The sequence below is a fragment of the Phalangium opilio genome, unplaced genomic scaffold, assembly GCF_054372755.1.
Source record: "Phalangium opilio isolate 3A_F unplaced genomic scaffold, DU_Popi_V2 ptg000052l_1, whole genome shotgun sequence".
NCBI lineage: Eukaryota > Metazoa > Arthropoda > Arachnida > Opiliones > Phalangiidae > Phalangium > Phalangium opilio.
Genome location: NW_028324171.1, coordinates 224,711 through 296,532, shown reverse-complemented (window position 1 = coordinate 296,532; position 71,822 = coordinate 224,711). Strand labels below are relative to the sequence as shown.

Sequence of the window (71,822 nt, the reverse complement as noted above, 5' to 3'; positions counted from 1 at the left end):
TCGAGTGATCCAAAACTCCTCTCGCAATTGTACCAACGCGCTTTCCAGACCACAATGCTTTACTTTTTGATGGGCATCCAAAGCGATAATCTCAGACAGCCATTGTTCAGCGGGTAACAGATAGGGGTGTTTTGATCCGTAGCTGATGTTCGCAAATTGAAGACATCCTCCTACGCGTATGACGTTATTTTCGAAGAATGGTTGGAACTGGAGTATCTTTGATGTCTTTTCTAATGGTTGACTCTCCTGAAGACGCTCAAAATCCTCAGGATATGCTTGACGTTGAGTTTCTCGAATCCAATAGAGCTTTGATCCTTGAAGTTCTTCCGCGGTGAGTGATCCTTTGCGGCGATCATTGACTGTAGCTCTCGTATTGTAGACGAAGCGCATAACCCATGCGGTGACCCGTTAAAGACGGCTGACTCGGCTATATTTCTTTACGTCAATCAAAGGTTCTGAAGCCGTAGTACAAAGGAGGGTGACAAGACTTCTTTTCTCCTTGAGGATTGATTCTTCTTCTAACTTGAAAGCAGGATTTTCTTTGCCGGCAACGTGACACCAGGAATGAGGGTCTGTCAGTGCCTGAATGTCTCGGACCCTATTAGCGACGAAGGGTTTCCACTCCCTTGATACTCCTTGAATCCAATGCAGTGCTATCTGCGAGTCAGTCCAGCATGTATATTTCGTCACCATCCCCTCAAAAACTTCCATAGTGCTTTTCAGCAGCCTCGCTCCGATGAAGGCGGCCATCAGCTCCAGTCTAGGGATGGTAAGAGTTTTAATTGGTGCGACTCTGGTTTTAGATGAGATCAAGGAGACTCCTATTTCCCCGTCGTTTGTCTCGTAACGAAGGTAAATCATAGCACCATAGGCCACCTCGCTAGCATCAGAGAAAAGGTGGATCTCTCTTTCTGTGACTCGTCCTTGTACAGCTGAATAGTACCATCTTGGAATTCGGACTCTCTCGAATAGCTTTAGCTCCATCACCCAGGCGTCCCACATGACTTGTTCATCTAACGGTAATTTCTCGTCCCAGGCAATGCCTTTGATCCATAACTTTTGAAAGAGACACTTTACTCTTATAAGGTAAGGAGAGAGTAGGCCGATCGGATCAAAGATTCTCGCTGCCGCTTTAAGGACTCCCCTCTTTGTGTCTTGTTTGTCTCTCAGAAATTCAAGCAGAGCGGAAACGTCGAAAGTCAGGACATATTCCTTTGGATTCCAGGATATACCCAGGACCTTTAGCAGACTGGAATCAGATTCTTGATTTAGCAAGGTGACGGTAGCTTGATCCTCAGACCACAGACTCGCGAGTTCATAGCAATTGGTAACCCATTTTCGCAGGTTCATTCCGGCATGGGCGAATATCTCTCGTGATACCCTGTAGATCTCCTTAGCTTCTTCAACGGTTTCTGTTCCTGTGACCAAGTCATCGACGTAAAGGTGCGTGGCCAACATTTCGCTTATGTCCGGATACTGCTTCAGAAATTTTTTCAAATGGTGCTGAAGAGTGGCTGCTAGCAGAAAAGGGCTTGAACCGACCCCGAAGAGAACTCTCGTCATTCGTAGATGTATTAGTTCCAGGGGCTCGTCTTGATTCGGAAGCTTCTTAATCCATAGGAAACGTACGTAGTTTCGCTCTTCGGTATTTAGGCATATTTGTAGAAATGCCTTCTCAACGTCGCTCATCAAGGCAATTCGGTGTCGTCTGAATCGTAAGAGTATTGTCAATAGGTCTGGAACAAGACTAGGTCCATTGTGCAGACAGGAATTCAAGGCAGGAAACCCTTTCTCATGTGAAGAAGCATCATGGACTATCCGCAGCTTTGTGGTGGACTTGTCTTCTCGAATGACTGGGAAATGTGGCAGGTAATGTATTCCCTTTCTCTTGTATAAATCTTCCTCGGGGACCAGTTCGGCAAAGCCTTGATTGAGCAACTCATCGACGGCTTCTTCGTATCTCATATAGAGGGCAGGGTCTTGCTTTAATTTCTTGACTAGATAGTTCAGTCTCTTGGTGGATAGCGTTAGATTGTCGCCGATTTCATCTTTATTTGTTTTCCAAGGGAGACTCGTTGTGTATCTTCCATCTTCGTACTGTAACGTGTTCTCATGATAGGCAAGTACTTGATCTTCGACTGCTGTTATTTGGGGTTTATCTCTGATACCCAACGACTCAATCTCCCAGAAGTCTTTCAGTATACCATTCAGTTCACATTCCTTGATCCCCACTGTCATAACTTGTATGGAATTGACCGCAAGTGACTGATTCTGGACTCCATGTACTGACCATCCAAAGATACTTCTCACTGCAACCAACGAATCATCCAGTCTCTTATTTTCTCTAGTGTTTAACGTCCAGAAATGGTCCACTCCAATCAGCACTGGAACCTCGTGCGGGACAGGTACTCCTTGTACTTCATCCATGTCGCCCAGCACTAATTTGCTATCCTCCATTCGACATCGAATGTGCTCTCCAGGAACGGTTATAATAGCTCCGCTAATTGTTGGGACTTCTAGCGCCTCGATGTGGACGACAACCGTGGGATCCGTGACGCTCCGCAGTGTCAATTTAACTGTTCGTCGTACTACTCGTTCTGCCTCCGTCTTCCCGAAGGGAAATACGTTGATGGTTTCTGTCTTAATGACTGGTAATTTTAAATGTCGAACCAAATCTTCTCGAACAAATGTCCCTTCACTGGCTCCGTCAAAAAGGCATCTGACGGGGGTTCTGATATCTTCCCCTTCGGCATATGTCACGATAGTTTGGAGAAGTAGTTTGCGTCGGATAGGCGTCTCTGGGGCTCGTGGAATAAAGGTTGTCATTGCAATAGTTATCTTCTCGGGTTGCTGGTCGCTTGGTTTTACGTTGTCTTCTCTAGATGGATCAATGACTTCGCCGAACTTCAGACGGCAGATTGATGAATGGTGTCTCCTTTGGCAATGGGTACATGTTATTCTCGATGTACAACGACGCGCTCGATGTCCTTCAGTTAGGCATACGAAACATCGGTTTTGGTCTTTGATGATTTCGGACTTCTGTTCTATGGAAATGGCTCGACATAGCTCGGTTAGATGTTCAGAATTGTTGCAATATATACATAGTTTGGATACTGCTGTCTTGAGGACTGCTGCCGTAGGAATCCGGTTCTATGGGTATTGCGACATCTTGAAATGACTGGGCTCGTTCTTTCCTCTCTGATTACTCCATCGTCCAATTTCTTGTCCTCGGGGTTCTTCATCGGCTCGTTGATTTGGTCTGCACAAAGCAAGCGTTTTCTCTCGGCTCTCGACTTCTTGCTTACAATGTCTGAGAAGGTTTCCCGCATCCTGTAACTCGTCCGGGTGTGTCTTGTTAAAGTCCAACAAGATCTCTTGAGGCAAAACTTGTGTGAGTATCGGGAACAAGAAAGAGCCGTAAGTTTCCATGCTTGTGCCCAAGGCCTCCAGGCTTTTTATTTGGATTTCACAGGTGTCATATAGCTGTCTCAGGGCTACCACATCTGTCGCTCTCTTCACTGGATGCAAGTGTAGAAGTTTCACCATGTGAGTATTAACGGCGGATGACTTCTTTCCAAACTGATCAATGAGTTTATCTACAGCAGCTTGGTAGTTTTCGGCGGACGACGTATATCCTCCAATGGCTTGTAACGTTGGACCCTCAAGGAATGATTTCAAATACCCAAACTTTTCTACGGCCGCTAGTGTTGAATTACAATGAATCGAAGCTTCGAACTGACTCCAGAAGCCTTGCCAACTTGATGGGTCTCCTCCGAACTTTTGAATGGTCAAGCGTGGTAGCTTGACTGTTGCTTAGCGTTCAAAGTCTCTCTCATGTCCCACTCGTCCCTGAGCCTCGGTGACAACTACGTCCTGTCTTCGGTCCGGTATTGATTTCACAGGTCTTCTCAGTTTCGTTCGCCACTTCACTATTTTCTCTTTGTAATCCTCTGAGGCTGCTACCTCCGCCTCTATCTCGTTCTCTTCCATGTTCTCTTGGATGGCTGTTTAGACTCGTGTTTTTACTCTCAAGTAGCTCCAAGAGCTCCTGTAGCTCGCTCGTCTCAAGATACTCTTCTCTCAAATATTGCTCGATTTGGTTCATTAGGATTGTTGTTGTCTGGCGAATGACTTTCCTCGCTTTCTTCGCCGCCTCCATATCTTTGGTGAATCAAGTTTACTGCACTCTCTTTCTCGATGTCTGACTGCCGCAAAATATCTCCCCAGTCTTTGTCTCCCGGGTTTCGGCACCAATATGTTGCGACTCGACAGTTGCAGTAGGAAATGACTCACGAACGATATGTTACTAAAAACTTTTATTGGTCATGTCCTAAACAGTTTAATTTCTTAACCGTGCGTTTATCATAAAATTAATTAGAAAGGTTGACAAAGCGAACTATGGATACTCGATTAAACATTTTACTCTAAGCTAAAACTCTATTTACAACTCAACTAAAAACCCTATGTTATCTCGTTTATATACAGTTTTATCCTTGATTATCTAGTTTTTTATAATTATTAGTTTTTTAATTGATAGTCTTCAGGTCTAGATTCCAGTTCGATTCGATTCAGTTCATTCTTTATACTTGGCGGTTGTTTTGAAGTTGCAACAAAGCCAGTGTTAAACAAAAACGCTTCTATGACCGGAACTATTCCGATGGGGAGCTACAAGTGGGGCAATTAGTGTGGAAAGCAGGACATAGCTTATCCAACGCTGCGGCTAAGTTCTCGGCTAAGTTAGCTCCAGCTTGTGAGGATCCCTATAGGGTATTCGAAAAGATATCACCAGTTTCCTATGTTATCATGGATTTGGAGTCAGGGGCTTCGGCCGGTACTTGGCATATTAATCAGTTGAAACTATTGCTGAACTCTGTGGTCCTTGAAACCCAGGAAACCACGGAACTTGAAATCCCGCCGGTAATACAGGAACTGGAGAACGATGCAGACCCAGGAGATGAGCCAGAGCATGAGCTGGTTGCTACACAGAACGAAAGATCGTTTATCGAGGCAGATTCCCGGGACGGTCAGGAGAATGTCTGGGATACGGTGCCCGTTCGAGTGTATGACTTCCGGCCTCGTCAAAACCAGGCAGAACGGGTTTTCGATAGGTCGTCATGTAACGTTCTTTCGTTACAATATATAAAAATAGTCGAGTATATAATTATTTTGAGAAAATATAAGAAATTCTTAGTTCCCATACGTTTATTTTAAACTCAGGCTTCAGCTGTCAAACATGATATATGGGTCGCCAAGTTTTCGGGTACTAGGATCCATGCTCGATAACTAAGCATTTACTTGTGTACTGAGAGGGGACGACCTGCTGGACAGGTAGTCGCCACTATACACATTTAGCGACCTTTATCTCTATTTGAAGCACCGCTTTCTTCTACATGGAGACGGCGGGCCTGGACCTTGTCTGGGTCTCCGATCTTGGGAACCCCTTTCAAATAGAATTTTACAAAACCAAACCTTCCCCATTTTTAGCATTTAATCCCTTTTGAGAAATGAGTTGCCAATTGTCGAACCAAACTTTAAGATTGTTAACTATGCTTTTACTGTATATATTTTGTATTTCTGTGTTTAGTGGCCACGAATGGTCATTTATTATATTTGACAAATAACCAGGTTGTTACTGTATATATTTTGTGTTACTGTATTTTGTGGTCGCGGGGTCGCGGATGTCATTAATAACTTTTGACAGTTTCTGTGTGCGGTGCCGAAGTGCGCGTCACTAACTTAAAAGGGGTGAATGGGTCAGCAGTGGTAAGGTCAGGTAACCAACCCATCCAATCATGGATAACGATCACCACGTGACCAGTTACGTTGGGTACCACGTTACCCTAGAAAATACGTCCCCCTTGAAGGCGATTGGTACTTGTACCTAGAGGTGGGTATACCTCTAAAATATTATTGGTACCACCTTTGGCCCATACAAGGATATGATAAAACCCCAGCACGCGTTAAAAAGAGAGACACTTGATACTTTTAAAATACTCTGATATATTCTCGATACGACGAGGCTCCTAAGATGCAAGACCGCGGATGTTTCTTTTAAAAACGCTTGAGAACTTAGAAAGAAATAACTATCTTAGTCGGTCGTAATAAGCGAAAAGAAGCTATGGCCCAATACAACAAAAGAGGCTAAGGCCCAAATTAATAAAAGAGGCTATAGGCCCATAACTAGACCACGCGCCGTTTAAAAACTCTTCATGAAGACTTCATGGACGCTGTGGAACTCTAATGCCACTACGACCTCGAACGCTCCCTAACCATTCAATAGAATGGACTTATCGAAGGAAACGTATCGTTGTAAATATTCATGTTTATTATTTTAAACTATTTACATTAACATTAACTCAAATGAGTTAATGAAGTAATTCCCTTTTGGGATAATTATTTGTTGAGTGCATGTCTTAATCCTTACTTGGGTTAAGTCTATAGTAACGATACTCTAAAGAATCAAACCCGTTTGTCCTTATTTGGACTCATTTATCTGTCCTTACTTGGACCCCGTAATAAATCCTTACTTGGATTATTTAAATACTTCTACTCTGAGGAGTTCTTACTATAGCACTCAACACTCTTGTTTACCATCCTTACTTGGAGGTAATTTAAAATCCTTATTTGGACTAATAATTAATTAACGTATTTTTAAAATTAAATCTTTTAAATCCTTATTGGGGTTAATCGGAATTATTATTTTAACGTAATATTTACAATCCTTATTTGGATTGAAGCGCATAACATTATTTCTCTAAATGGTTTCTTCCATGGAAGTTTTACGCGATTAATATTATTGGTGTGATTATTTGTTTTATGTTATTAAATATTATGGTTCATTGGCAACTCAATTCGGACCCTTTTACTAATTTAAGCCTACACACACAAAACCCCTAGACAACATTTTATAATATTTTTCTCGCTCAACCCAATAGTGAAATTGACGCGAGTTTCCGGGCATTTAACTTGTAGCTAGTAGTCTATTTAACTTAGTTTTAATTAGACTAAAGATTAAGCGCTACAGTCAATCTCGATGGATGTAGAACCGGATGTACCCGTTCCGAATCCTAACATTCCAGTAGATAACGACGCGGTTCCCACCCCGATACCACGGCGGAAATATAATCTCCGACGCCGGGGGCGTGTTGAGGAACAGGAAGAGCAAGGGGTAGACCTAGCGGTGGCAGGTCCTTCCGGGGAGGGAAGGCGGAATCGTGGTATTCAAAAGGACCCGGTGTTGGGAACAGTGGATCAGGATGATTTGTTAATGGCTCCTTTTCGATATGGGTGGAAAAGGGAAATAGTTTTGAGAAAGGATACCGGAGGTCGAATTGGGGATGTATATTATTACACACCAGAACCGATAAAAGAAAAATTGCGGTCGTACAAACAAATCGCGGCCTTTCTTGGTACCCATCGCGACCAAGCCCGCCTATTAGGCATGCGCAACTTCAGCATGAAGCCCCAACCGTTTGCGTATCCTCCTTTTGAGATTGTTCGCCATGCTCTATGGTGAAGTACGACCAGTCGGACTACGATTTGAGTTCCATTTGCATGGACCTGTCGATTAAAACATGATGAGACTAACTGTCTATAGTCCACCTTTTTACCTTTTTCAGGCCATGGCCAGTTCACGCCCAAAGACCTATTGGGCCCAACTTTTTGGCCTTAGGGAGGCGTCATCAAGCGACGAAGATGACATCCCGAGCTACACGCCAACTCGACCATTAGTAGCGGAAATTACCGGGGAGACTATACCACCAGAGGTAGTAGGGATTACCGGAGAGATTGAGAACGTGGACGCCGCCCAAGCGTCAGCTATGATATCAACATTGGTAGTTGAGACTACCGAGGAAACGGAGGATGTGGTAGGCGCTCAAGCTTTAGGTACTACATCAACCGAAATAACGGGTTTGACTGCCTCCCCTACCCCATCAGTGGAGGAGCAGGCCCTAGCCCTCCCGATTATAGACGATAGTTTGACGAACAATGAATATGAAGTGGTGCCACCTCCACGCTACGTGGACATCTTTTGTTCACTCCCATGTTACGCTTCCCGGACTGGAACAGAGCTGAAAAATTTTTTCCGGCACGTCCGCGCCCTCCCGGAACGCTTTCCGGAGGGGTTTAAAGGATGTATATCTCACTTCGGTGCCATTCCGGATGAACTCAATGTGGAGTTCATTCAATCCGTCTTAGCAAATTCCGGGGTTCTCGGTGCGGTGGGCATCCCGCCCCTGTACGCTAAGGCGTATTTACAAGACGAGCGCATCGAACAAGATTTAATCAATGCCCTGGCCTTTTCCAAGGTCCGCACGATCGGCGCCATTGGCTTGGATGCATTCCGGGTCATCGACCTTTGTCCCCCGGAAATTCAATGTCAGGCGTTTCGGCGCCAGCTGCGCCTCGCCGCAACTTATGACTACCCAGTCTTCGTACAATGCCGAGAAGGGCGACAGGACAAAGACGTCTTTAAAACATGCTACCGCATGCTAGGTGAGGAACTCCCTCTTGGACACGTCATCATATTATTGAATTTCTCCGGCGGTCGTGACGTGGCTGATAAATTCCTTGCCCGGTTCCCCCGTCTATATCTTGCGCTATCCCCGGCCATGGATCCACAGTTTATGAAGAGATTTCTACATGGTATTCCAGTAGAACGCCTGCTAGCGCAGTCAGGGGCGCCGATGTTATCCCTGACCCGAGCTTCCCCAGCTGTGCCGTCCCCTGGACTGGCATTGACCGTAATTAAACGGATTGTGCAGGCCAAGGCGTTACCGGTCGCGGAAGTGGCCGCTACCTTATGGTCCACTTCGCAAAAGTTATTCCGGTATTCGGATTAAGCGTTGTTTTCCCGGAATCTCCGATTAGTTATTGGGTCATATTGACCATATTTGTAACATTCCCCCTTTTTTTTATTGTTTGAGTGGAACCCAGTGTTGTTCCCTCTTTTCGTTTAGACAGTTAATTTTCCCGAAAACGTGGTTTCAGCCACCATCATTATTTTGGATTACTTAAGACCAACAAAAAAAAACATTAACACATAATATTCTTTGTTTGTTTTGATTATTTGTATGCCACTCTGGCTATTTATATGGTTTCCTTCCCCAAAGTGGGCATGTTCCCTTGTCCCCATCGGGACCTAATAAATATGTTTTCCCCTTGAATCCTTAGTTGTGGTCCATCCGAGTTTTTTGAATTTGGTTCCCTGGTTTTGGGTGGGGCTTCCCTCCCTAATATTTCTTTTCAGATACTCCCAGCGGCCTTACACTGCTGTTTCCCCTTTCACCCGGGGCCGCTGCTTCTTTTTTGCAGAGGGGGAGGATGTAACGGGGAGCCCGTTACCCGGGTTCACCACCAGATGGAGCAAGTTACACCGATACCAGAGTTCCCCGCTAGACGGCCCAGAAAGCTGAACCATGGACCTGTCGTCTGCTCGCCCTCGGATTGGCTGATCACCGGAGGCCCGAGGGGATATAATTCAAAGGTAGCCCGGGAGTCTTGGCGGTTGTAGCGGTACCGGCATCAAGATCAGTTAATACCTTTTGTTATATGAATTAACTTTATTTAATTGTTCAAATGTTATTTAACGGATTGTAATGTATATTAATTTTACTAACGGATTGTACATATAAATTAACCGGTTTTCTATATTAATAAATATATTGAATTAAGTGAAATTACGTAGTCGTGTGTTTTCGGGAATCAGCGATTACACGTTAAGAAGGAAATTCAAAAAGAGGAAAGACAAAAAGACGGTTAGAGGCTCACACAAGAGATATGCGTAGTTAACTGTAGTCTCGGCAGTAAACAAACTTCTCTGATATTTTGTGATATCAGTGATCCAATTTTTGCTGACTCAGCTTTTTAAGTTCATTTCTCCAGCCAATCAAAAATAAATTACAAAAAAAGCCTTTTTCGCGGGTTATTTCCTAAGTGCCAAGGTAGGTGGCGCTTAAAAAGTTCCATTTGGCGGTAAAAGTTTAGTCGTGTGAATAGGAAGGATTTTTTTCACTTTTCCCTTCAAAAGTTGGGCAAGTTGATACAGCTTTTTGACCCATCGAGCTAAGTCAAAAAGTTGGATCGTCCGAAAGAGCCTTTAAACTACATCCCTCTGGTATCTCTCTATACTCTATGGTAGCATACAGTTAGGGAAGAGGAAATTCCCCCTTCGTTACTAAAGAGGTTAGATGAAGCAATGAGCACTTATAAAAAGGAGAGTTTAAGAGGGAAGGTAATTAGAACGGCACAGCCTGATATCTCTCTCACGCGCACCTACCTCGGCGCATAGCCGAGGAGCCAGATGTAAATTGTTCCGTTAAGACGGAAATTCAAAAAGGGTACATACGAGAAGACGGTTAGAGGCTCACACAAGAGATAGGCGATTAGGCGTGGTAGTCTCGGCCGTAAACAAAGTTCTCTGATGGTTTTCCCTCTCTGTTGCGCCGATTGTGCATGTGTACCGGTTTAGAAAGGGTGGGCTGGTCTCTCCGATCCTCCTTCTCATACGTGCTCACTGTATAAAGGGACAGCAAAGAAGATATATAGTCGGGTGGGTAAAAAAGTATTTGAAATACGTCACAGGCGCCACGTGATTCCAAGATTAAAAGGCTTCTTTCGCGAGATTTCAGCTCTAGGTTTCGAAATAAAACGAACTAATAATTTCTTTGAACTCTAACTTAAAAAAAAATAATTATAATCTATTTAAAAATGAAATAAGAAAATGGATACAAAAAAATATTTAGCAAATTAAAAGAAAAAAATAAAATTAATTAACAAATACTAAAATCTCTTGTTTTCTATTAACTAAAAGCGGTAAAATAAATAAAAGATATATAATATGAACAGTCACCCACATACAAGACTTCTTGGGTGGGTGACTTAAATTTTCCCTTTTAACAACATTTAACTAAATTATATTATAAAAATAATTAAATTAAAATAAATAAATAAATAACAAACAACTTCTCGCCTCGGTCACGTGCCTCTGACGTATTTCATTTTTACTCACCCGCTGAATTCTTCGGAGTCCCTTTAAAAAAGGGTTAAGTCCAAATGCAACATATCCTACTATAGTGTAGAGTTGATGCTAATTTGTTAACAATAATTACACGTTGATTTTATACATGAATATATATATAGGGAAACAAAAGAAGCATTGCTGTACTCAATGCAGCTATTCTACGGATCACAAAGGACATTTAAAAGAACACATTATGACGCACACGGGTGAGAAACCGTTTCAATGTGCACAGTGTGACGCGGAAATGTACTATGATAAGGCATGAACGACTCCATACCGGCGTTAGATCGTATAAATGTGGCCAATTATTATTAAAACTATTAATTATTTCAGTTATTATTATTGTATCTATTTGTTATTTACGGAATTTTAATATTTTATCCTTAATAAATTCAATTTAAATAATTTTAATGTCTAATGAATTAATAACTTATGATTTTATTATTTAAAACTTCAATTATTTCAGTTCATATTATTTATTACTATTGAAGCTATTTGTTGTTTTATGAGATTTTAACCTTTATTAATTCAATTTAAATAATTTTAATGTTTAATTAGTAACTTTCAATTTTATTATTTAAAACTATTAATTATTTCGGTTCATATTATTTAGTATTATTGTAGCTATTTGTTGTTTATTTAATTTTAACCTTCATTAATTCAATTCAAATAATATTGATGTTTACTTAATATCTTTCGATTTTATTATCTAAAACTTTTAATTATTTCAGTTCATATTATTTATCACTATTGTAGTTGTATGCTGTATTATTTAATTTTAACCTTCATTAATTCAATTTAAGAGTTATTAATGTCTAAATAACAACTTTCGATTTCATTATTTAAAACTTTTAATTATTTCAGTTCATATTATTTATCACTATTGTAGCTATTTGTTATTTATTTAATTTTAACCTTCATTATTTCAATTTAAATAATATTAAACGCATTTAAAGTTCCCTTAGAAACTTTCCAACTTCAATTGGAACTAAATCGCTTTCAATAGAGACGGAGGTCAATTCTGATGGTTCATTTGGGTGATATTCAACCTTTGGAACACACACTGGCACACTCAATGACTTCGGATCAACAAACTTCCGTTTCATAGTTTCATTTTGTCTATTATCAGTTTTATTCGCTTCTGTCAAGCTGATTTTGAATTGGATATCAGCAAGATCGGTCTCTAGGGCTCCTGCTACTTAATCTATTTCGATATTTGCGCCTAGAGAAAGATGATCCAAATGTTTTTCGACTTTAACATTCAATTCCGGAACACGAGTTGTAATATCCTCCGTTGAGACACTTTGTGATCGAGTTGTAATATCCTCTGTTGAGACACTTTGCGACTTAAGAAAAGAATTGTTAATATTGTTCCCAAGAGGTTCTCGTGGCGAATCGCTTTCCGTTATTGTGTCAGGACTCAGGAGACATTTCGACTTGGTTTTTGACCTCGAGGTTAGGCGGACTGTCACTGCATTTCAGACTAGTGACACTTACATTTTTAAATCGCGTTATAAGCCCCATTTTTCAGCCTTTTCCAAGGTAATTGTAGTTTCAGTGTTTGTATTGCCAATCTCCGCAACATTTTGAGGCTCAGAAACAGCTGGACGTGATTCTTGAATAATATCTTCTTTACCCAGAATGCCTTGTACATTGACAGCTTCGACATTTTGCAATGAGTCTAATTAAGGAAAAATATTAAAATTAATAAGTGTCTTATTAAATGAGAACTACATATCAGCGGAGCCTCCGAGATATCTAGGCCCGTGCGTGTCGATTTTTATGTGGGGAAATATCCAGTTTCATTGAGGAAATATTTTCACCCTATGTGTACTAGATGGCACTTTTATTACAGTTGCGAAGGGGGTCTTCCATAAATTGCCGTTGCTATTTTAGGGGCCAATTATAAAGATTTAATGAAAGAGAAAAGTTTCACCCTTAAATTAACGTAATTGTTTCAGGGGCTATTTATTTTTATTGAATCTTTTGGTTAGATTAGACTTCTTTGGCATGCTTTTTTAATAAAGGTCTTAAAACATTTTTCTACTATCCGAAACCTCGGCTTCACCGTTCAACGTCTATGCCTTGCCCTAATATTGCAGCAGTCGACGGGGTCACGAGGCTAAACTTATTTTTATTTTACGATACTAAAAGCGCCCCCAAGCGAGAAAACACGACGAACTGAATTAGTTAAAGGAATTTTCTCGCTTCGCGATAGGCACGGGCCTAGATCATCTCGGAGGCTCCGGTTGAAAAAGGTTGGGTGTGACGTCATAGGCGCGATTAGTAAGCCTGTCAAACAATATAGATTTCATACTACTTTACACTGACCATATCCCTGACCAACCAGCAATGGCTAACTTTAGGCGGCGTACATTAGAAAGATAATTAACATCCGCAGGGTTCATACAAAATTTTTGGAACGAAATTCCCCGACTTTTCCAGGTTTTCCCTGACAAAATTCCACAAATTTCCTTGACCATTTTCAATAATGTACATGGCGAACATACATGAAAACCATTTCGCTCGCTCCGCGAATTTGGCGCTCTGGTAAAATCTCAGATAACAAATTTTCTGGTCACCCTACTGTTATCAAAAACGGATTTACGTAAGAAGAACGTTGAACGTAGCAAATTCCCTACCCATCCTCGACTACTTTGTATCTTTTGATGGGAGTGGCTTTATAATTTCAAAACTCGCGCTCGCCATCTATCGGCCTTATTCTCTTATATTTTGGGCTCTAAATATAGATACCGCATAAGGCAAGTAAATAATAATAATAACTTATATTGTACTACAATAATAATTTTAGTAAAAAGAAAGAAAAACCAGATACTTAAAGAAAATATTTAAAGAAACATCAATTATATATATTCTTAATTTTAAAACTTAATTCCACTAAATCGGGAGTTATATCGCATTGTTGTCCACTTTGCTTTTTTACCATTGGCGCAATTTCGGAAAAAATATTTAACCATGAAAATAGAAGTAAGAATGAATTTTTCGACCACTAGAAGTCGCTATGGAAAAATTTGTGGGGGGAGTCAAAATATAAGCAGACGAAGTTTCTCAATAAAGTATGCGGGAGGATGGTACCAGAGGCCAAAGCTATGATCCGACGTTCGTAGTACATAAATCCGTTTTTGCTTTTATCCAGACTTAAAATTTCCCTGCAATATATTTTTCCCTGAGATTTCCCTGACTTTTTAGGTCCATTTTCAATTTCACTGACTTTTTCCTGACCCTTTAGGCCCATATTCAACTTCCCTGACGTTTCCAGGATTTCCAGGTCTTGTATGACCCTGATCCGTGAAGTGATCAAAATTAACATACCATTACCAGATTTCTTGAGTTTATTGGCTTCCGTGTCAAGTAGACTTTGGGAAATGTCGTTGAAGTTAGTTCATCTTTTGTTTCTCACTGGACCAGGCACGGGTCAGTATTCGGGTTAAAGTATTTTCGAGAACTAAACAATTTGTACTCCGCGAATTACTGCGATTTCCAACTTTGGATCGGATTATTTTGAAGTTTAAAAAGAAGTCGAATTAATAAAATTTATTCAAAGAGCAACACAAGGTATGTTTATTTTCTTTGGATAAGATTCCCTAACGGGACGATAGTGACGGTTTGAAGTCAAGCATACAAAACTCCCCGCGCTATTGAACCTAAGGGACTTGTAACGCGAACCCTCCACAACGACCGGCCAGACAGTATTTTTCCAAGGGGGATCCGTTACAAGCTCTTGCCCAAAACCACGTAGACGACCATGATGGTGTTCCATGTATAACGGTTTATCTTGATGGTGGTTGGTGCAAAAGAAGTTACGGTCATAACTACAACGCCGCGTCTGGCGTGGTAATAATTAAAATACTACAATTAAGAGTAATGCTTAGTAACTTAATCATTTATAAATTTGAAAGGCTTGTATTATTCGAGAGCGACGAAAAAGCTTCTGTTTCTAAGCGTACGTAATAAATATTGCTATGCCTGCGCGTTATCTGCCAACAGAAATGAGACGCCTTAAGAACAACTATGCTATCGCGATTTGCGTCGTCTGCATGTATTAATTTTGCCTTTAGGCTGTCTAGGGCGGGAAGCGGCGAGGTTTGACGTTTTGTCCTTGATTCAGGTAAATGAAACAACTTAGTTTAATATTACAATAATATTACTTAGCTAATTTAAACTTTAGCAGTCATTTTAAAATACAGTATGCCGGGTAAAGCTCGTTTTAACCACGATTGGTTAGTTTATGATCATTGGACTTGGTTAAGAGCAATAAACGAAGATGTGCATTCAGCATTTTGTAATATTTGTAACAAAAAAAAAATTCGGTAAGTAACATGGTAATCCAAGCTGTTAAAAGTCTTGCTTCTAGTATGAATCACAAGAAAATATTTGAAGATGTTATTGGCCCAAACCAGATGAAAATTGACTCTTTAATACACCTCACGGAAGACGTTTCTGTTCGAAACATAGTTCATTCAAGCTCAATTCGTGGCATAGCTGTCAATTTACCAGGAGGGCTTAATACAAAACCGGAAAATAACAAGAATGACGGGACTTCAGAAACTTTACAAACATCAGCACTTTCCTCATTTGTGACCAAGGAAAATGTACTAAAACCTGAAGCGTACTGGGCGATGAGACGAGTTATGACGCAATCATCATACAATTCTTCCAAAAATGATGGTGAAATCTTTAAAAAATGTTTCCTGATAGTGACATTGCCAATAAATTTTCCATGGCTCGAACAAAGAACAGCTATTTAGTTTCATTTGGATTAGCACCGTATTTTGACGATATTTTGCTTAAAAATTTGGCCTTTTCTGAACAATTATGTAACATGGCTGCCAGATTCCTTGGAGTTTCTACTCCTTGGATCTGGCAGGGTATATATGCCTCCATGTTACATGCTCCTCCTCCCTTCCCACACTTCTGTGATTTTTTAAACTTATATATTCATTCCGTAGTCGCCTCGCGGAGCGAGCGCTTTGTTTTGTTTAACTCTACTAAGAACTGTAAAGACAAGTTCAGGTTTATCCCTTTTGAATAAAGTTCTAGAAGATTCTTCTTCTAATTTTGAAATCAAAACTGTAAGTTGTCTTTAATTCATTTTTATGGCCCTCGGGAGAATCTCTCTTTATTTTAGTTAATTGCTATCGAGGGTTACATAAATGGCGCCCGAACAGGGACCCGAATTGACTAGGCCTTAAGCCTTGGTTAGTCCCGTAGAAAAAATTGTTTATCATCGTTGGTATATCCGCCCCCACGTGACGGTAAGCCTTGGCTTCCACGTTGGTAAATACTTAAGATAATTAAAATAATTCTAATTTAATCATGACTAATTTAAATAATAAATGAAAAATAAAATTATCTTTGTAACTAATGTATTGAATTAAGTTAGCTTACTTGTTTATTTTGTATACACTTAACTTGTTTTTTTGATTATTGTAAAACTTAACTTAATAAACTAATGGATTACTCGGACAATAAACAACAATGGAGATCACCTCGAACATCTGAGGATGAGGAGGATGAATCGAAATTACATAATGAGGAAGACCAGTCAAGGGAAGATCTGTTTGCCTCTGCGGGGGATGACGGCGATACGCTAGCACCGCCTGAGATTGAAGATCCCTTGGAGGATTTTAATCGGATTCTTCGCTTTGAGGAAGAGAAGGATGAATAAGATGCTGATACGAGAAAGAGGACGGCCGCCTCTTCAGTTTCGGGATTTTCTCCCTATCAACTATTCCCTCATAAGAGCATTCCCGCTCCTCAGTCAAGTTCAACTCCCTCAAATTTCCCTCCTCGAACTGGGATTGATACCCTTGTTCCTCCCAAATCAGCGTCTAAAAACGTTAGGCCTAAAGTTAGTTTTGCTAACACTTTACCAACTTTCAGAGTTAGAACTATCGGAACACAAATGTCTCCGTCTCGTTCCTCTAGAGATACTGGTTCCAACCGACAAACCCCTCAATTTGGACCAGACACTACTGACGAGGAATTAAGATACTTTATGCTACCTTTACTCCAAACTTTGGCAGATAATTCTACCACACAGGCTAATGCAGTGGTCCAAAATGTAGCAATAAATAGAGCTATAGCTACTAGTTTGGATAAATTAGTTAGGGATCTACCCACATTAATAAATAGAAGCACAATTCCTCAGACGGGAAAAGTCCCTATTGAACCGCCAGAAGGGTTAGCATTTATGGGATCTTCTAGCGATAATGCCACAGAGTTTTTAGCTGCTTTTGAGGAATATGCTAAATTTCACAAGCTATCGAATGAAGATAAGTTAGCGGCATTGCCTCTCCTTTCACGAGGGCATGCTTTGTACTGGTACAGAGGTTTAATCCGTCAGTATGACGATATTTGTAGCTCAAACCCTGTCCATCCTCATTTAGCTTGGAAGACATTTAAAAGACACTTTAAGGCTCAATTTAGAGACTCTGAAGCTGACTTTAAACTTAAAATAGAGATTTCCCAAAGGAGTCAGAAAGATAAGGAATCTGTAGAGGATTTCTTCGGGGATGTTACGAAGTTAAATTTAGGGATGACCCATCCTCTTTCCGAAAAGGAGTTAGTTCCTATAATTAAAAGTAATTTAAAGGATGAACTAAGAACTCCTTTCCTTCTTTGCAATTCACTACAATGGAACAATTAAGTAATTCCTGTAAGTCCATTGAAAAAGATATCGAAGTGAGGAAAAGGAATGCAGAGAAAAGGGAAAAGAGCAAATCTACCCCTAAACCTAAGACTATAACAAAGGCTGAGTCCCCTTGCCCAGCAAACTGGGGCTCCGCCCATAGTCATTGTTCCCCTGGGCAGTGTCAAAGCTCTTCTAATCCTCCTACTTCTCCTTCACATCCTAAATGGGAATATCCCTTACAACCTTTAGACTCTAGAGCCAAAGCTAAGGCTTACAACTCCTATAGAGGTGAAAGATCCTATACAAGATATAATAATCAGAGATCAAAATCTCCTGGTCGTCAATTGGCCTTGTCCAACCCATCTACACGTACTATCACGTGTTTCAATTGTCAGAAACCAGGTCATCTTGCACCCGACTGTCCAGACAAAAAGATTAGCAAGTTGGGGGAAGCCCAGACGGGAGAGGTCCCTCGAGCTCCCTCTCCCGGTGCCCAATAATAATAGCTTTAACTACGCGTGCGCTTCAGGTAATTTGTGACTTTAGCATCTTAGGGTTTAGAGCCGGTTCTAGGACCGATAGTGCATCATTTTGTGCGAGTCGAGTACCTATCTCGCGGCTTAGCCCATTACCATTGCTTGTTGTGGGGTGAGGAAGCTCCCGTGATTGGTTTCTCTTCGGCAATAGCTATTTTGGAGAACGTGCAAAAGTATTTCACGTGTTCAAGCTGCTAAAAGTCCAGAACTTTACCGGCTAGTAAAAAAATTTGATACACATAAATGTTGCAACAGTTGCGATCAAAAGGTTAAGGTAGGAAATAAGGAGCTGAAAGTGTGTCGCTACGGTTTTCCTCAAAACTTAACAAATGTTGCTGCTTTGAACTCGGTTTAATCAGTTATGCGCCATCGTAAAATGAAACGAGGCCAAAAACGTATGTACGATTTGCCCAGAGATGAAAACGAAGTTTTTATCAATGACTACAATCCGGCATTACTTTTGGCCTTCAAAGCCAATATGGATTTGCAGTTTGTGGCCGATTCCTCGGAACAAGTGGCGATATACGTCACGACCTACGTGACAAAGGGAAATCGGGCTGAAATGGATCAATGTTTCGCAGAGTTGGCACACGAAAGCTTGTCTAAAAAACTGGCTCGCTTATGGACTGAAATCTTTCACAAATAAGTCGGTCGGAATTTACGAAGCTTTGGACATGATGTTGGGTCAGAAAATGTTTCAAAAGTCTCACAGCACCAGGTTTATTAAAACTAACGTGAAAGAAAACCGATCCAAAGTTCTGAAATGCTACAAGGATCCTGCACGCTTGAGGGAAAATTGATCCTGAAAGCGAAGACAATTGCCAAAAAGGGTTTGTGGACGACAAGTATCCCAAATTCCCAACAAAGCCGATAGCTTGGAAGATTTAAGCTTGCTTGAGTTCGGGCGGTTTTACGATTACGTCAAGTACTCGGAGGGAGCGACAAAATCTGAAAATATACTAGAGTTGAAAAATAACCTAGGTTTTATGAGAAAGAGGATTAAGCCATACATAAGAACATTACGTTCATGACCCAATAGAGGAACCAGAAAAGTACTGATTTATTGGACGAGTTTGCAACCTTCGCTGAAGCTTTTCAAAGCTCATTAACAACGCTAAAACCCATGAGAGAATACATGAGAAATTCTCAGTATCCAAAGAAGATCAAACGAAGCGCAAAGCCTCCGAAAAAGCTAAAGAGATTTCCGCAATTTCGGATGCAGAAAGCTAGAACGATGAAAATGCTCTTCAAGGGAAAGAAATCGTCCTGGAAACAGAAAATGCGATGCACGATCTCGAAGTCGCTAAGGAAATTGATTTCGAGGGCATGGCACTAGACCAAATTGCGTTACTCAAACACTGATCAAAGTCATGGATCACTTCACCCAAGAGGGAGGGCAAAGTAAAAATTTCTGCCACTTTGTATCTGGTGGCACTGGAAAGTCCTTTTTTATTGCTACTATTGCCAACGCCGTTAGATGCCACTTTAAAAATGCCGGTAGCGTCGCATCGCCGCACCCACCGGCTTGGCAGCCCTAAATGTCAACGGCGTAATGTTGCATAGATTACTTATGTTGCCAGTAGATCATGGGCGTACAACGGAATACCATTCCCTCAATTTCGAAAATATTTCCATTATGAAACAAACTCTGGGAAATTTGAAACTCTTCATTGTCGATGAGAATTCTATGGTGTCTTCGGTATTACTAACTTACGTTCATTTGAGGTTAAAAGAATTTAGGGAAATGAACAACCCTTTCGGTGGTGTGGTTTTTTATAATTAGATGAGACCAGGATGATTTAAACAAACAGTTTTATTCAAAATATTTTTTAACTTCAAAATTTTTATATTTTATAACTTTGTCTTTCCAATATATTTAATCGCTTCTACACGACTATTTTCGATATTCTTAATACACCAGCGATATAGCTTATACACTATATTGTTCCGGTATTCAAAATTTCTTCATTTCTTAATTGTTCGTTTATTGGATCTCGCTTATACACGGCAATTAGATCCCGGGTTTCGGCACCATTTTATAATTAGATGAGACCAGGAAGATTTAAACAAACAGTTTTATTCAAAATATTTTTACCTTCAAATTTTTATAAACTCTTTTCTTATTATTAACTCCTTATACAGAGCTTCGCGTGAACGTCCTTTCCGATACAAGTCTTTTCACGTTCTTCCTATTTTGGAGAGTTTGGTCCTCTCCCTCTTATTGTAGTGCTAGATGCTAATCTCTCCTTGTGGCGCCATAGTGCCCCGTTTTCCTGTCCCCTATGAACTTAGGAAGGGGTTTTAACAATTTTCTTTCTATAGAGATTTTTCTTGGTAAAAGTTTAGTGCATTATAAGTCAAGATTGACACTTTTACTTTCTAAGGTACAATTTTAAAAGGGCTGTTAAAGTACTAGTTTTAAAGGTGTTATGAAAGTAAGCAAAATTTATTACAAAATAAAATAAACATTTAACGAAAATATAAAGATAATGAAATTTTCTTTATTGGAACTTTATGAGTTCCAACATCCTCCCCCGCCAAAGAGCTAGCGTTGCTTGCTCATGGTATTAAACTTATAAAACTTATATTTCAAGTGGACAAAGTAAATTAATAGCTCTACGTATGGTAGAACCGTGTGGTAATTTTACTACACATGATCTCATTTTTCCATCGCGTCCGCGAAACGTTTCTTTTACACGCGCGATTCGCCATAGTTGTCTTGGTTGATTTTCGTCCTTAACTAAAACTACATCGCCTTCTTTTAATTCGTTGTCAACTTGGCTGCCTTTTACTTTATGCGCGGATGATAAATGCAACAAATATTCTTTCTTCCACTTGTTCCAAAATTTGTCAATTAAACATTCTCTATATTTGTATCTTCTTCTCAAGTCTTCTCCTTTCGTAGTTTTATTCTGATTTGATTTAAATTGTCGAGACGGTAGGGTTGTTAGTCGATTTCCTACTAAAAAGTGCGCGGGTGTAAGGGGGTAGGGTTCCCCTACATCATCATTGACGTAAGTTAACGGCCGCGAATTTAAGACCGCTTCCACTTCGGTAATAACTGTTAAAAGTTCTTCAAAGATCAAGAATGAATTTCCCAATATTTTTCTAAGAATGACTTTGACTAAGCCCACTAAGCGCTCCCACCACCCTCCGTACCAAAGGGCTTTCTCCACAATATATATCCACTTGATTCTCCTATCTCCCAAGTAATCTTTTACTTTCCCTTTATCTAAATTTTTCCAAAGAGAATTCAATTCTTTTTCCACTTTTTTAAATGTTAGTGCATTGACAGTATAAATAATTGACGGAATGCCTCTTCTCGAAATAAATCTCCTCAGAGAAAGCAAAAAAACACTCGGTGGGCAAATTCGATACTATTTCCAGGTGGATTGCTCGGGTAGTAGCGCATGCATAGAGTGCAATATAAGATTTAACTTTTTCTTGTTTTTCTTTCACGAATATTGGGCCTGCAAAGTCTATGCCAGTTATTTCAAAGACTTGAGACGTGAAAACTCGATCTCTTGGTAGAGGCGCTGTTTCTTCTGTTTTTGGTTTAATTTTCCATTTCTTACAAATTAAACAAAGCTTGATGATTTTCTTAGTTAGTTGACGACCTTTGTTAATCCAAAATTGTTCTCTCACTTGAGTAAGTGTATCTGATACTCCAGAGTGTAAGGTTAATAAATGCGCTCTTCTTATTTGTAAGTTCGTATAATAATTTGGGTTAGGGAGTATAATCGGATGTTTCTCTTCATAAGTAAATTCCGTGTTGTGTAATCTCCCTCCTACTCTTAATATTTCTTGATCATCTAGAAATGGGTTCAGATCTGCTATCTTTGACTCTCTAGGCAGTTTTTCTTTTCTTCGTAATGTTTCTATATCTTCTTTGAATTCTTGTTCTTGTATTACTCTTGTCCAATAATTTTCACTTTCAATTAGTTCTTTGGTCGATAACGATCCTGTCAATTTATTTTTATTTTTGCAATTGAAAGCAAATCTCTTAATCCATCCAGTTACTCGAATCAGTCGATTAATATTTTCGAAATTTTCAATTTTAAGTACCGGTTGTAAAATTAATTTTGTCGCACTTAAATTCTGTATAGTTTTTCTAAATTGTGATCTGAGTGAATCGTCTAAAATCTTTTCTGTATTTTCATCATTCGTTAAGAGGTTGTTGGATGGCCATTGTTCTTTGGGTGTCTTAAGCCAGTAGGGACCTTTCCACCAAGTTTCTTTTTGTTTAAGTTTTTCTAAAGTTTCCCCTCGCGTTAAACAGTCTGCAGGATTTTCGAAACCCTTACAATATTTCCAGTTTTCTGGTTCTGTTGATGCTTGAATTTCTTTTACTCTATTGGCTACAAAGGGAACCCACCTATGTGAGTCTCCTTTTATCCAATTCAAGGTGGCTGTGTTATCACACCAAAAGTTTAACGTTGCTTCAGGGAAGAATTTTTTGACTCTTAACGCTAATCTTGTTCCTATCAATGCTCCTAGGAGTTCCAGTTTGGGTAATTTTACCTCTTTTATTGGCGCAACTTTCGTTTTTGAACATAAAAGGGATATGGAAACGTTGCCTTCTTCTGTCAAGTGTCTGGCATAAACAACCGCTCCAAAGGCCTTCTTGCTGGCGTCTGTAAAGCAGTGCAACTGAGTTTCTATAATATTTTCTTCTCTGTTTTCTTCATTGATATAACGAGGAATCGTAATTTCTTGAATGTACGGTAAATCCATGCAGATAGATTTAAATCTAGTCGCTAGTTGTTTCGTCAAGGGTTCATCCCATTCTAAGCCTAAAATCCAAAGTTCTTGAAATAACAATTTCAATTTGATCGTAAACGGACTTATAAATCCTAACGGATCATAAATTCTGGCTGACAGTTTAAGAATTCCTCTTTTCGTAAGATTCGTCGATTCAAGATTAACTAATACTTTTTCCGTTTGAAACGAAAGAAAGTCTAACTCAGTATTCCATACTAATCCTAGCACCGTAGTATTAGGGTTTTCATTTTCTGATAAATTTTCAATCCAACCCAATTTGATCCATTCATTCTTTAAGATTTGCGAATTAGAGTGCCATTTTCTTAAATTCATTCCAGCTGTTGACAGTATTTCTTTTGCTTCTAAACATAATTGTAACGCCTTTTGTTCATTCTCTGCGCCTGATTCAAGATCATCTACGTACATTTCATCATAGATCATTTGACACGCTTCTGTATAAGTTTCTTGATACTTTTTGATGTGCGTTCGTATTGTCGCTGCTAATATGTGTGGACTTGAATTGAGTCCGAAGGCTAAACGTGCAAATCTCAATTTTATTATTTTCAAAGGTTCTTTAAAGCTTTTCGGTTCTTCAAACCAAAGAAACCGTAAGGCATTTCTGTCGTCAGGATGAATATTTATTTGTAAAAACGCTTTTTCTACGTCTGCAGTGAATGCTATTTTATTTGCCCGAAATTTTATTAAAATGTCCAGTAGATCTGGGTTCAAATTCGATCCAGTATTAAGGCATTCGTTCAATGATAATTTTCCTTTTTCTTTTGATGATCCATCTACTACGACGCGTAGCTTTGTCGTTACTCTTTCGTTTTTCTCGACCCCCGAATGGGGCAGGTAAAATACCTGTTCTTTTCTATTCAACTCTTCAGCTGGAACTTTCTCTATAATTCCTTCCTCAAGGTATCCTTTTATAACTTTGCTATATTCTTGATAAAATGCTTCATTGTCTTCAAATTTGTGGGCTAGATATATTAATCTTCTTAAAGCCGTATGGTAATTATTGGACAATTCTTCTTTGTTCCTTTTCCATGGAAGCTTCACGGTGTATCTTTCCTTGTCGTAACTAATGTGTTCTTCAAATTCTTTTAAAGATAATTTCCTTAATTCAGATTTTTCGATGATATCTTTATCCGAAATACCAAGTGATTCTAATTCCCAAAATTCTTTTAATTGGTTTGTTAATTGTCCATCATTACTGACATTTTCTTCGTAATTCATGGTTATAGGAGAACTCCCAATTAAGGAAACGCATGTGCCAAGGCTTGATACTTCTACACGTCCTTGAATTATCCAACCGAATATACTTTCAAGTGCTACTAATTTGGAATTTAATCTCTGGATTTTTCCAGTAATGACTTGCCAATATAAATCTGATCCAATCAGTACTTGAATTTCTTCGTTATAATTTTCTTCTTCTAACCCTCTATCTGCTAATACTAATCCCAATTCATTCAACTCTTTGCGGCAATTTTCTCCTGGAGATTCAAATTTTGCGGTATTGATGTTTGGGGTTTTTATAACTTCCATTTCCAATTCTCGATCATCAATTAAACTTTTCAAAGTGATTTTTACTTTTCTTCTAGTGAAAATCGTCGGTTCTTTTGCCCCAAAAACGTGCAATTTCAATGTAACTTCTTCTATTAAATGTAATTCTAATTTTCTCGAAATATCCTCTCTGATGAATGACGTTTGACTACCGCTATCAATCAAAACTCTAACTTCTTCTGCCCTGTCTCTGTACCCTTTAAGCTGAGCGCGAGCTGTTTGAAGTAAAACAGCAGTTTCTTTCTTATCTGTAGGAACTACGGAGTTACTACTTATTTCCTTTGGAGACGTTTCTTCTACCTTATTCTCTTCAACTCCCCTTTTGCTTTCTCGTTTTTTCCCTTGTGCACACACAGCTGCGTGGTGTCTTCCATTACATTGTTTACATTTGATCTGAGATTCGCAATTTTTCGCTAAATGACCCGCTACAATACAAATGTAACATCTTCCTAATTTCTTTAAAATGTTTTTTCTTTCTTCGACTTTCGTTATGCTTTTGCATGCTTCCGACTTATGATTATATCGCTGACAAAATAAGCAAAATCCGCTATTTTGAGTGGTCATTCCCGTTATCAAAGCTGCTGATGAAGTGTACGAGGGTTTATTATCCTTTTGGTAGGATTTACTAGCGCTGTAATTCGTTCTACTATTTGTGTTTGTTCAACTGAAGTTTTGAACTTGTGACGAATGGAGCGTGTCTCCCGAGCTTTTCATTTTATAAAAATGGGCTCTTTCCCTACTTTGTAAATCTTTTCTTATAAACTCTAATAACTCTTCCGCGTCTAATTCTTGCTGTACATTTCTTATTCTATTAAATTCGACGTTTATGTCGTCTGGGAGCTTCCCTAACAGTATGGGACAAAGAATAGTTCCATATTTTTCCGATGCTCTTACTCCAAGAGCCTGGAGACCTCTTACTTCCATTTCACATACGTCAAAAAAGTGTCTATAAGCTTTCAGATCGCTTGACTTTGCAATAGGTTGTAAGTGCGTACGTTTCTTGATATGCGCTGTGACAAGGTCAGTCTTATTACCGAATCTCTCGTGTAATCTACCTATAGCAGTATCATAATTCGCGTCTGAAAATGACATTCCGGTAACCGCGGATGCAGCTTCGCCTTGTAAATAGGATTTTAAATAATTGAATTTTACACTCTTAGGTATCGAATTATTATTATGAATCGCGTTTTCAAATTGAGACCAAAAGTCTGTCCATTTAGTTATTTCTCCATTATATTTCTCTATTTCTAATTTTGGCAATGACATGTTAAAGTTTTGCGCGACAGGCTGTGGCATATAGTACGAGAAAGGTACTTGCGGATATATAGGCTGGTTTGCCTGATAAGGTAGCGTTCCTGTTCCCATTCCTTGTCCAATACCTCCCATTTGTGGTGGTATTATATTTGATAACGACACTAGCGGCGGGTTCGTTGATATAACACTAGGTACAGTTTGTACTGTAGAAATTAAAGTCTGTGGAGTCTATTCCCGCACTAGTTGTAATGAACGCTTGTGGTGAAACTGCAGGTAGTTGAAACGAACTACTTGAGATTCTTGTTCCAGGGATGAAAGGTGAAGTTATGATTAGTGGATTCTGGGCTGCTTCTGTCGATGTCGTCTCTTTGGGATTTGTACAAGATTCTGATGATTCTTCCATTATATCTCTCGATTCAGGGACTCGGATGTTTTCGATCAATTCAGGAATTCTATAAGCTGACGGTACTTTTGTAGCTTTTTCTTGCATGATGCTTATATAATGTTGTAGAGTCACTTTAGCGGTAACCATATCTTCCTCGCATTTTTCGCGAGAGTCTATTTCCTTTTCGATTGAAGATGTTGGGAGAAGTCGATATATGTTTCTATCCAATTTTCTTATAATTGATTCGTGCTCGTTTAATTTGACCTTCATGATCTTTAATGCTACTAGATTCATTTCTGCTTTCTGCGTCTCACTGTGAATCCGTTTTAGCAAATTGGTTAATTTTCGTCTCGTGGCGGTTCTCATGGCTTTTGCCTTTTCTAATTTTTCTGCAGGTGTCATTTCGAAACTGCTTTCAGAACTGACTTCATCGTCTTCATTACTTTCTTCTCCCGTTCTTTCTGTCTTTTCTTCATACTCCGCCATTATAAACTGCGATAATTCTATTTCCTTGATCTCTTCTTAATTCCTTCTTTATAACTTTGTCTTTCCAATATATTTAATCGCTTATACACGACTAGCTGTTGCCCGCGGCGTCGCTCGCGTGTAATAAGAACTTCCATCAAAATGACATAAAGAATGGGTAGATTTTACTGATGACTAATATTTTTGTAGCACCCTAGGAGCGAAGGCACTCGGCCCGTCGGGACATTTTTTATTACTTTTCACGCGGACATTATTCCATAAAAAAGGTTTTTTTTTAATTTCTTGCCGCCATTTAAAAAGATGGCAACAAAAAGAACCCGAAAGACCATTCAGCCCGTCTATAGGTTAAAGGAAACCTGTACTAAATATTTGCGAAATCGGTTGAAACGCGCGTACTTTGCTGCATAGAGAAGATTTTTTACATTTTTGGGCGCCATTTTTTAAGATGGCGGCGGATTGAAAAAATCTTTCTTAGTATGCGCCTACTACTTATGAGTATCGTTCCTGCAAATTTTCAGCCTTCTAGGGCAAGCGGTTTGAGCTGGGCGTTGATTATCAGTCAGTCTGTCAGTCAGTCAGTCAGTCAGTCAGGACTTTGATTTATATAGATATAGACTATTTTCGATCTTAATACACCAGCGATATAGCTTATACACTATATTGTTCCGGTATTCAAAATTTCTTCATTTCTTAATTGTTCGTTAATTGGATCCCGCTTATACACGGCAATTAGATCCCGGGTTTCGGCACCATTTTATAATTAGATGAGACCAGGATGATTTAAACAATCAGTTTTATTCAAAATATTTTTAAACTTCAAAATTTTTATAAACTCTTTTCTTATTATTAACTCCTTATACAGAGCTTCGCGTGAACGTCCTTTCTGATACAAGTCTTTTCACGTTCTGAGTATTTTGGGGAGTTTGGTCCTCTCCCTCTTATTGTAATGCTAGATGCTAATCTCTCTTTGTGGCGCCATAGTGCCCCGTTTTCCTGTCCCCTATGAACTTAGGAAGGGGTTTTAACAATTTTCTTTCTATAGAGATTTTTCTTGGTAAAAGTTTAGTGCATTATAAATCAAGTTTGACACTTTTACTTTCTAAGGTACAATTTTTAAAGGGCTGTTAAAGTACTAGTTTTAAAGGTGTTATGAAAGTAAGCAAAATTTATTACAAAATAAAATAAACATTTAACGAAAATATAAAGATAATGAAATTTTCTTTATTGGAACTTTATGAGTTCCAACAATCGAATCCTATATATTAGAAGCCACCAACGGCAGGTGATCAAATGCCAGATATTAGAAGCCCCCAACGGCAGGTAAACAAATCCCAGATATTAGAAGCCACCAATGGCACGTGATCAAATCTCAAATATTAGAAGCCCTCAACGGCAGGTGATCAAATCCTAGATACTAGAAGCCCCCAACGGCAGGTGATCAAATCTCAGATATTAGAATTCCCCAACGGCAGGTGATCAAATCACAGATACTCGAAGCCCCCAACGGCAGGTGATCAAATCCAAGATTTTAGAAGCCACCAACGGCAGGTGATAAAATCCCAGATATGAGAAGCGACCAACAGCAGGTGATCAAATAAGAAGCCACCCAAAAAAATGTATCCCAACAATTCCCATGAAAATTCTGAATAATTCTTAACAAAGCTCTTCCAAAGCAATTCCCGAGGTGAAATTCTCAAAAATTCCAAAATATTTACTATAGAAATTTACCAAAGACTGACAGGCCTTTTTAAGGATTCTTACGAACATTTATGTTAATATAGCATATTTCGCCCTAATTTTTACTTGATGAGAAAGGATGTGAACCAATATTAATGAAGGGTATAATATATCCTTTTATTATTAAAGGGAGTTTAAAACTTGGATTCAAAGGTGGATTGTTACAGTTCATGTTTCTTTTGTCTCTCACAATGTTTATCATATGTTGCGTGCAAATTCGCATACAAAAATTTAAATGACTTTGTACTCACTTTTATGTTTAAAGATGTTCCTTCCTTTTAGCGGTTTTTAGGCAGTTTCCACCTACTTTTGACTTTACACATAAAACTGGAATCAGCTTATTTTTGCAACGTGGTCTTGAACATGAAAATTTATTTTTAGGCCTAAATATTTTATACTAACATTTATTGTTTATCGATGCAAAAGGATCATCATCATGCGGCCATTCTGGTTTTTCCTCTTAATAAAAGAAACGTTATGATCCTATCATGAACAAATATGTTGAATTAGAATCGAGAAAAAATCTAAAACCATGGAAGGTGGTATACTTCTGCAGTCTCAAGCCTATACACACTGACGTGGATATATCGTTACCCAAACATTTGTCTTCCGCCCATGCAATGTAGTAGCCCTTTATTTTTATTGAAATCGGTTTGGAAAATAAATACTTCTCATTTATGTTTCACTTCAAAGTGCATAAAAATATATAATACGAGGTGTGAAATAGTTTACCCGTGATTCACAGTGTCAAATATGAAAAAGTGGATATTAGAAGGGTTGTTAAGCCCGTGACTAGTTTAAAATTACAGTTTTTCCCAATGGCGCTAGCGGATGAAACAATTTTACAACGACAATGTTTTGTTACGTTATTTAAGTTCTGTCCACCGGTATAAAATGTATCCCGTTAGACTGAATCTGTGTTGTAAAAACTTCTCCCATTTGTCCTTATCCGGGGGCAGGAGGATGAGTTTTAGTATTGTAATAGTACTCACGATAAGACTTCATAATCAAAGTAACAAATTCCCTCATTTGTTCCGAATTGAGGGAGTCACTCGGTGGTATGTTGCAGAACTTTATGGCCTGCATTTGCCCTGCAATATTTAAGATGTAAAAAATTACTAAACTATGAAGTCACGTCCGATATGACCTACGCTTTCCACCTGTCAGGTACTTTTGCTCAATCACTATAGTCGTGTTTAGTGTGAAACTGAGTACTACTACTTTTTTCTACGAGGGTTAACATTCTGTATTCATACGACTGTGGATTTTCCTACTACATCAAGTCCGCCTGAACAAAACTATTATACTATCACACAGATTCCTTGTACAAAATATAGTGCCTCTTTGCGAAGGTTAAAATGAAATGTGATTCATAAACTTTATGTATTTATGAAAAGAATTTATTCATTTCAATATGTTTTTTTAAATTGAATAAAATACAATATGCAAATGTTAGTCCCTTACAAGCGTGCAAGATATACGTCAGATATCAAAACATTTAAAAGTGATATCATATCTTAATGAAAGTTTCAAAATTTCGTTTTTAAACTATTAAAGTACATTTAACGAACATTTTTATTTATGAAAATCCCCTTTTAAATTAGAGCTTCCTTTTAACAAAGCATTTATTTCTTTAGCAGTGTAAAATTCATGATTATCCTAAAGGGACTTGCTCACAGCCAACATATCCTTGCTAAAAATTACACCTCAAGAGATCTTGAAGAATACCTTAAGCATTCTTAAGGACCTCTTCAGGTTTTTTTTTCGGCAAGAGTACACTCTACACTGTAGAATTTCATTTTATAATTTGAAAAACCACCAGCGCCTTGGTAGTGGCGGCAGGCGGATTAAACAGTTTTACCCTTCGTAATCAACATAATATATACTTTTAACAAGAAGCTCGCAGGCTTAACCATAACCTAAAGCTATTAGTGAAATCTATGTTAATCTAACAATGGGACAAAACTGAAGGGGTTGTTTTTAATACATTTTGTTAAGTTTCAAGTTATCTCTTCCTTGGGAACGTTATTATTTCTTGAACCTCCACAGACTTCAAAACAATAAGCTTGAATCAGTTTTTTGGTGATAATAGCAACAAGTAGAAAATAAATTTTGTGAAATAATTAAAGCCAATTTAAAAAAGCAATAGGTGTAAAATAACTACGTGTGCACTGAGATGTTGAAAAACTATTAAATATATCTACCACTTTAGTTTACTGGCACATTTATAATCTTAGACGATATATTTTTTACTTTTTCGGTGTACGCCACAATCCGCACTGGCTTCCTTACTTTTCCAGAACCAAATAAATGAAATAAATATCTTTAAACAGAGAAGAGATTTCACGGACATTTGATATGAAAAGTTCCCCACTGTATGAGACATTAAACTTTATATCATTGATTAAAACGTATGTCAGACGCGAACGTGTGAGACGATCTCTGACACTGCTGTTAAAAATTCATTAAAGGGTTCAAAAGCCACTCCCCAACCCCTCGCATACCCTCCCCGCTAGCCAATCTGCCTTCTAGTTTTCAACGGCGGTCGGTTAAAACTCTTTAAGCAAATGAACCATTGAGCACAAACGTTTATAGAAGCAAACAATTCATGCCAAGTGGTACGTCAAGGCCGCACCCGAACGGTTCCTCCTACGTTTCTACTATTACCCCTCTCCCCGTCGTAACGTTTTGGACGCGCTTAAAACTCGCACGGTCGGGTAAAATTGAGCAATAAGGGGTGAACATTCGGGTTCACGTCCGACGAACGGTTTTCATCCGTGGCTTAAACTCTAATGTCATTCAAAAATAAAATAACTCATCCATAAACAGATACAGCATAAATTTCTTAGGCCCCTATGTTAAGGAATGAATTCTGCTAGATGTCGCTAGCCATTTGTATAACATTACCATACATTTTTTATCACAGGTAAATTGCCTTCAAAACAGACACGTATGTAGTAAGTTCCTTCGACCTTAATTAACTGGTGGAGAAATGATATTTTTATTTTTAATTTGATAATAAGGGCAGATAACTGAACTTTAAAAGATAATTTAATAATTGGCAAGTGACTTTAAAAGATAATTTAATAATTGGCAAGTGATGAATTTTGAAGAAAAAAAAGAAATCCCCATAATCCTCCCTTACGAAAATGTCTTGATCAAAATTTGGAGCTCCGATCAAGACTTGCTTCAGAAACAAGAATTCCGAGAAAAATTTCGTTAATCAAGTGAAATAGTATAAAATAGAGATAAAATATTATTTTATCAAGTGAAATGGTATCAAATAGGCATAAAAAATTATTTTATCAAGTGAAATAGTATCAAATAGGGATAAAATATAATTTTTTCAAGTGAAATAGTATCAAATTGAGATAAAATATTATTTGATCAAGTGGCAAAGTGTCAAATTGGGATTGGAAATTTTTGATCAAATGAAATAATATTAAATAGGGAAAAAATATTTGATCAAGGGAAATAGTATCAAATTGGGTTAAAATATTATTTGAATGAATGAATGGGTATTGTGCATAAAAAAAGCCTACTGGCAGGTTGTGCGCGTGCAAGTATTTCATTATTTATTTTTTAATTTCTTGTGTGCCATGAAAAGATCTTTTAATTCTTTGGTTATTATCTTTAAAATTAAAGGCAAATGTTACCAAAAGTGGTCCCCAATTTCGAACTGTGTGAGGTAAATGAAGAAGCTGGTGGACATTGAAAGTGTGAAAACCGTTTCTATCGAGATCAGAAACCCAAGATACAAACGTCCTTAAAAGCAATTCTGCCAGATTAATGTCCTCACTCGTAATTTCGCTCTGAACTGGTAAATAAATCGCTCGACATAAAAGTGCAAGATGTTTCAGGAATTTGTTTGGCAATGAGCCTTTCAACATAGGAAGGCCGTAAAATAGCAGAAAAGTTCGATATTCTGAGGCTTTCCAGTGTTTAAGAGTTGAGAGAGAGCGTGGAGTTCTGTTTATAAATTTAGGAAGTTTTACTGACAACAACTTCGTGTCAATTTCCTCTCTCTTATTGCCGAGATAGAATGCGTCTCTGTGATGTTTTGAATCCAAAAATGCAGAGAGAAATTGTCGAGTTACACCAAGTAGGATCGAGTGCGTGTAATCCGGTACAAATGCCTTGGAAAGATCTATGCTTGGTATCAACGTTAACCTCGTTAGGTTCGAGTACCGTTCCGTCTTCGTGAAGAATTCTAGCTTTGACTTTAAGCTTTGTCTCGGCAAGATCCATATACTCTTCTTCGTTCGATTTAACGTAAAAGCGTTAACGTTGGTTAAAGCGCCTGTCTAGTAAACAGGAGATCATGAGTTCGACTCTCGTCGGAGCCTAGCTGTTATTATACTTGAACTAGTTTTCGTAGCTATTAAATTTTGAAAAACTAAAAATAATAATTTCTTGAGATATGCATATATGCGAACAATAGGGTAAAACTACAAACGAGTTAATTAGGAAAATTACTGAAATATTCAGCATTCATATCGCTTCACAGCAAGGGCTCCGTGGCTTAGTGGTTAAAGCGCCTGTCTAGTAAACAGGAGATCATGAGTTCGATTCTCGTCGGAGCCTCGCTGTTATGATACTTGAACTAGTTTCCGTATTTATTAAATTTTGAAAAACTAAAAATAATAATTTCTTGAGGTATGCATGTATGCGAACAATATGGTAAAACTACAAACGAGTTAATTAGGAAAATTACTGAAATACTCAGCATTCATATCGCTTCAAAGCAAGGGCTCCGTTGCTTAGTGGTTAAGGCGCCTGTCAAGTAAACAGGAGATCATGAGTTCGATTCTCGTCGGATCGTAGCTGTTATGACACTTGAACTAGTTTTCGTAGCTATTAAATTTTGAAAAACTAAAAATAATAATTTCTTGAGATATGCATATATGCGAACCGTAGTGTAAAACTACGAACGAGTTAATTAGGAAAATTACTGAAATATTCAGCATTCATATCGCTTCACAGCAAGGGCTCCGTGGCTTAGTGGTTAAAGCGCCTGTCTAGTAAACAGAAGATCATGAGTTCGATTCTCGTCGGAGCCTCGCGGTTATGATACTTGAAGTAGTTTCCGTATTTATTAAATTTTGAAAAACTAAAAATAATAATTTCTTGAGGTATGCATATATGCGAACAATAGGGTAAAACTACAAACGAGTTAATTAGGAAAATTACTGAAATATTCAGCATTCATATCGCTTCAATGCAAGGGCCTCGTGGCTTAGAGATTAAAGCGCCTGTTTAGTAAACAGGAGAATATGAGTTCGATTCTCGTCGGAGCCTCGCGGTTATGATACTTGAAGTAGTTTCCGTAGCTATTAAATTTTGAAAAACTAAAAATAATAATTTCTTGAAGTATGCATGTATGCGAACAATAGGGTAAAACTACAAACGAGCTAATTAAGAAAATTACTGAAATATTCAGCATTCATATCGCTTCAATGCAAGGGCCTCGTGGCTTAGAGGTTAAAGCGCCTGTTTAGTAAACAGGAGATTATGAGTTCGATTCTCGTCGCAGCCTCACTGTTATGATACTTGAACTAGTTTCCGTTGCTATTAAACTTTGAAAACCTAAAAATAATAATTTCTTGAGGTATGCATGTATGCGAACCATAGTGTAAAACTACGAACGAGTTAATTAGGAAAATTACTGAAATATTCAGCATTCATATCGCTTCAAAGGAAGGGCTCCGTGGCTTAGTGGTTAAAGCGCCTGTCTAGTAAACAGGAGATAATGAGTTCGATTCTCGTCGGAGCGTAGCTGTTATGATACTTGAACTAGTTTTCGTAGCTATTAAATTTTGAAAAACTAAAAATAATAATTTCTTGAGATATGCATATATGCGAACCGTAGTGTAAAACTACGAACGAGTTAATTAGGAAAATTACTGAAATATTCAGCATTCATATCGCTTCAATGCAAGGGCCTCGTGGCTTAGAGATTAAAGCGCCTGTTTAGTAAACAGGAGAATATGAGTTCGATTCTCGTCGGAGCCTCGCGGTTATGATACTTGAAGTAGTTTCCGTAGCTATTAAATTTTGAAAAACTAAAAATAATAATTTCTTGAGATATGCATATATGCGAACAATAGGGTAAAACTACAAACGAGTTAATTAGGAAAATTACTGAAATATTCAGCATTCATATTAGTGTTCGTACGGGGTAAAAATTTAATCGGGGTCGGGGTCGGGGCAGGTTATCCCCGAAAAAAACAAGTCGGGGTCGGGGTCGGGGTCGGGGTAAGACATCGCAAGCTGAATATTTTTGTAAAAATGATGAAAAAAATCGTTAAATTTCTGGGTGTTTGGAAAGAAGCTTTATTAATATGTAAATTCGAACTGTAAAAAAGCCCAATAAATTCCGACTTTCCGAGCTACGCAGCTACGATTCCCACGAAAGACCACTGCCATTACAAAAGACGCGGGAGGGCCGCCGATCTACAAGAGGGAGGATGGTGAACTTTGGAATTTTGGTGACTGTTTTTACTGTATTTTGTTTGTTGTTAGTTACCCCTTGCCCTTTTTTTTCATAAAGGAGAAGCGGAGCACTTATTTGAGACGAATGAGATGATTGTTTTTGGCGCAGGACAAAAAATAATTTGATAAAAATAACCTAACCAAAATCTAACCCCGAAAAAAACCCCGACTACATTTTACATGTTAGGTACCGGGGTCGGGGTCGGTGGAAAAAGTCGGGGATCCCCGGTTTTCAGGGTCGGGGTCGGGGTCCCCGTACGAACACTAATTCATATCGCTTCAATGCAAGGGCCTCGTGGCTTAGAGGTTAAAGTGCCTGTTTAGTAAACAGGAGATTATGAGTTCGATTCTCGTCGGAGCCTCGCGGTTATGATACTTGAAGTAGTTTCCGTAGCTATTAAATTTTAAAAACTAAAAATAATAATTTCTTGAGGTATGCATGTATCGGATTGTTGGCTCCGTTCACTATTAGAGCGTAATTTGTCATCCAGAAAGTATGGGAAGAAAGACTAGAATGGGATAAAGAACTTCCTGAACCGTTGGCAACTGAATTTGAAACTTGGGTATTCGAATTGCCAGCTTTAAGCAAAATTAGTGTAAACAGATATTATTTTTGGGAAAATGAGGGTGACATAGTAAAATTAGAGCTCCACTGCTTTTGTGACGCTAGCCTTAAGGCGTACGCTGCGACGGTGTACGTTAGGTATGAGACAAGCGCGGGAAAAATCGGGACATCCCTTGTAGCTGCAAAGGCTAGAGTGGCTCCGCTCAAGGACCTTAAACGAAACAAAGAAGGTAAAGAGGACCTAAGCCTCCCAAGACAAGAATTGACAGGGTGTCTCATCGGGGCGCGCCTCACTAATTATGTTAAGAACACATTTGGTTCCAAATTGGAAAGAGTTATTTGGTGGACAGATTCCACAGTAGCCAAAGTCTGGGTTCAAGGAAATCCTTTAAACTGGAAGCCATACGTAGCGAATCGCGTAAAAGAAATTCAACAATTGTCTGATTCAAACTTATGGTTTCATTGCCCGGGGATTCAAAATCCGGCAGATCTGCCAACTCGTGGTACACGGGCTGGAAAATTAATAAATTCAGATTTGTGGTGGAAAGGACCCACGTGGTTGATGGAACCAGAAGTTAACTGGCCAAAGCACGATCTAGTGGAAATAGATTCGGATTTAGTAGGAAAAGAAAGACGTAAAATCACGTTAACGGTGCAAGTTGCAGATAAAAGGGGTCTCCAAAATATTATGGATCTTAACACCCACGAATCCCTAGATAAACTTCTGAGAATCACGGCTTACGTAATCAGATTCGTAAAAATAAAAACAAACCAAAATTCCGAAAATTTAGCTTGACCTATTACAGCTGAAGAAATGAAATTAGCGGAAATTAAATGGGTAAATTCTATTCAAAGCCAAATTTATACGCCTGAGCTTAGGAATTTAAAATTAGGACAGCATGTTGAAATGAGCTCGAAATATGCCTCTCTCAGGCCTATTCTTAATGAACACGGGAAAATATGTTTGGGGGTCGATTACAAGAATCAGATATGCCCTATACAGAAAAACACCCCATTCTAATGGACAAAGGGGAAAGATTTGGAAAACTCCTCATGTTAAGAAGTCTTAGACAGGTTAAGCATGCAGGTGTAAATGATACCATCACCCAGCTTCGAGAGAAATACTGGATCCCAGCTGGCAGACAGTCGGCTAAAACCATAGTTAAAAATTGCTTAATTTGCAGAAGGGTTAGCGTAAAACCAGGTGACACTCCAATAGCGCCTTTACCCCATGACAGGTTAGACCAGTGCGCACCATTTACTATTATTGGGATTGATTTTGCCGGCCCTATGTTAGTTAAGGATGGAAAAACGACAAAGAAGGTTTATATCTGTTTGATAACATGTGCCGTGTCCCGAGCGATACACCTGGAATTGGTGCCATCTTTGCCCACGGTGGATTTTTTATTAGCATTCAAAAGAATGATAGCGAGAAGGGGGGTGCCTAGTGTCGTTTACAGCGACAATGCCAAAACATTTACAAGTTGGGAAAACCAAAATATTACCTCTCCGAGTCAAGAGGACTACTTAGACAAACTTATTAACCTAGATATAGAATTATTTCTCTTTTTTGAAGTAAAAATTTACGAATTATTAAAGCAGTATTCCAAGAATAGCGAATATACAGTAAAGCAGACGAAATTTTATATCCAATAAGGATAAATCTTGGACACATGGAAATCAGTCAATGGGGAAAAGAACAGGAAATGAAGTGTATAAATTTTGGAGAGATATAACCTTTATGTGTTCGTAAAGGCCCAATTGTCTACGCCTCAACTGTTAACCTTATATTCTCATAGCTACATTTACAACTGGTTTTCAGTATAAAGACTACTGTCTCGTTTCACCTCAACGATATTCTTATTTTGTCAACATGAGTGTTAACGTTAATATACCAAAAATTACTTGTGGTTAGACGCACCAAAGAGGGTAGAAAGAGAGGGAGTTGAAGCTAGCGGCTTTGGCAAAGCATTTTTGGTGTTCTCGCTTTTCTTCTTTATTTATTTGTTATATTTCCCTCCTAATATCCGGTTCACTGTATTTCAACCAATAAAAGGGCAGAGAAAGGTGCGCGCGCACACCGTAAGCTCGAAGCGAGAACACTCCAGCCAAGCCTTTTACCCCCCCTCTTTCGACGCATTGAAAGCCAATGCGCACCATAACAAGAATGAAACTTTCAAAGCTATAACCCGATAACGATTAGCCCTTTCACTGATCAAATTGCTCCCATGATGCTTTCTTCTATTATAAAATCTAAATCTGATTATTTAAACGTGTATTTAACTTAGTGTTCGTACGGGGTAAAAATTTAATCGGGGTCGGGGTCGGGGCAGGTTATCCCCGAAAAAAACAAGTCGGGGTCGGGGTCGGGGTCGGGGTAAGACATCGCAAGCTGAATATTTTTGTAAAAATGATGAAAAAAATCGTTAAATTTCTGGGTATTTGGAAAGAAGCTTTATTAATATACAAATTCGAACTGTAAAAAAGCCCAATAAATTCCGACTTTCCGAGCTACGCAGCTACGATTCCCACGAAAGACCACTGCCATTACAAAAGACGCGGGAGGGCCGCCGATCTACAAGAGGGAGGATGGTGAACTTTGGAATTTTGGTGACTGTTTTTACTGTATTTTGTTTGTTGTTAGTTACCCCTTGCCCTTTTTTTTCATAAAGGAGAAGCGGAGCACTTATTTGAGACGAAGGAGATGATTGTTTTTGGCGCAGGACAAAAAATAATTTGATAAAAATAACCTAACCAAAATCTAACCCCGAAAAAAACCCCGACTACATTTTACATGTTAGGTACCGGGGTCGGGGTCGGGGGAAAAAGTCGGGGATCCCCGGTTTTCAGGGTCGGGGTCGGGGTCCCCGTACGAACACTAATTTAACTTTCGGCTCACTCTGAACCGTTAATGTCCCTTCATTACAGACACGATAATCAAAACCCAAAGTTTACTCCACCTCAGGTCTCAATTATTTACTCATTGGTTCACTAAGCCTATTGCGGATCAAACTTGATTTACCCGACACAATCCATGCCTTAATTTTCTTCATGAAATAACAAAACCAAGGATTTTTCTACATACAGATGTAGTATAGCTTAAGTAATATATAAACAGCCATTTCAATTAATAATATTAAAAAACATCCTTGAAATATCAAAATGAAACCGAGCTTTAAAGCTACAAAAGTACTAAATGCATCGTAACTACCGTTGCTTTTGCTGGTAATGCCATTCCAGAGGCCGTTGCGTCTCCCAAGGAAAGGTAACGTCCACCACAATTAGTTCGTTTTCGCGAAGGAAGATTAAGTCCGGTTTCCGAACGTTACCGTCAGTGCAGACCAGGCGGGGTTCTCTATGGACCGTAAAGCCCCTCTTGCGGCCATGATCACAAAGGTAAGAAACGAGTTTGTCGTGACGGGCGATTCGAGCCGTGTGGGAACGAGGGCATTGCTGCGAAATGTGCGAAAGAGTCTCTATACGACCACAGCCATTGCGGCATAGACGCTCACCGCGATTTGATGGAGCGGTAAGAGGTTTAACTTCGTCTAGATCAGTTTTTGAAACATAAACCCCTTCGAAACTATTTCAGGACGATGAACCCACGCGTGGGATACTCGTTGGTGACCGGAATTCAGCCCAGCCCCGTAGACGGTAGCCTCTAATGAGACTCGCCAATAATCAGAAACATCCGATTTTTGTGGCTCCATTGGTGACATTAGTGTAGTGAGGCGTTGCAAAGTTTTGGCGTAAGATGGGAGGTGGCAGTACGCTTTAACCGCTGGGGCAACGCTTCTCTGTAGATTGAAAAGGCGGTTAAAGGAATGTAGCGGTATCGAGTATCTTGCTGACATGAGGCCGAGGCCACCATCTTTAGCCGAAGCAAAAAAGAAAGCCACGGGTGAGTAGTGCGGGAGGGCCAAGGTACGCCTCACGAAAGACTTCGTCAAACGATCAAACGCCGTCAGTGACCCGACAGTGAAGTGGCTCATGGTCAACAGATGTATAAATCGTGGCAGTAGGTAAAACTGCAACATGTGTAGCTTTTGGCTGGGTTTCAGGCCAGAGCGTCCTTGGGCATCCAGACCCCTTTGGTATTGCGAAAAGTCGGCAAATCCAACGCCATGTGGGGTGATGACAAGGCCCAGATAAGTCAGTAAATGGTCGAAGGTCACCGTAGGGATCATCGCGTTCTCTATGGAATAAATGGGGTCCATGACCAATATAAGCTTCTTCCGTTTGCCATCCTTGCGCCATATTAGAGATCGGGACTTGGACGCATTGAGATGTAGCGATCGACTGGCAAAAAATGAGGTCATGATTTTCAGTAACTCCCGCATACCATTCTCTGAGCTTGCTATAAGCGTTGTGCCATCCGCAACACCCAGAGCATGGACTAGACTTCGCCCTATAGACGCACCAATACAGTCGGGAAGCATGTCGTCCATGACGGCATTGAAGAGAATTGGAGACATGGGGTCGCCCTGCTTGACATCCCGGGTGACAGGGATGTCGGCCACCCTTAAAGGACCGCAAGAAATCGTCGTTGAGCACGCCTCGTAGCTACTGAGGATGTATGTTATCATGCGCGTTTCGAGGCGCAGGCGTTGAAGAGCCCGTCTTAGGGAGTTATGGGATACCCCATCGTATGCTTTCGCCACATCTAGGGAGACAAGAGACAGACCCCTGATTCCTTCAGTCCTTCACGACATGGTCCAGAATAGCCGTATTCGCACGAAGACCGTCGACAGGTAGAAAACCTTGTTGCGCTGGATTTAGAGGTAGAGCGTCCATGAGACGTTTCGAGAGGATTAGATGGAATAGCCTCTGTACCACGCTGGAGACGGTTATTAGGCGCCAATTGGTTGCTAAAGATAGATTGCCTTTCTTCGGAATAAGGGCTGTTCGCGAAACCCTAAAGACGGTCGGAGTTACTCCCAAAAACAGCGCAACGTTAAAGAGTAAACATAACAACTCTGGGTCAAAACGACGTAGGTCCGATAGTAGACGGCCGTCGGGACCTGGGGCGCTGTCTTTACGGCCACGGGAACAGGACGCTAGCTCAGCGATCGTAATAGGGTAGAAGGTAGGAATCTTTATAAATTTCTTGGTAAATGGCGACGAGTCAGGCGGTGAGGGCGATGAGAATAAGCCCCCAAATACATCGCGAATATCCGACTCAGTTGGTGTAGCGGACAGTTCTGGTTGGGCGTCAAAGATTTCAGACGCTAAACGCTTTTTATCGCGACGAAAGAGAGTCTGATGAAGTTTATACTTCGCACGTTTAGCGAAGCGACGCTTCTGACGTTTGCCAGCACGTTCCCTCGGTGAAGGGCGGTTCGTAGCCCTCTTGTTCTTGCGCGGAATGCCTGTTATGATTTGGTCCATAATGTCAATGGCAGATCCATCCATCTTCGACGCCAGACCAACTAGAGATTGAATTTTCTGTTCATTTGGAAATTTTTCCACGACCATTCTAAAATAATCCCCGAAGGCCAAATCAGGTTCCGGAACCGCCGGGATGAAGGTTGGCGCCAAGGGATTCCGGTCGTGTGATGCAGGTATTTGCGAGAAGATGGAGGAATCACGTCAGACACGGCTGTAGTTTCGAGAGACCGCGCCGGTGAAGGGGAGCGCGAATTTGAAGTTGTCGTAAACCTCCGACCGGGGACGTTGATCTGTGTGAGTCGTTGACTGGCATGTGCGTCGAATAGAGAATTTACTAGGTCTTTATAAACAAGTTGTTTGCGTTTGCTTTTTATAGCTGCGTGGGTAAAATTAGGGAACCGTGCATGTAGTACTGTATTAATGCAACGGGAACCGAAAAGTTCGACTTCGGCTCTAGCCAACAATAATGTTTGCTCCTCACTCCAACGGTTCGAGGGTCGGACCACATTGTCGCGAAAGTAGATGGTAGGATGGGCACGACGAATGTGCACTTGTAAACCAGCGAATGTTTTGCAGGTCTTCGTTGTCGGGCAATGAGGGCAGACAGCGATTGTGGTGGGCGCAGGAGGTTGTGGCAAGCTAGGCCCTGGTAAGCTCTGGCACCGCGATGAATGGGCGGCGACTGCGTGGATGGACCGGAACACACGCGAGCAAAATTGGCAAAGGTATGTAACATCGGCGGAACCGTGTATGTTTAGATGAGAACGTCAAGTCAGATGATCGCGAAACTGATTTGAGCATTTAGGGCAATTAACGGAGTCGCTAACTGGATATGTAAATTATACCCGCCATTCACAGAGCGACAACAGTCATCAAAATGAATTAATCAAGATTGTTAAAATTTACGGGTTTTGGTAGTCACAAAGGACCCCGTATGGCCATTGCCCTTAAAAAAAAATAACAAGAAGCTAACGGGTTGGCACTACTGGAAATTAATTCCTAGCTTCCGGAAAAGTAAAATGTTAACCCATCCCTAAAAATTTACGCATCATAAAAAACCATTTGTACAACATTCGCTGAACCGACATTGGACCAAACGGTCAAACCAAGAAGCAAACAAAGCTAACCCTAATGGTCACTCTAAAAATCTCGAACAACAGCCAAAAATTCGAAAAAAGGTAAGCAATATATTTTTTTATGGGTTTTCAAAAAATGACGTCACACCAACAGAAAGACGCCTTTCTCCGGAGATGTGGGTTTGGAAGTGGGGCCGAAAATTGCCTAAAAGTCGCTAGGACCAATAGTTTTCGAGTTATGGGCTTTTCAATATTCGACCAATAAGATTTTAGGAAAATTAAATTTAAATTACGTAATGTAGTAAAAGTATTACGTAATGGTCAATAAAAATAAATCCGAACAAGCACGAGAAACAGCGTGAGGAAATAAAAACACGTTTTCAAAAACACTAAGCCTAAAATTCAAACCTTAAAAATAATTAAATTGTCCAAAAGTTCGAAGATGTCCATCACTAAAATTAAAATTGCAAACGAACTGTAGATGGTAGAGCCATGCGGAAGATCTCGTTGGATAGACGACAATGCGGGGAATTTGACCTCCGAAAGACGTATCACGCGGACATTTGTAACTTTGCGAAGAAGAGATGTTTGAAGGGGAACTAGCCGAAAGTGGTGTTCTGGCGAGCAATTTGACAAAAACGTCCACGAAAAGAGGACCCGAGAGGACCACTTGACCGACGAGACCGAAAACACTCAAACACACTTCGCGAAACCTAAACGTACACGAATAACAAAAAAACCCGGTCGCGATCGCGATAAAACTCAAATTTATTTGAAAAACTACGGAGCGCGAAAAAGCGTGACTTATGACTCCCGTAGTTAAGAGAGTCATAGTTACTCCCGCCGTTTACCCGCGCTTGGTTGAATTTCTTCACTTTGACATTCAGAGCACTGGGCAGAAATCACATTGCGTCAACACCGATCAACGGCCATCGCAATGCTTTGTTTTAATTAGACTGTCGGATTCCCCTAGTCCGTGCCATTTCTGAGTTGGCTGTGAGTTGCCAACCGAAACGGTCGCGCCAGGCACGAGACCCAGTACGCTGCGCAGCTGAAATGTTTATTATGGTTTCCCTTTACGCTCCCCCTTGCAGGATGTAATACCTATTCTGACAGAATTGCGCTTTTACCGATTAGCATTGACCCACCCCAACGCCATAGTTTGTGGGGACTTTAACGCGAAACACACTATCTGGGGTTCGCCGCGAACTGATGATAGGGGCGACTCAGTCATTGATTCCTGTAGCACCTTGGGTATACACGTCTGCAATAATAATGAGTCCATAGCTTCGTTCTCGATCTCCAATGGGGAAAGCTGGATAGATATCACGTTAATTTCTGACTCGCTTCTGGATGTTCTCCAAGACTGGGAAGTCCTGGATGAAGCATCCTGCAGCAACCATAGATATATAAGATTTCATTTAAGCTTCATAAGAAAAAATAATTCTATCCCCTTTAATTACGCTACGAAATATGCCGATTGGCCCCTCTTCGTGGAGACAATCAGGGAACGTTTTGAGGGTTTTAATGTACTTAGCGCCAATAAAGTAGATTTAGAAGTCGCCATAGATATATTTATGCGTAAGCTTCCCTTGGCGTGCTCAGACACCTTTAGGTTTAAAAATTGAATATCGGGCCGTACCATGGTGGAGCCAGGAAATAGCAATTGCAAGAAAAAGAGTCAGAGCTCTTCGCCGACTTAACTGACGTAAATGTAGTGGCTTTGACCACATCTGTGGCTAATTTGGCCCTTAATGCCAATAAATCAGCCCTGGGTGAAGTGGGTGTGACTGAACAGGGTCACAAAGCTGGTGCAGTGGTGGTAGAAGCCGGTGCTGGAGTGGGTGAAGCGGGCGCAGGCATATATGGTGCCGGTCCAGCTTTAGATAATAGCAAAAAAAAATGTTTAACTTAAATTTGTTTTTTTATGAATTGTAAATATGATATACTTCATTACACTTCTGAGTTCCTAACGGTTTTTCTAGTTGAAATGCTGTACTATCAACAGAAAAACTACAAGTGCAAATTTTATTTTAATTTTCATGATGTTTTTTACCTTATATTTTTGTCTTAATCGCAAACCTATGTTTAATAGACCCTTGAATGATTATACCTGTTGATAAGTAAATAGTACATTCCATGTATTTACCATAACTTGCCTGATAACTTCAGTACATCAAGGCTTAGGGAATAAATATTTCAAGTTTTTAAAAACGTCAAACAAAATAATTTTTTTTCTTTTGTTTATTAATTGTTGAATTAATATGGAACTCGTTGTGAACACTAATTATTCCGATTTCATAGTTTGAATTGATAATTTGTTTTTACGACCGTTTTCGTCCTAAACCTTGGAGGATTGAATTTGATAATTTATTATTACGATTGTTTTGGTCCCAAACCTTGGAGGAGAGACCATTTATACTGGAGGGGTAAAATTGCTGTCCCCATGCTCGGGTATTCAGGTTGAACGCCATAAAGTACTGCCAGCTTTTGGTGTTTTTTTCGCTCTATCTATAGTCACTTATACAGGTTTCAAAACAACAGTATTTTTTCGGTTAAATTTTAGGATCATTACGCCAAGAAAACTATGTTAACGCTAACGGAGAATTTTCTCCACCAAACTGATGGAAGTATTTTGTTGAAATAAAAGAAAAATACTAGCAGCATTCTAGGAAATTTTTTACTATTTTTGATTTACTCACAATAGTCTATTTGGTTAGAAACCATTGTTCATTGGTTGGCTCGCGTTAAGTGGCATCGTATCAAACAGAACTTCATCCATCAAGTGTTACATTCATACAATCACAATTAATAAAACTTTTTAAAAGCGTGTCAATTAAAGCACTTTGAGCCAAAATTATAATAAATGAGGACTATTAGTTAACAAAATAGTGTGCAGTCATTACTTATTTCATTGGAAAATCGCCGTTAAAGGCAGTGCTGTTTCTTGTGTTTAATAGTTTACAATGTAAACAAAGATGTTGTTCTGTAGTCAGCGTGGTCTTTCAAAAAGCATTACCTAATTAAATATTTCAATTATTTGGGTAGAAATGCCATTTTTTAATTAATACAATGGAGATATGGAAATAGCGGTAAGGGATAAAAGCAGATGTGTACTAAAGAACACGACAACATGGTTTTTTCTACCCTGATTTGAGCAAATTAGATAACGGTATCCTGAGTTAACTAGCGCTACTGTTACCTATGTTGACGAAATAAACAAAGCATAAAAATCATAGCATAATTACGACTTCGAAGTTAGGAACAGAGGATATCCTAGCACGGTGCTACGGAAATTGTTTTGACCAAGGCTTAGTGAAATGAAATAGATTAATTTACAATAATCTACAAATTTAATGATAATTTTTACCTTAAGCGTTTTATATTTAAATAATATTAAGTTTTAGCAACCAAAAATACTAAAATTAGACCAAATTACTTTCCTAAAGCTTCACAAAGTTCGTAAACGATATTTAAGGCGACGATTTAGACTCTAGTATTTTGATGGCGTCGCCGACTTAAGCTATCGCCGTTTCAACGTCACGGCGGCTGCGCGGCATTATTGAAGCCGTCTTATCCCGCTCTCTATAGGCCATTTCATCCAAAAAGCATTATGAAGAAACTCTCAAATTATTATGAGGCAACTAAACGTTAAAATACGCCAATTTTGGTCGCGCTGATATTTTCTAGTAAATTAGTGTATCCATGATATAAAATCGCAAATCGAGTTATGTTCTAAATGTTATCAAAATTAATAATTAAACTTAATTATTTTCCATGAAAATCGCTTAGCGCAATGAGAAATGTTCTACCTTTCATTTAAGACCGTTCCCAAAACTAACAAACGTACAGTTTTTCTATCATCGGAGTAACCGGACGGTTATTTTCAAAAAATTTCCATGTTATTTCTATGGGAAAAATTCCTGTTTTTCATAAAAAGGTGTGAAAAATTTTATGGAAATGAAAACCACCCTTAGCAACTTTATTCTTTATAAAAAAACTAATGGATGGATCTTTTTGAAATTTTAACCACACATTAAGGGCCCAAATTGTAGTTCTGGGGTATATTTTCAAAACAGTAAACGTTATACAAACAAAGTTACATCCAATCAAAAAACCACCCTTATACATTAAGGGCAGTATGAAGTCTTTATCTAAGAGAGCTACCGCTCTCTCAGAATGATAAGAAATCCGCAATTGCATGAACCTTTGGTTGAAGCCCTGCAATTGGGAGGCTAGACGTTTCTCGTAACCCTAGCCGATCGCCACGCACTTCTTGATCCTAACGTTGGGAGTAGAAGCAAAACGTTTGCTCCGATTCGCCAACTGCGGACGCGGTGACCGACACACAGACAGACAGACACCACCCCACAAACACACACGTCCAGTATAATACCTCTCCGTGACGTCATCGTCACTTAAAGCGGTAAAAATATAGTGGGAACTAGCTGTTACCCGCGGCGGCGCTCGCGAGTAATAAAAACATCCATCAAAATGATATAAAGAATGGGTAGGACTAATATTTTTGTAGCACCCTAGGAGCGGAGACACTCGACGTTGCCCGTCAGCCCGTTGAGACATTTTTCATTACTTTTCATGCGGGCATTATTCCATAAAGAAGGGTTTTAAGTTTTTGACCGCCATTTAAAAAGATGGCAACAAATCGAACCCAAAAGACCATTCAGCCCATCTATTGGTAAAAGGAAACCAGTGTACTAAATATTTTTGAAATCGGTTGAAACGCGCGGACTTTGTTGCATAGAGAAGATTTTTTACATTTCTGGGCGCCATTTTTTAAGATGGCAGCGGATTAGAAAAATCTTTCTTAATACGCGCCTACTACTTATGAGTAACGTTCCTGCAAATTTTCAGCCTTCTAGAGCAAGCGGTTTGGGCTGCGCGTTGATTATCAGTCAGTCTGTCAGTCAGTCAAGACTTTGATTTATATAGATATAGACAATATATTTTAGGTTTAAAACCCTCTTTGCATTTATTTCGCTTGAAACCGTTTCGAAATACTCAAAAATTAGATTTGCCTTGCCTTCCGGGCTGGATTGTGAACTTCCGGTTAGTTGTAGGACAACATATCTTTTGGATGAATTATGTGTTTGAAAGTAATCTACAATTGAGGCCTAATAACTTGTTAATCGGGTTAGTAGAACCAGAGTTATTAAACTTTTTCTCGATTTTGGAAATGTATTTTCAATATTGAAACCATAAAATGCTTTAAATTCCCATTTTTAAATTTCAGAGTCAGATTGTGAACTTCCGGTTAGTTGTAGGACAAAATATCTTAAGAGGTGAATTATGTTTTTGAAGGTGATCTACAATTGAAGCCTAATTACGTGTTAATCGGTTAAGTAGAACCGGAGTTATTAAACGTTTTCTCGATTTGGCGGAAATTCCTCCAATGGGAGAGTGTGGGAGACCACACCACGTTAAAGACCGCCCAAAAATCTATAAGATCTGAAATTTTCAGCTTTGTTTCAATTTGTTGCGGATTCTCTCTATTTTTGGGCTAAAATGACTGTACTAATAGTGAAGAAACGGCAAAACGAAATTGTTGACTTGACTCTAACGCGAAAATGGTCTAAATAGCTCAAGTATTTCACGAATTAATTTCTTCCGCAACAAAGTACGACGGTAAGTATTAATTTAATTAAATAACAACAATAGTGATTTTTGAACTGTATTTCCAATTTCTGTTCCATCTCTCCTTTATAGAAGTAAATTTTGGGATATTCGGTAGCGGCTGTAAGGGGTCCGAGAGCAATCTCTTTGAGTTTGGAAGCGACACTCAACAATCTTTCTGCAGCCATCGTCCTACAAGCAGTAAACTCTAATCAGCAACCCGATCTTCGACGCTTTGCACAGAAGAACGTAAATTTTAACAGTTTTTACCTCTCCGAGTGACGTATGTCACGGAGAGGTTCTAATTTCGACGTGTCTGTCTGTGTGTGTGTCTCTGTGTCTGTCTGTCAGTCTGTTGTTACACCCACGTGACCGCGTTCGCAGTTTGCAAATCGGAGCAAAGGAATTCTCAATTTCCGAACCACATTTACAGTTTCCGGAAATTTTGCAAATTGTATTCCACTTACAGGCTATTACTCCATTGCCTGTCTAACACCACCAACCTCTGGTTTTTGTCCATCCTACATGGACACCAGTCTGTACACACTGGCTTCTAATCACCACCATCTTCTGGTCATTGTCCATCCCACATGGACACCAGTCTGTACACCTGGCTTCTAACACCACCATCTTCTGGTCTTTGTTTTTGTCCATCCCACATGAACAACAGTCTGTACACCTGGCTTCTACTCCATCATCCTTAAGGTTAAGACATACGCGGCGATCGGCCAGGGTTACGAGAAACGTCCGGTCTCCCTAAGGCGGGGCTTCCACCAAAGGTTCACGAAATTGCGCTGTTCTTATCCATAGCTGCGATTCGAAACCCTTATATACTACCTATTTGAGTAAGGCGAAAAAACAGTCGTATCCTGTCAAACGTCAATGTCAAGTCTCTCAAGAATGTTTAATTGCTCTTTTTTAAAGAATAAGGTGAATAACTAACGAAGAAAATATATTATAATAATTATATTTATTTTAGTATTTAAAGTAATCTTGTCTCTCAAAACAAAATTAATACAGAAAGGGTAAAACAGCAGTCTATGTGTTTGTCTGTGTGTGTCCGTCCGTTGTTACACTAGTGCACCGCGTTATCAGTTCGCCTTGTGTTGATGTGGAAAGAAATCCTACAAAACCTTAATATTTGGTTTTCTCATAATGTAAAATTAATATATGGAAATATTTTTCGTAATTTCGATGCCTTTAGTAGTTTTGTAGCTTTAAAGCTCTGTCTCATTTTGATATCCCAAGAACATTTTTTTATATTATTATTTGAAATGGATGTTGATATATTACTTAAGCTATACTACATCTGTTTATAGAATAATCTTTCGTTATTGATAACTACAAGAACGCTACTATGTGGGTCAAATGAACTTTTGTTTGTCAATAGGCCTAGTGAACCAAAAAGTAAACGGTTAGTTTTCGTTTCTGTAATGCAGAGACATTAACGGTTCAGAGTGAGCCGAAAGTTAAATACACTTTTAAATAATCAGGCTTAGATTTTATAATTGAATAAAGCATTAGGTGAAAATCTAGGCCGCGTTCAGCAGAGCTCCGCGCTGTTAGCAGTGTCATACAGAAGGGGGTTTTGTTTTTGAATTTTGACGTCACGGTGCTCAGCGCTGAGCCAGCGCGGTCACCAAAGAAAATAGTCGGGTTTTTTGATAACGTGACGTAAAACGCGTAGTTCTCAGCTTAGCGGTAAAAACATGGAGGTATTATTACAAATAGCTCTTGCTGATTGTGATGGGACTATACCTATTTAATTGGCGTGAAACCAGTTGATCACGCGAGAATTTTAAGAGACATGTTAGTCTTTCTAATTTTAATTATAAAAGTTGATCTTATCTATCTCTATTAATATGTTATCATACAATTTTCGTTAAGCCTTGGTACCTTGCACGCTTTATTAAAACATCGATGACCGGAGAAAAGCGTTTAGCAAAGCTATTACGACAGAGCTCACCGGTAAACATTTTCCAAAATCCGCTGTCTTTTTGGTGAGCTCTGCTGAAGGCAGCCCAGATCAGTGAAAGGTCTGATCGTAATCGGATTATAGCTTCGTGTTTTCATGCGTTATATGGTGCGCATTTACTTTTAGTGCGTGTAGCCACAAATAAGCTTTGGTGTTATGTAACGTTAACAGTCATGTTGACAAACTAAGAAAATCGTTGAGGTGAAACGAGAGGATAGTGTTAAGTGTTTACACGGCAACCCTGTTGTGAATCTGGCTTTGAACATAGAGGGTATACAGTTGAGGAGTAGAAAATTGGGCCTTTACAAACACGTAAAGGTAATATCCCTCCAAAGTTTTATCTCTTCATTTCCCGTTTTTCCCCCATTGGATGATTTTAATGTGTACAAGTATATCCTTATTGGATGTAAAATGTCGTCTGATTTACAGTATATTCGCTATGTTTTGTATACGTCTTTAATGTTTCATAAAATTAACTTCAGTATTTGTTCATAAAAAAAAAGAAACATTTCCGTATCTGGGTAAATAAGTTTGTACGTAGGCCTCCTCTTGACTCGGAGAGGTAATATTTTGGGTTTCCCAACTTGTATTGATAATAAAGTGTGAAGTTTCTATTATATTAAATGTTTGTTTTATTAAACCGAAAATCAGACCCACAAGGAGATTCAACTGACACCATGGAATTAAGAAAGTTAACTATTGAACTGTTTCCACCCGCAAAGGACAAAGAATTTCCAGGTTTTGAAATGATAAACGCGGCGCTTCGTAAAAAAAAAAAACATTTGCGGTGTACTAAAGCATCATGAGAAATCCATAAGAGATGGTTGGCATTACGCTCAACAAACTGTGCGTATGTCTGAAAAAATCCATTTGTAAGAACAATGATTTTTAATTTGTGAGAAAAGAAATAAATAATCTTTCTTTAAAGCTGTAGAAAACGAAACATGGAGAATAAGCCCACCATTTCCGAAATAACAAAAAAGTTAACGGAAGAAAATATGTCTGCAAAACTTCTCTCTCGAGCAGTTTAAGAAATTTAAAAGGCAATTGTAAATATAAAAATTTTTAACACTTAAGAAATTCTTGGCCGTGACATTATAGTTATATAAAGCAAACGTATATTTAGGACGCAAAAGCAAAGATATATTCGAAAAACGAAAATTTGGACGAATTAATTGAGAAGCAAAATTGACCAGGGCTAACGTAAGGGGCTTCCAAAGCAATAGGAAAGGGGGTTTTCGCCACAAAGACATTCTCGAAAGGTTCAAATTTAAGAAATAATTAGATAATGAGAAAATTATATAATGCATATCTTCTTTCAGGTGACGTAATATGTAATTACCCTAGCAAGCTACTCACCCTCGAAGAGGCAGAAGAAATATATGCAAAAGAAGAAAATATTTTCCTGTTTTTCTTTTCTCATAAGAGGAAAAATTTTGCAATAAATGGAAAGGATTCGTATGAAACTTCATTCATATGGTCCGATAATAAATCATAAGTCGAGCTATAAAGTGAGAAATAATGGTACGAGAAATGTTATTAATTTCTGAGGACACGTATGATAGGTTAAATTCTAATAGTAGTTTAAAAGTCGACACTTCAATGGAGTAGGATAAGGCAGATAAGTTGAAATCTATCATTATAGATACTAAATTAAATGATACCAAAAGTACTATAATAAACCTCCCTTCGGGAGGAAAGTATACAAGAGCTAACATTTCGCGACACATCCTAGAATCGTGAATGTCCTCGCGGACTTACACACTCTGAATGTATACGTAACTAGGTCGAAAAATAGCGCCGCGTAACCGCCTTACCCCGCGTAGGAATTCAATCCCTGAGTTTTCGTCGTCTGCTATCTTTTCTGTTAGGTAGGTTAAGAACTTCAACTTGTCATTGATTATGAGGTTTCAGTAGTCAAGTATATTAATCAATCTATAATAGATTGATTGGGAATGATGGAAGAACTATTTGATAAAGCAAAAAATAAATGTATTTTGGAAATCTCTAAACCGGAATTTCTGTGTAAAATTCCAAATACGAGGATAAAGGATCTTCATTTGTCTTTCATTCGTAAGTCTAGTCAAGATGATGATGTTTCTCAGTCTCATTCTCAAGAAATATTATATTATAAAGATTCATAAAATTAACAATGAGGACATAACTGATTATATGGTTTTAAGATGCGTGTACACTTTGAATCTGTTTTGAATATTTTTAAATGCCAATTCATTTATGAAAATACTAGTTATTTTTTAAAGTACTCTTGTGGATTTGACAAAAATTTTAAATGCCAATAATGAACCTTTCCAAAAAGGCTGAAGGAGGTTTCAAAGTGCTTAGTGTAAACGCGATTTAATTTCCGAGGTTTTCTGATGGCTCTACGGGAAGAATTTAAGAGAAAAAATTAGTAAAACAATTACTTCTGGAATAATTTTTTCATCCGCATATTCAACTACAGCGTTCGGGTTTAAATTATCAGCGTTCGGGTTTAAATTATCAATAACTTTTTTGGTCCACAAAGTTATTGGTTTAAAATAGTTTTTTGGATTCGCAATTTTATATACATTCGGCAAGTTTCCCTTTGCACTTATTGTTTTCAATAATTTAATTTTTAAATTTGCCAAATCAGCTGCACGGTCACTAGAGAATAATTTTCTTATAACACAAAGTGAACGTAATTTCCAGTTTAAGTGGCGCAGCCAGGTTTTTTTGTCACATTGGCCAAGGCAGATTTGCCATCCCCTTTAAAAAAGGTTTCTATCTAATCTATTTTGAGTAATAATAAAATTACAGGCCTAGATTTAAATTGTCTAGCGGATGTGGCATCATAACTTAATAACATTGAAATTAAAGGAATTTTGTATAATTTACAGGGGCCAATAGTCTCTGGCTGTTTTTGCTTGAAAATCGTGGCAAAATATTTGAGAACCTTCAAATTTTCAGGGGGTGGGGGGCCGACAAATTATTCAATTTTGAAATGTAAAAAGCGATTTCCTCGAGGACCAATCTAGTCCCACTCCTCCATTTTCAAACCTAAATACCGCTGCCTCTTATATACCCCCGTAAGTTAAGAAACACCTGGCGGCACCGCTGGTGGAAAATAACAATAATTTTTTTACTTTTTCAGAAATTCTTCCGACAAGTAAAGGACGTCCAGGTCTAAATTGTTAATAATTTTAAATAGAGATACTCATTTTCACAAAAGTATATAAGTTTCAAAAGGTTTAAGTTACGTGTGCAGTCGGAGACTTGGTTCTCCAACAGGGAAATTGTAGCCTCATCCCGCAGAGGCGTTACTAAAATGACCTCCTCTTTTTTTTAAAAAAATCGCACCAATGGCACCAAGTACATTTTTATATCCGTAAGTATGTTTTCATTTTTATAATGGTCAAACTAGAAATAATTGAGAAGATGAATTCAGTCTGATTTTTAAAAGGGGTGTCCGAAAATAAATTGAATGTTTCTAATCTTATTTGTATCGAAGTCAAAAACCAAAACTCGCAGATAACTATCTCATGCATTAATTTTGAGCGCTTGTTAAAGCGAGGATAAAATTATATCTCAACGCCTATTTAAGAGTAAAACATTGATAAAATGAAACTTTCAAGATATATTCGATTACTTCATTGTGCCTTTTAAAGTGTAAAAATGCGAAGGAATATATCTAGTACTAACCGCATTCGTTTCCGTGTTTCCAATAAAATAAATGCCTTTTTTTCAGGATTTTCTTTCTCTAAATATCTTAACAAATATTTTATTTTCGAATCTGACTTGCATCCGCCAATGAAGGTCACTTGGTGGCTGAAACCTATTAAAAAATATAACATAATCATCACTGTGGGAATGTTCATGGAAAACTGGAAATGTACTCCTAAATTTTTTATACTTTTGTAACATGGCTGCCAGAACTCTTGGAGTTTCCAATCCTTGGTTCTGGCAGGGCATATCTAGCCTCCATGTCACAAGCCACACCTCTTTCACAGATGTGATCTAGGATAAATTTAGTATTGTCAATCAGTTCTGTTTATGATTTCTCCGAAGACGGATCGACTTTTGTATACCAGTTCGGTTACGGGTTTATCCCTATTTCAGTTAATTGAAATAAAATTGTTATTGAATTTGGATTAAAACTGTAAGTTGTCCTAATTTATTTTATGGCCCTCGGGAAGATATTCCCTTGAATTAAGTTTATTCTACTGTGGGTTACATAAAAGGCGCCCGAACAGGGACTCGGTCACTCGAAAGACTCGATACATGCAACCGGACATCATTGTAAATAAGATCTAATTCTTGATGATTGCTCGAATAAAAAGCCTTTTATTATTATTATTATTATGTAGGCCTTAAGCCTCGGTTTTGTCCCTAAAATGTTGTTGTTACCGGCGAGATTTCAACGCCCCCCCACGCGGGATATTAAGCCTCGGCTCTCTCGGTGATTAATTACGCTGTTTTTACCCTATTAATTATCATTCACTTAATCCAAATTGACTGTAATTAATTAAAATTAGTATTGTTGTATTAATTAAGAACCTCTATAATAATGGCCCTTGGTCAGAACTCTATGGATAACCAAAAATGGAGAGCGACCCAAAAGGAAGAAGACGACGGCGATCAACCGTCTTTCAATAATGAAGAAGATTCGGAAGAGGAGGAGTTTGATTCCTTACTACCGGCAGAACGGGAGGAAGATCTTGCAGCTTCCTTCAACAACATGCTTTACATGGAGGGCTTAACAAGAAAGAAAAAGGAAGAGAAGACTTTTGTTTCATACTTAAACCCTTTAGCCTCGGGAGAAACACCCTATCAACTCTTTCCGATGAGAGTCATTCCTCCTCCTGCGGGGTCTTCTACCCCTTTAACTATCCCTTCCTCTGATGGGAATAATCCATCGGGTTCCGATACAGAAGTACCTAGTGTTAGGCCAAAAGTTCGCTTTTTCAGTACTTTACAGTCTAAGACTAGATCACAACGTAATCCTAATAGGGAGGAGAATACTTCACCTCCTAGGCCTACCGGGAATGATCCTCAACAACCTTCTGCAACGGGAACTACAGGGAATATCCCTCAAATTCCTCCTAGTAATTTCCAATTTGGTCCAAATACATCCGCTGAGGATGTAGGAAATCATTTACTCCCCCTATTTCAAGCCATGGTGAATAGTTTCACGGTAATAGCAAATGCCCTACCTCAATTAGTACAAGCGAATGCAAATTCAGTAAAGGCTATTTTTCCAGCTCCTTCAGCTGTTAGAACCCCTGTTATCCCTCCTGAAAGGTTAGCATTTTCGGGTTCACCAAATGAAAGTGCCGCATAGTTTCTCATTTCTTATGAGGAATTCTCAAAGTTCCATTAAACTTACAGATAAAGAGAGTTTATCTGCTTTGCCTCTCTTGCTTAGAGGGCATGCCCTTTACTGGTTTAGAAATCTAACCCTGAGATATGATTCGGTACGTCAAATAACCCGAACCATCCTAAGCTAACATGGAAAAGTTTTAAGAAACATTTTAAAGCTCAATTTAGGGACTCTGAAGCAGATTCGAAACTTAGGTTAGAAATTTCCCAGAGGAGGCAGAAAGATAAAGAATCTGTTGAAGAATTTATTGGGGAAGTAACAAAATTAAATCTGGGAAAGAATCTCTCGTTAACGGAAAAAGAATTAGTTAATATTATAAAAAGTAACCTTAAAAAAAATATTATAAAAAGTAACCTTTAAAAAAGAGTTGGAAGGTCCTCTCCTTTTTATGCCATTTACAACTTTTGAGCAGTTAAGAACAGCTTTGAAAACAGCAGAATGAAACCTGCACAAAGATAAGCTTATTGAGAATAAAAAATCTCCTCCTAAGCAGTCAAATAGGGCTAGGGATTCCCGAAATACTGGGGCCTTTGCTCCGCAGCCTTATGCCATGAATTGGATCCCTCAACCTATGTATTATAATCAGAATGCCCTACCTTGGGAATATCCTAATCAAAATATGGGAAACCAAAATAGGTCAATGATACCAACTGTACAAGGAAATAACTCTCGACCTAATTCAAGGTCTAGGTATAGAGCCCAATCCCCAGCTAGACAATTCAACCCGTCTACTTGTTACATATGTCAGAAGACTGGACATTACGCTACCAACTGCCCGTTATATTTGAACACGCGACAGTACACGCAAAATTAGAAAGCGGGACAGATGCTTCTTTTATTAGCTTAGATCAATGGCAAAAAATTTGCAAATTTAGAAATTCTTCAGAGCTACCTGAAGATGAACATTTAGACTGTGTAGTTTGGGGCGACGGCCGTTATACGTTTACAAAAGGTTCCCATGAACTTGACTTCTCTCTTATAGATAATGGGAATGAAAAATATTTCAAATTTCAATTCTACATTGTTCCTTCCCTCACTAGTGTCTTTATATTGGGACAAGATTTCCTTGAGGAATATAGGGTCAAATTAGATTTTGAGTCTTCACATTTTTTAGTGGGTGATTTGAATATCCCTTTTTCAATTCCATCGGAAAAGGATCCAGTAAACCAGGAGATATTAGATAACATCAGGGAAGTGGTTTCCGCAGCTCCTATTTCTAATGACCAACGTCTACAACTAGAATCCCTTTTGTTAAAATTCCCTGAATTGTTTTCGGATAAAGTGGGAAGAACAGGACTAGTCTTCCATGAGATTCATACGGGAAATAGTCCGCCCATAAAGCCTCAACCTTATCGAGTAAATGATCAGAAGAAAAAAATAATCGAACAACATGTTAGGGAAATGTTACATGACGGGATCATTAGACCCTCAGTATCTCCTTGGGCTTCGCCCGTTGTTTTAGTTGATCAAACAAAACGGGGTAAACCCTATCGGTTTTGTATTGATTATAGAAAATTAAATAGTGTTACAATAAAAGACCCGTATCCCTTACCTAATATAGAGCTCTGATATGCTAGCTAGAGTGGGAAGACCGAAGTTCATTACATCCCTTGACCTTAAATCAGGGTATTGGCAAGTGGAAATGCACCCTAAGAGTAGACCTAAAACTGCTTTCGTGACTCATATGGGAAAGTACGAGTTTAACGTACTCCCTTTTGGGCTTTGTAACGCCCCTAGCTCTTTCCAACGTTTAATCGACGAGATTTTTAGAGACGCCGATTACTTTCAGTTAATTGACTATTTAGACGATTTAATCTCTCTTAGTGAGGATTGGGATCAGCACTTAACGTGTTTGGAATACGTCCTAAATAGATTAAAAGAAGCGGGTCTCACCCTTTAGTTAAAGAAATGTCGGTTTGCTCAAAAAGAAGCAGTTATTTTCGGTCACATAGTTAATGAACTAGGAGTGCATATTGACCCTTCTAAAATTGAGGCCATTAAGAAATTCCCTACTCCCAAAAATATTAAGGAAGTGCAAAGATTTTTAGGGATGGCAGGTTGGCATAACCGGTTTATTGATCACTACTCTCAAATAGTAGCTCCAATTAATAAACTTAAAAGAAAAGGTCAGAAATTTAATTGGGGTACTGAACAGCAGATTGCATTCGATAAAATAAAGGAAGAAATATGCTTCCTTTAGAAGGGATTCCCCGTGCATCCTAACTACAGATGCTAGTGATGCAGGGTTAGGTGCCCTTCTATCCCAAATTCAGGATGATATAGAAGTCCCTATAGCTTATGCTAGTACTGGACTTAAGGATGCTGAAACTAGGTACTCCACTAGCGAGAAAGAAAGTTTAGCTATTTGTTGGGCAGTTAAAAAATTTAGACCCTTTTTAGAAGGTCGTAAGTTCACAGTTCTCACTGACCATCAAGCTGTGCAATGGCTATTCAATATTAGGGAACCAAATTCTCGTCTAGTAAAATGGGCCATGTACCTTCAAACGTTTGACTTTAACATTAAACACAAGAAAGGAGTAGAGAATGTGGTAACTGACGCGTTATCAAGAGCACCGATAAACGTCTTAAGCATAAGTTTTAACTCTTCCCCTTCCACATCTACTAGTCTACAGGATCCAACTAGTAGTAATACAAGTTCAAATTCTACCAGTAATAGTTCCTCAACCTCCTCTAGCGACTCTGTTGAAGGTCAGATACGTCCCCCAGGTCCTAGAACGTTATATTCAGTGTTTACATTGGAAGATGTGAGAAAATCCCAAAGGGAAGACCCTTTTGCTTCCCCTATACTAAATTCCTTACAAGAATCAAACCCAGTTAAGCATAAATTGTTTGAACTGAAAAATAATCTTCTTTATAGAAGACCTTATAGAAATCAACCTGAGAAAATATATTTACCTCCTCGGTTAAGGTTAGAAGCTATGCGATTATTGCATGATCACCCTTTATCTGCTCATAGGGGCAAAGATAAAACCCTGAGCAAAGTAATATTTAGATATTGGTGGCCTACTATAGTAAAAGATGTTCAGGATTACGTTAGAGGTTGTACATTATGCCAACAGTTTAAGGTTAGGAATAGAAAGAAGCCAGGGTTAATGCAACAATCCGAATTGACAAGTCCTTGGGACCAAATTAGCGTCGACATAATGGGGCCTTTCCCTCGAAGTAGACATCATTACAAGTATTTAATAGTCTTCGTCGATTATATGACAAAGTTCGTGGAGATGATTCCACTTAAGACTATTACAGCTAAAACTTGTGTTCAAGCCTTTAAGTCTATTATTACTAGGTGGGGAGCTCCTAAAGCTATTCTTAGTGATAGAGGGGTACAATTTACTTCGAAACTTTGGCTGCAAACTTGCAGATCTTTAAGAATAAATCCCAAGTTTACTACCCCCTACACACTTAAGGGAAATCCCACCGAACGAGTTAATCGTGTAATAGGCGAACTTATATCATTTTATGTAGGGAATCACCACGAAAGATGGGATGAAACCCTAGACATTCTTCAATTTGCTATCAATTCTGCACCCCACGAAACCACGGGCAGATCCCCTTTCTTTTTAAATTTAGGGCGGGAGCCACGCCTCCCTTGGGATTTAGAAATTGAAGAACCTATTCAGGACCCTGATGACCCTGGTCGTACTAAACCTTTAAAAGTTCTTAGGGAACAAATAAAATTCAGTAACGAATTATCTAAACTAGCTAAGGCGCATCAAAAGAAATACTATGACCTCCGCCATGACCCTCTAGAATTTGAGGTAGGAACTTTAGTATGGATGGAAACCCATCCTTTGTCAAGTACGACAGGTCAAGTTATGAGAAAACTTAGTCCTAAATGGGCAGGTCCCTTTAAAATAGTTGTTAAACATTCCCCCGTTGTCTATGAGTTGGAGAATGCTATCTCAGGACAGAATGTAGGGAAAGTTAACCTTGAACATTTGAAACTCTACTGGACAAATGTAGCTGTCTTCAACGATTCACCCGCTTCACAGTCAGAAGTCGCCGATGACCCTGAGCCAAGCTCTCCTACTGAAGATGGTCATGCACCCCAACCCACGGAGACTTCCTCATCATCATCCTCTTCTACTTCAACGTCACCTCATCAGGACGATCAGGACTTGGATCAACAGATCCCTCCTGCAATACCAGATGATTCTCATCGCCCAACTGACTCTGACAGTGAACCGGGCATGGCCCTATTTGAAGACCCTCCTCTCCTACTCCGTACTAACCACGATATGAGAGCCTTCCAGCTCACTCATCCCTCTAATGACAGTCCGACTTCTGCGGCAGGGGAGGCTTCCCCGTCTGATCATGAAAAATCAGTCGTGGAAACGGAGCTACATACATCAATTTCTAGTTTCACGGAAGAAATTTTAACGCCTGAGCATGAAAAATCAGCCGAAGAACCTGATCTACCCAACTCAACTTCTAGTTTTACAGAAGAGATTCCAACGCTTGCGCAAACTTAGTCGCGGAACCGGAGCCACACCAATCACCTTCTTCCGGCTTTTCGGAAGAGATTTTGACACCTGAACAGATTTCTCAGTCGCATTCCCAATCGCTACGTGAGTCCGAAAGTTCATCGGCCACATTATCTGAGTCGATGAGGACCCCAAGATTAAACAGGGCTTCCTTACCCGATGCCTATATAGAGCCTTTTCGATTGGGATGGCGTAGAGAAGTGTGTAAGAGAGCAACGGTTAGGCCGGGAGGAAACGAGGTCGATATCTATTACCGTCCTCCAGACAATAAACGATTAAGGTCAGCTTACGAGGTCCAAGTTTACCTCCAAAATAATAAGATCCTGAACCTAACCAGGGAACATTTCTCGTTTGCCCGAGAACCAATCTCAGTTTTCCCGAGGGTGTTTATCACCCAAGCCCCTAAAAGAATTACTAAATCGTATAATGTTCGAAGTAGAACTAAAATGCCGTCATCAAACGGAAGAAAAAAAAATTGTTTAAATTTTGTGATAACACTTAAACCCCTGCAAAAGATTTTTCTGGGTTCCTCGGGGTAACCCTTAACTTGAAACAAACATTTTGAAATTGTTCTATATTTTTTGTATTATAATAAAAGTTCCTAAAGAGGGGGGATGTAACATGGCTGCCAGAACTCTAGGAGTTTCCACTCCTTGGTTCTGGCAGGGCATATCTAGCCTCCATGTCACAAGCCACACCTCTTTCACAGATGTGATCTAGGATAAATTTAGTATTGTCAATCAGTTCTGTTTATGATTTCTCCGAAGACGGATCGACTTTTGTATACCAGTTCGGTTACGGGTTTATCCCTATTTCAGTTAATTCAAATAAAATTGTTATTGAATTTGGATTAAAACTGTAAGTTGTCCTAATTTATTTTATGGCCCTCGGGAAGATATTCCCTTGAATCAAGTTTATTCTACTGAGGGTTACACTTTTGGTGAAACGTTTTACACACTTTTGGGATATCCTAACGAGGTTAGGAACTCAATTCCAATCATGTCCCCAAAGATGGGGTAACCCAAAAAATTTAGCTTTAAACCAAAAAATAGTTTGTGTCAGCTGTAGTATGTAATATAACTGATGATTACTATCGCAAGAGTCAGAGCGATGACAATGAAAACGCTTAGTAAATTGTGGTTTGTTTACGAGTAAAACCTGGAACCCGAGTTAATGGATTTTCAACCTAAACGAATAGTTTAGTATCAGTAAGGCTCTAGCATTATAAATTGTAGGAAGTGTGCAACTTATAGAATTAAATAAAAAATTTATAAACTTATATGACACTATATAGTATCTTTGAGCGTCGAATGGCATAAGTGGACTAAATTGATTGGTTTTTCTCACATAATTTAGGATATATGTCTCATTATTGTGAGTCGTAATTGCTATCTTGAATAGAGATATCTCAGTTGTGACGTCAGTGCCAACGTAAATTGCGTCAAAAATATCAATGCGTTAATGCCATTATGAATTGTAACCGGGGGAGTTGAAAAATAAAAACCCTATCAGTAAGATCACAGCCGCCTAGATCATGCCCAAACAATATATACGAGCGTCGTGTATCCCGCGTTATCGGTAGGAAAATCGAAGGCATCCAGTTTCAACATATGCTTGTCAATGTGAGAAACCATATTTTTCTGCCAAAAATTATTTCCAATTCAGAAAAACCTTTAAATCAAAAGTGCATAATGTTTCATATTAAAGTGAAAAGTTGAATAAGTTTCCGACATTGACTTTTAAATTAAAACTTATTTGCCTTTCTATGGGAGGAAAGGTGTTGTTTAAAGGGGCTGGTCGGACAGTGGGACAACGACGATCTTCGACCAAGGAAGACTCGCCTAGTTCTTTCATGCTTCGACATAGAGCTTAGCGTAGCGTGTGCGTAAAAAGAAGAGGGGTCGACCCCTTTAAACAAGTGAAAATGAAAGAAAAACTTTTAAAAAGCTAAATCTTTCTATTCTGTTTCCATGTTTCTCCAAAGGACAAAAGTAACTTTAAGCACAGAAATATGAAAAATAATTTAACCCATAACAATTTCATGAGCATTGAAGAAGCATTTTGTGGACAACAGGGAATTTTGAACCAAACGGTAGAGGAACATGTTAAAACTGGGTTAGTTTTTACATTAACTGATCTTGGAAGCTAGGGTAAGGCGATGGGTAAAGCATGCGCCTCAGAAAATCTGTTTTGACGATATATGATTGGACACTTCCTATCTCCGACGGAAGCTTATTCTGTATAAACTGTTCCAGCTTCGGTTGTCAGCAAGCGCAAAGCTAGTTCTAGAACCTAAAATCTCGATATTTTAGGGAGTTGCAAATCCTATAGCGTGAAAATATATTTTCTCAGGAGAAATTTTTTTCGTGTAATCGTTGCCAATGTAAATCAAGTCCGGTTTTTATTTATCGTTTGACAATTTAAGTTGACGAAATACTGGACTTAGGGAATTTAAAATATTCATTTTTTCGCGCTTGCGAGTTTGAATGTTCATTTTGGCGCGCTTTGTTTTTGAAATATTAATTTTGACACGCGTTTAGGTCCACCTAGCAATGCCATGTCGCGGTAAAATAGAGAGAAAATAAGAAGTCGCGTTTCTAAAAAGCTGCCCCCTTTGAAACACCGGGCACAGGCCTTAATTATTGGCAGCGGTATAATAAACTTATGATGTGACATCACTCTAGTGTCTTTGTACGTGGATTGTCATAAGCGTAGTAAAGTTATTGAATATAGGCCTTTATGGCTGTATTTCATCACGATTGTGTCAAATCTATAACTCATTAAGCCTATTAAGCGCCAGTAGGGAGTAGGAATGTCCTTCTTTAATGTGTGGGGGGATGTAGCGGACACGGTACATTTGGGCCTTCACGAACAACATAATAAAATTATAGACTTACCCATTCAGGCACCAAATAATATGAACTTAACCCTAAGCCTATATCCTTCCTAATAAGATGGAGTTTCTAGCCAGAGGGAGCTCTATTGCACTACTTGAGCACCCCCTGGTCTAGATAGGCCGAATTAGATATAGCCTGAACAGCCTAGGGAACGGTGTTAGTTAGTTAGTTAGTCCGTGGTACTTTAGAAACGAAGTTAGTCAGTGGGACTCCTCAACACCCGAGTGGTTAACAACTGTCACCGGTAGGAAGATAGACGGTCGACTCTCCGACCCTCTAACGGTTATAGTTCAAACTAGTGAATTCCCGCGCTTCGCACTCTAGTCGTGTACGGTTCTCAACAAAGACAAGACACCAGTTTCACATGGCTCTTAACATATCTGTAAGTGTTTAATATTTAAGTTACGGACATTCCCTACTGGCGCTTCCCAATTTAAAGTACCCCACAGTGTAAATAGTCATCGTCATAATTTATTACTAAGATTAACTAATTAATAAGTTTCTATGTATAAACTAAGCTAACCAGTACCTGGTATAATAAAAGAGATAGAATTTTTGCCACCTAATTTTGTCTCATTATTTCTTGCTCTGTGAACCTCAGCTTTTAAAGCGAATCGGTTACAAGCTGAAGACAAGAAAAATTTATAGTTAGAATACAAAAATACTGTAATAAACTAGGGCAACGTCGAAAACTGTTTCAGAAAATTGTAATTGAAAATGACTTTCATCCAACAGATCAGACAGTTTGTAATAACAGCGCTGATAAAGTACAAATGACTGTTTCTTACGCAATAAAAGAATTGGAAGCTTCAAGAGGTGAAATTCCCTTTTCAAATATAAGTCCTAAAGACATGATGTTCCCAGGAAAATGTTTAATTACCCTCGAACAAGCGAAAGAACTAGAACGGCTAACCCGTGAGCAATCGGATAAAAAATCGGAAAACTGGAAGCTTTGGGAAGTTGAACGTGCAATGCGAATAACAGCATCCAAATTTGGAGAGGTAATTAAGCGACAGAAAGCAGTAACCGCAAAATATGTGGAAACTATTAGGAAAGGAGCAGATTTAAGTCGAAATGTTTACGTCCAAGAGGGAATTAATAATGAAGCCAACGCAGTTAGAATGTACGAAATTTACAGGAACAACCTAGTGAAAATAGCGGTTCCCGAAATGGCAGTTTACCCATTGCAGCAATTACCTATACAGTGGTTCTCGTAAAAGCGGCGTACCGTTAAAGCAGTTCTCTAAAGAGCGGAAAACAGATATGCGATAAACCATAGTTGTTTATTATGGTGTAAGCTTGCCCAGCTGGGTTATATGAACTCAAAAAGAACTAGGTCAGATATGGATAATTTGGTTAGGTTAAATTTGATTATTTCAACTAAATAGTAATAGGTCAGGTTAGGTTTTGATTCGTTTGGTTAGACTTATGTTAGTAATATTTTGGAAATAGTGTAACAATGTTACCCCTTTTCCAAAAAAATTAATGTTTACAATTATCTACTTCCGAAATAAAATAACCTTTCTCGAATTATAATATGCCTTTTCCGAAATATTACTCTTTACAATTATCTTCTTCCGAAATAAAATAACCTTTCTCGAATTATAATATGCCTTTTCCAAAAAATTACTGTTTACAATTATCTACTTCCAAAATAAATAACCTTTCTCGAATTATAATATGCCTTTTCCAAAATATTACTGTTTACAATTATCTTCATCCGAAATAAAATAACCTTTCTCGAATTATAATATGCCTTTTCCGAAATATTACTGTTTACAATTATCTTCTTCCGAAATAAAATAACCTTTCTCGAATTATAATATGCCTTTTCCAAAAAAATACTGTTTACAATTATCTTCTTCCGAAATAAAATAACCTTTCTCGAATTATAATATGCCTTTTCCGAAATATTACTCTTCCGAAATAAAATAACCTTTCTCGAATTATAATATGCCTTTTCCAAAAAATAACTGTTTTCAATTATCTACTTCCGAAATAAAATAACCTTTCTCGAATTATAATATGCCTTTTCCGAAATATTACTCTTTACAATTATCTTCTTCCGAAATAAAATAACCTTTCTCGAATTATAATATGCCTTTTCCAAAAATTTACTGTTTACAATTATCTACTTCCAAAATAAATAACCTTTCTCGAATTATAATATGCCTTTTCCAAAATATTACTGTTTACAATTATCTTCATCCGAAATAAAATAACCTTTCTCGAATTATAATATGCCTTTTCCGAAATATTACTGTTTACAATTATCTTCTTCCGAAATAAAATAACCTTTCTCGAATTATAATATGCCTTTTCCGAAATATTACTCTTCCGAAATAAAATAACCTTTCTCGAATTATAATATGCCTTTTCCAAAAAATAACTGTTTACAATTATCTTCTTCCGAAATAAAATAACCTTTCTCGAATTATAATATGCCTTTTCCAAAAAATAACTGTTTACAATTATCTACACAAACACTGCTATTTCCCAAAACAGCAGCCGCTATTTCTAAAACAGCAGTTTTGAAAAACTCCGCTGTTTTTTTGGAATCGCGGTTGCTATTTCGAGAACTGCTCTACAGGGAACTGCTCATATGAGGTACACCCAAAGCAGGCTCCTTGCTTGAAGCTTTGAAAGAAAACCATAATTACTACTACCAAGTACAAGGCCAGCTGGGAGTTACTGGTTACAAGTGGTGTGACTTTTTCATAGTCACCGATAAAGACTTTTTCTGCCAAAGAATAAGGTTTGACGAAAAACTTTTTAGTCATAATATGATTCCTAAACTATGTGATTTTTATTTTGGTTTTTTCGTTGGAAACCTAGTTGTAACTTGTTAAAAATGATACCTGATTTTTTTAAATGCTGGTTATTTGTTATCATTAAAAAATGTTTTAAAACTGTCACTTTATTATTATTATTTATTTTTGCATGGCCGATCAAGTAGGGTTCATTAACTACGTTTGCTAAGTAACAACAGATTTTCCATATCTTATTTAGTTGGTCATGCACTGAGTTAGGAAATGCATATTTAAGAATTCGATTGTTTTTAATCTCTCCAATTACCCGTTCAATGTGGATGCGCAAATTGGCAATTTCTCTCGTTTTCTCAATCTCTGCTTTAGTAAGTTGCGTCTTCTTCCCTAAAAATTGTGGTATATTTAACTTTATACCCTTGCGTTCTAATTTACTTCCTTTTATGAACCAGCGGTCAGCCATCAGACTATCTCCTCTTTCAAGCAAGTCCATCAATCCACTGTCCATGGTAATCTCTTTATCGGAAATCCTACCAGGCAATAAATCGGACACGAAGCTTTCAAAGCCATTGGGTGTAATACCTATTAGGCCTTTTGCTGTGTTATGTTTCTTGTATTGCGAATATGTGTCACACTGGGTCGTGTAATGGTTTGGTTTCTCTATAAACAGTTCAGTACAGTCGATTATAACACGCGTAGTAGGGTATAATTGTAGGAATGGGAGTGACATGAATTCATTAACAACCTTGCGTGATGGCCAAATTGGCAAGCGTGTAAGTCTCTTGTACAAAAATCCACCCATGTTATCCATATGTTGCTAACAGTTGTTGTACTTATTGAAAACCGATAGCCCAAATCAACTTCTAACAACCCCGCTTTTATGCGGCATAGAACCAAAAAGAGTTGATTTTTGAAATCCAATGACAGTGGTCTACCTTGGGTAGACTCGTTTCTTGGTTTTTTACGCTCGTAATTTTTCCCACTATAGTAAACTTGAAGTCTCGGAATGTCATCTTCGATTAATTCATAAAAATCATTGAAATCCTCTTTTGAGTGAAAACCAGTGTAAAACTTTAGTTTTTGGCTATATTTGCTAATATTATTGAAGCAGAACTTATCTTGCAAAGCAGTAGCTTCCTCAATCTTTGCACCCTTTTCTCGAAATAACTTTTCATAATTTGATTATTGTATTACGTAATTCCATTATTTCTTCATGACATTTATCCAGTTGATCCTCTAATAGAGCTATCTTGCCTTTTTTTAAAAATTAGTTGATAATAGATACTGATTTTTCCCTTCAATGGTACAATTCGCTGAATATGTATGGTCGTTAAAAGATACACCAGAGGTAGAATGTAAACATTCTTGGTCTTGGTTTGAACTAATTTCCCCAATAGCTTCACTTGAACCAACTGTTACATTTGCCGCAACCTCAGGAATATTAATAAGGCGTTCTTGTATAGTAGATAGGCGTTCCGGAAAAGTGTAGTTTCCAATGAATATTGGGAACTTATCACTTTTTTGTTTCAGACCGTTTTTCTGAAAATGAAGCCCACACACTAACTGTCTTTTAGATGGCATCCATGTTATAGGATCTTTAATAGGAGTATTACCCCTTAATGTACGTTGTGCAATTGGTGATTTTGACATCTTCATTGCCACAAATCGTATTCACCTAACCCACTCATCTCTTATCAGTTTTTCCTTTGGGAAATTGTGAAAGCTAACACCATTCGATGATAACGTATTACTAAAACAGTTGGGAATACATCAGGTATTGCCTTTCGTCCAATTAGCGTTTCTAGGCATCGTCAAAATAAAAAAACTTAAATCACTAAGGTAAAGGAAGACGAGTTGTCGCAACTAAAATATTTGCTAAGCCTAGGCAAAGTCTGTGTGTTAAACGTGCAGACGACATAATTCTGAACTCAGTGACCTCAAACGGTCACGACATTTATATGGTAAGGAAAGAAAAATCCAAAGAATAAAAAGGAGACTATAGTAGATGGTCGACGTGTGGTGACTGAAGAGTCATTTATGGAAACAGCTATTAAAACTTTCTCGAACATGTTTAAATTGGTGACATCTGGCGGAGGATTGTCAACCGCCAAGTTGTTCAGAAAACATCTTATGGGAACTTTACCCTTTCCCAAATCCGCAGCATAGTAACGGCATGTCTGCTTCTCTAGCGTCCCAATTATTCATTATCCAGCCAGCTCTTAAAATCAGATAGGCCTCGTTATCAAAAACAGCATTGTTTTCTAGTTTTTCTACAGCTTTTAAATCAGTTTTTTCAGTAATCTAAAACAGCAGTCGCAGGGCGTGACGTGAAACTCGTTGGTGTTTAGCATTGCCCGAGCGAATTGATTCTCGTAAAGACCCAAGATTTCACTTTCATCGAGACTCGGCTGAAGAGCGTTAACGGTTCCTGTGGGAGCATTGTTTTGTTCCTTATTTAAATTCTACCCACGAGAATTTTGTTAACAAAAAGGCAGGGCGTTACACGATTGGTCGGACGTCCTTATTTAAAATTATTCTTAAAATCTGAACCAAATTTTAATTTTAAAATAACTCGGGAGTATTTGCTAAATGTTATACCATACAGGTTGGTCTTATAATTAGTAGAAAAATCACTTGATTTTCTACTCCTACCTCCCTATAAAGGTTAAGCATAATCCTTATACTGTAGTAAAAGGTACAGCGTCTACACCGATTAACTTTCCTTATCCATTGCTTATTAGGCACGAAACCAAAAGTGATCACGCCTTTTGATTTTAACGCCAACATGCTAAAATTGCTTTCTTCACTTTTTCCCATGGCCGAATGAGGCATAACGAAGACTCTAAGATTTCATTTCATTTCAAAACTTGTGTTCTTGAGAGTAGAAAGTTCAAAAAAAATGGAAAACTTCCCAATTCCAATGAAATCAATTTCATCCGACCCGTTTTCTAATAGTTGTTCGTGTCGGTCTGTGTGTACTCGAGCCCATGGGCGCCTAGGGTGTCCATGCAAAGCAAATGGTGTCGAGTGCACCGATCGATGTAACTGCGTAGTTGTGGGAAAATAGGTGCTAGTTTGCAAAAACCAGCAAATTCCTAGCAAGAGAGGCCGTAAATGGAGTATCAGTCTCTCCCGGCTATTTATTACCCATGGCTAGTAATGCCCCGGCCGGGAGAGGATGATCTGAATATCAACGGGGACTTGTGATTCATTTAATTTTTTTATTAAAGCATAAAACTACAATCTCTATTTATTTACAGCGTGATTTACTAAATAACAGTGTACCTGGCGGTAATCGCCGAGGTCGTGGCGGACGACGCATTAATGCACGACCTGCTGAATCAAGATCGGTACGTCGTGTATAATAACTTAGTCTTTATTCCTTACGAGTGAGTTTTCATGCATTATTTTATGATTTTATCTAATTTTAACTTTACAACTTTTATTACAGCCTCTTGGCTTTGAACTGTCGAGAGACACCTTTTCCGTCAACTGTAAAAATCAATCGGCCCTCAGTTTTTTTGTGAAACAGATTAATTTTGATAAATTTGGTTAAAATTTAACTCAAGGTTTTTAATCATTTGAAATGTTTTTCAAATGACTCGTTTAGTGTCAGTAAATTGTCACGTAAACGACTGATTTCGTGTCCGTGGTTTATTCAAGTTCTTGAATAAACAGTTCAATTATAGCTTTCTCGAGATTCACGTGTTTAATTCTTAATACTATATCGTCATTTGGAGTAAGTGTTGTTGGTATGGGTTGAGTTGCCGAAAGAACTTTTTCTTTCACCCACTCCTCTTGAGGGACATCTCTGTACTTTCTGGTTGGTGGTATGTCTTCAAACGCGCATCTAAAAATCTTGCAAGAACAAGATGGCCCCGGCCATATTATGCTTTGCGCGCCCTCTATTGGCTAGAACTGGTATGATTCCGGCAAATATTTTTGGCGGTATTCTCTTTTTCTTTATCAAATATCCTTTCGATTATGAACAAAATCAATTTAGTATGACTTTGGTTTAATATAAACATCGCTGATCATTTTGACCTTAAAATAAATTCTTTAACAAAAACAATTACAGTTGTTTTTATATTTTACAAACTTTTTTTGAATTAGTATTCACAATAAAATCTTTCTAGTGCGGTTTGATAAACTTAATGATAGTTTCGACAAAGCACTTTCAACGGTTATTTTCAGTTACAATATTTTATAAACAAACATGATAATTTGTAGACTAAATTCTAAGCATTAGTATTCGCAACAAAATCGTTCTATTAACGTCTGATTACTCAAATAACCCTTAATAATAAATTGTACCTGGCAGTTTGTAAGGTTCTTTTCACATACAATTTTTGACAAACCAAAATTATTATTTGAAGTTTAAATTTGCCTGTAAGCGTTCTTAATAATTTATTTAATTATCTGTTGATAAATAATATCCAATGCCAAAATTGTAAATTCAGTATTCAAACCACAATATATTTAGGTCTAATGGTCCAAATGTAATTAAACTTTAATGAGAGATGTGCAAAAATCTATTATATCTAAAAATGGTTAAAAACCTTCAAATTAATTAGCTTTGTCAAAATAATACATTTAGTACTTCCAGGCCCTTTCCAAGATTAAACATATCGCTTACACATGGCACTAAAAATCCTGTAACTAAACCAATTACAGGCCATAATGCTTACAACACACCTAAATGGAAAAGTTCAGAAGAGCCCTTGTGTTTCTACCAAGTAAACGTTATTGTGTAAACGCAATTTTAGTTCAAAACTGTATTTATTGGAAACATTACCGATTTTGAAAAACAATGAAAAGTAGAAAAATCATGATTAAGAAACTAACTGAATGGGTGGGGGAAAAGCATCACAATATCAGTTACTGTTGGTAAAAAAACCAGGATTTACTTGAGATATAGTTTTAAATTATACTTAGTTGTCAAGGAGGTCCAAGAAGAAAAAAGCTTCCTCGCAGCGGTACTCTGCTTTTTCGGTGACATTCTGAAGGTAGACCTTACATTTTAATGCAATAATTTTTTATCAGTATCATTTGGTAACGAACGCAGAACGTTCTCATTATATGTGTTATTCAACTGATCAGGTTTCGCGAGACCTGCCCCTCTGCACGTTTACAAATCTAAGAATATTGGTTCAAGAGGTCTTGGTTTTATAATCTATTACATGGATAAAGAATGAACGTGAGGAAATTTGTTTTCACGCTATAGGATAGGCAACTCCCTACCTCGGACGAGTTTATTCTGTATATACTCTGTTACAACATTGGTTGTCAGCAAGCGCAAACCTAGGTCTCCATGTAACGTAGCTTTGTTCGTGCTGTGAAGAGACAAAAAACTTCAGGATCTTCAGAATTAAAAATATCCGCGAGTTTTTTAGCTCGAGTGCACGGACCTCTATGCCTTAGTTTCAAATACGTGTAGTTGGCTGTAGGCAATTTCACACGTATTTATACTCAATCCGTAATCATAATGTTAAACTCTATGGAGCTTATCATTACGAGGTGGATAAATTTTAGCGAGTTAGACCAAGGTTTCGCGACCAAGGGGGTACACTTTTTCCACAACCTAACAGTACAGCACTAGCAAAGGCTGAAAAGGTATAGTATCTCATTTCGCGTAGTGTAAAGTTAAGTTGACCTTTTTGTATAGGTTTTAAAAAAATCTTTTTAAACCACGCGCTAGCATCACGCGCCAGCACGTGCGACATTTCATTAAAGTTTCAATTCAAAGCTCGCGCTTAATTTCACGTGATTTTTTTAAAACCTTTTGGGCCTATTTTTGAATTCCTAAGCCTATCAGCTACTTTAACCAACGAATATTTAGCAGGAACGTTCCGACGATTCCAAATGTAAGTTACGATTTAGTATTACTATTATTATAATTATTGTTAAAGAAAGGTCGACTGAGCTTGACAATTCCAGAACCAATTTTTCCAAAATAACGTTTTTCCCCAAAAAGGGACAGATATTATACAAAAACGAGTTTTGCTTCGCAGTCCTTAAAAACTGCATTTATACACAATCCTTGGCGACACTTTTTCAAACCCACAAAGGGCCAGAAATTAGAAATTATTAAATGTATTGCAATTTGAAATTATGTTTAATCGATATGAGAAATTGGGTTTTAATTGCGTAGTTCAAACGTTCGTTATGATTAGAAATTTTACAACAAAATTGAGGTTAAAAGGGATTATTTTTAGGTACATTCTAAATTAATTTAGATGAATGGAGTTAATTTTATGTTAAGTTATTTTCATATTAATTTAGGTTAAAGGGATTGTTTTAGGTTAATTTATAATAAATTTAGATGAATGAAGTTTATTTTAGGTTAAATGAAAATATCACCGTTCTACACATTATACCTTGAAGAATGGCCTTTATCTAAATATGAAAAAAAGTTATTTTTACAAAATAATTAGCATTTAATTGGCCTTAAAAACGAGGACTACTGTGCCGCCATTTTTAGAGGCGTCTGCTAGCCAGAACCCCTTACCTCCACGGCTTTAGTTGAAGCAATCCCTTGCGGGTTCAGTAATAAATCGTAATTAATTTCAAATAAGTGATCATTTATTTTTTGACGTTTTCTTTCATTTTTAGAAAAAGGCCGTTCTTTTAAGGGATAATGTTATGTTGCCTGAATTTTTCATTTCATTTAGAGTTGTTTTCAAGTATATGAGGTTATTATGAAAATCGTGTATTTCTTCTAATCTCCAAGCAGCCAATGTGCTTGAAAGGAATTCTATTCGGGTAGAAATTT

At 38.4% G+C, this 71,822-nt stretch overlaps 5 protein-coding genes and 2 non-coding genes across 7 annotated transcripts in view; 4 read left to right on the top strand and 3 right to left on the bottom strand.

Moving 5' to 3' along the window:
• Positions 1-390, bottom strand: part of LOC149673361 (uncharacterized) — a 1,546-nt gene extending 1,156 nt beyond the window's left edge. The window contains exon 1 of the mRNA XM_089840066.1: positions 1-390. This exon is cut by the window's left edge and continues 43 nt beyond it. Coding sequence (XP_089696192.1) covers positions 1-390 — 390 coding nt within the window.
• An 18-nt stretch (positions 391-408) lies between these two features.
• Positions 409-4,159, bottom strand: LOC149673360 (uncharacterized). Its single transcript, XM_089840065.1, has 3 exons — positions 3,871-4,159; positions 3,180-3,812; positions 409-3,131 (listed from the first exon to the last, which is right to left on the bottom strand). Exons 1-3 carry the CDS (start codon positions 4,157-4,159, stop codon positions 409-411), a joined length of 3,645 nt encoding a protein of 1,214 aa, XP_089696191.1.
• Positions 4,160-20,796: 16,637 nt separating this feature from the next.
• LOC149673359 (uncharacterized) lies at positions 20,797-26,663 on the bottom strand. Its single transcript, XM_089840064.1, has 4 exons — positions 26,084-26,663; positions 25,279-25,995; positions 21,508-25,119; positions 20,797-21,446 (listed from the first exon to the last, which is right to left on the bottom strand). Exons 1-4 carry the CDS (start codon positions 26,661-26,663, stop codon positions 20,797-20,799), a joined length of 5,559 nt encoding a protein of 1,852 aa, XP_089696190.1.
• A 5,779-nt stretch (positions 26,664-32,442) lies between these two features.
• LOC149673356 (uncharacterized) lies at positions 32,443-36,253 on the top strand. The gene is made up of 2 exons (XM_089840063.1): positions 32,443-32,502; positions 35,384-36,253. The coding sequence occupies exons 1-2, from the start codon at positions 32,443-32,445 to the stop codon at positions 36,251-36,253; spliced, it is 930 nt and encodes a 309-aa protein (XP_089696189.1).
• TRNAT-AGU (transfer RNA threonine (anticodon AGU)) lies at positions 32,912-32,984 on the top strand. Its single transcript has one exon. It is a non-coding gene; the product is annotated as a tRNA-Thr (tRNA).
• TRNAT-AGU (transfer RNA threonine (anticodon AGU)) lies at positions 33,388-33,460 on the top strand. Its single transcript has one exon. It is a non-coding gene; the product is annotated as a tRNA-Thr (tRNA).
• A 164-nt stretch (positions 36,254-36,417) lies between the features above and the next one.
• Positions 36,418-37,619, top strand: LOC149673355 (uncharacterized). Its single transcript, XM_089840062.1, has 2 exons — positions 36,418-36,940; positions 37,519-37,619. The coding sequence occupies exons 1-2, from the start codon at positions 36,418-36,420 to the stop codon at positions 37,617-37,619; spliced, it is 624 nt and encodes a 207-aa protein (XP_089696188.1).
• Positions 37,620-71,822: the final 34,203 nt, after the last annotated feature.

Bases quoted from the DNA above. Each gene is read 5' to 3' on its own strand.
- LOC149673359 (XM_089840064.1), bottom strand. From the start codon at position 26,663: ATGGCGGAGTATGAAGAAAAGACAGAAAGAACGGGAGAAGAAAGTAAT. The intron at 25,996-26,083 runs GTAGTTCGTTTC...TAATTTCTACAG, and splicing joins CCCTGGAACAAGAATCTCAA to TACAAACTGTACCTAGTGTT. The intron at 25,120-25,278 runs GTAGGGAAAGAG...ACACTTCATCAG, and splicing joins TATAAGAAAAGATTTACAAA to CAGCTTTGATAACGGGAATG.
- LOC149673356 (XM_089840063.1), top strand. From the start codon at position 32,443: ATGCGTCTCTGTGATGTTTTGAATCCAAAAATGCAGAGAGAAATTGTC. The intron at 32,503-35,383 runs GTAGGATCGAGT...TTTGTCATCCAG, and splicing joins AAATTGTCGAGTTACACCAA to AAAGTATGGGAAGAAAGACT.
- LOC149673360 (XM_089840065.1), bottom strand. From the start codon at position 4,159: ATGGAGGCGGCGAAGAAAGCGAGGAAAGTCATTCGCCAGACAACAACA. The intron at 3,813-3,870 runs GTAGTTGTCACC...TTGAACGCTAAG, and splicing joins TACCGGACCGAAGACAGGAC to CAACAGTCAAGCTACCACGC. The intron at 3,132-3,179 runs GTCATTTCAAGA...TTCCTACGGCAG, and splicing joins GAGAGGAAAGAACGAGCCCA to CAGTCCTCAAGACAGCAGTA.
- LOC149673355 (XM_089840062.1), top strand. From the start codon at position 36,418: ATGTTTGGGGGTCGATTACAAGAATCAGATATGCCCTATACAGAAAAA. The intron at 36,941-37,518 runs GTTGGGAAAACC...ATAAAAGGGCAG, and splicing joins CAATGCCAAAACATTTACAA to AGAAAGGTGCGCGCGCACAC.